At 36.0% G+C, this 60,948-nt stretch overlaps 1 protein-coding gene and 1 long non-coding RNA gene across 2 annotated transcripts; one reads left to right on the top strand and one right to left on the bottom strand.

Moving 5' to 3' along the window:
• Positions 1-2,851: 2,851 nt before the first annotated feature.
• On the bottom strand, positions 2,852-28,052 carry LOC125339295. Its single transcript, XR_007208523.1, has 3 exons — positions 27,310-28,052; positions 21,989-21,994; positions 2,852-2,906 (listed from the first exon to the last, which is right to left on the bottom strand). It is a non-coding gene; the product is annotated as an uncharacterized LOC125339295 (long non-coding RNA).
• On the top strand, positions 12,748-42,527 carry Hpgd (15-hydroxyprostaglandin dehydrogenase). The gene is made up of 7 exons (XM_048330396.1): positions 12,748-12,910; positions 13,242-13,365; positions 16,703-16,809; positions 25,251-25,347; positions 38,659-38,735; positions 40,483-40,646; positions 41,604-42,527. The coding sequence occupies exons 1-7, from the start codon at positions 12,818-12,820 to the stop codon at positions 41,755-41,757; spliced, it is 816 nt and encodes a 271-aa protein (XP_048186353.1). The 5' UTR covers positions 12,748-12,817; the 3' UTR covers positions 41,758-42,527.
• The last annotated feature ends 18,421 nt before the right edge of the window (positions 42,528-60,948 follow it).

Here is a 60,948-nt window from a genome sequence, read left to right as displayed (position 1 = left end):
GGTGTGAACTTTCCATAAACTCCACTAGTGACCTGATTCTTACATCTAGGCCCCAGCCCCTAAATATCCCACCACTTCCTGAAAAAGCATGACTGGATAAGGACAAAGGTTTTTGAAACACATAAACCCATACCATTTCATATTCAAGCCATAACAGAAGTTTTTGATGTTTATTTTTAGCAGTGTTTATTTAAAGCTTCTCCAGAGAATTTTTACACTAATAGATTGCATTTAAATCATGTATTTTGACTCAACTCTATGTCTTATCTATAGTTTCTAACAAAATATATAAAATAGTTTCCCAATCAGAGATTGTACACTGAACAATATTAAACTCAGAGAATAATTTAAATCATAAATAATAATAGAAAAATTAACTTAAAATTATATTTTTTTATAAATAGCCCACCCTTCCTTTCAGGCGGTTTTGGTTACAAGTGTGTTGATTACAAACTGACATCATAAGGTCTGTGAGGATCTTGGACCACAACAAAGACAATCAACCACATAATTTCTAGTATTAAGTAGTTCACAGATTTTTGACTGTAAAAGATAAATATAGCATGATGCTACCATAAATAAATTTGTTAGTAGAAGTCTTCCAAAAATGTACTTGTTATTTCACCATCAATATAGAAATACTATAGAATTAGAATAGACCAGATAATAAATATCACCATGGGTGCAAAAGGAAAGATGAAAGAAGTCTGTGGATAGGGCCGTGATTCTGAGTAGGGAAAGTGGGGAAATAGTGCCACAATTCGCAAAGATAAGGAGTAAAGAAAGATGGCAGAATTCGAGGAGTATTGGAAATGAGAAAGCTATTTAGATGAAATATTAGATACAAGAACTTGGTCATAGGAAGCCAGGCATGGTGGTACACAACTGTTATTCTAACACTCTGGAGGCTGAGGTAGGAGGCTAGTGAGCTCAAGGCAGTCTGTGGTATTGGGTAAGACCCAGTCAGAGAGACAGAGACAGAGAGAGAGAGAGAGAGAGAGAGAGAGAGAGAGAGAGAGAGAGAGAGAGAGAGAGAGAGAGAGAGAGAGAGAAAGAACGTGTGGGGGGAAGGAAAGAGAGAGAGAGTTGCGCTTTAGCTACAGATTTGCGAAGTACCTAGATTTAACAAAAGTAGTGTAATGGATATGCATATAAATACCTGGGTCAAAGAACTACAAAGGCATCAACATTTCAACATTAAGAATCTACACAAGAAAGGAAGTTGCAAAGAATGTTCAATTGATTAAACTATTGGAGGAAAAAAGCAGAGCAAAGCATTATAGAATTCCAGGCAAAAAATAAAAGTGAAACCATCAAGAATTAAGAGATAAAGGGAATCAGATGTTGAAGGGAAATAAAGATGACAAAGATCACAATGTATCTGAATATATTGGGACACTGAAACATGGACATTGTTACTACCATAAGAGAAAAGTTATGGTGCTACTCTTTCCTCATTTCCCTTCATCCATCATCCAGTGGCATCCATTGTTCAAAATATAGTTGGAGATTCTCTTAGGTCACAAGAAATTCAGTTCTGGGAAGGAAACAGTACTTTCAGGTGGCTGGAATATATCATAAATGAAACAGACGAAAATTTCTGCTGCTGTGGATCTTTCCTTCTGAAAGTGAAGGAAAGTAAATCACACTCACATACATGTATATAGGTACACACACGTTTCATACACGGATGTAAACAGCATAATGAAACTAAACAAATGCTTTTTGTAATGTGGGGTATGGGAGTAGTAGCAATACAGTGGAGAGGGGAACTTGGATTAGATATACTGTATACATCTATGCCATTGTCTCAATGACATCTTCTCATAATTAATGTGTGCCAATTCAAAAATAAAATTAAAATATAAAGGGAATAGTTATTTTAATATGTTGAGGGGTGACTGAGATATGATAATTTTGAGAAAGTAAATATATATTCATTAAAGTAAGTCATGCAATAGGAGATCATTATAGCTTAGCAAAACAATACACTATGGAGTGTTGGTTATTTACCATGATGATCAAGTAACTGACTAGGAAATGTGCCTCATATTCAATGCTGCTCAGTACCAGAAGAAAGTATTCTATTATACTGCTTTACCATCTTTTTTGTGCCCTTACAGCCTCCCAGGAATGATTAATTTATTTGCTTTCTATAAATTAGTTCATAATTTCTGGAATTTTATATTACTTCCATTATAAACTATTTTTTGCTTATTCTCTTTTCTTTCATGAGTATAATTTTTTAAAATTTCTGAGCAACTAGTCTGTTATATAGATATATCTTTATGTGTTTATCCATTTATCTATTAAAGATATTAGGCTATTTCTATTTTTGGACTGTTACAAAAACGTCCGTGTAAACGTTTTTATGTTTTGATATTTTCTTAAATTCTTGAAACTGAAAGTTCTTTCTTGCCATTTTTAGCCTATTTCTTGAAAGTCATACAATTATTACTACCTAGAAACACAGTCTACCTTTTGCAATTTATATTATCATATGTGTACATTGATGGAGAACCATATATTATGGAGCTCTAGGAACTTTTCTCCAATCTACCTTTTACTTTCTATCATTTCATCACCATTATTAGTTCCTTTGTTTTCTTTTAGCATAGTTACATGTCATTTTACTTTCAATCTCAATCATCTTGTCATCATAATGCATTTTTAGAATATATTTCTAACATGTAAGTTCTCTTTTATAATTCTTTTATTTATTTATTTATTTATTGGCCAGTCCTGGGCCTTGAACTCAGGGCCTGAGCACTGTCCCTGGCTTCCTTTTGCTCAAGGCTAGCACTCTGCGACTTGAGCCACAGCGCCACTTCTGGCCGTTTTCTGTATATGTGGTGCTGGGGAATGGAACCCAGGGCCTCATGTATATGAGGCAAGCTCTCTTGCCACTAGGCATTATCCCCAGCCCCATTTTTATAATTCTTAATAAATTGTCACACAAAATAAAAATATTTTTAAATATTTGTTTATTTACCTACTTACTTATTCATATATATATATATATATATATATATATCTTTTTAAAATTTATTTATGTCCTTATTGTCAAATTTTAGATCTTGAAAGACAAATGTGGGATTTGTTAGGTATGTAACAACAAAAATAGATATTCAATTTATTACAAGACATTTTATGTCCACCATTTACTTTATGCACTATGCTTGGAATGTAAATTTAGTTTTTATAAAAAGAGCGAGTGGGCAAAGAAAAAGAGGGAGCTGTAATTGATGAAATTTTATGGAATGTAACTATTGGCAAATATATGCTTTCCATTCTTATTGTAGTTCTATGTCTTTTTAAATTAACTCAATTTATAAAATATTAATTGTAATGGACAAGTTAACAAGCCACAACATCATGTCTTACTCAAATGGAGAATTATTTTGCCTCCTGGACTCTTGGGTCTGGAAGCTAGCTCCTGGTTGTAATCATATCTGCCTCACTTGCAATTGAAATGTAATTAGGGCAATAGTCAAACACAGGATCCTGTTGCAGATAAATAGTAAAATCACCTCATTACAGTTTCTGGAATTTATCTATGCCAACCTTTTCTCCAATCATCTCAATCAGTCCTTCGAAAGTGTAACCCCTTGAACATTTTTGTTCTCTGACACATGTTAACAGAAGGTCTTGAATCACAAAAGAAAAATTTTAGGCATTAAATATCCTTTTCTAGGGTCAATAATAAACTCATGTTAAAAATAGCCATATAATCTCTTTCAATCTTCTAAACCCCTTATGATCTTCAGACCATGTTTGCTTTGTTCCTTCTAGTTCAGATAAGGTACTGCAAAATGAAGAAAACTTCAAAAAAGACCAGTATTGTAGAAGTTACAAATACTAAAAGAATTTGGCATTATTTTGTTCACTACTTTGTTTTTTGTTTATGTGGTACTGAAGAATCAAACGCAGGGCCTCAAGCGCACTAGGCAAGCACTCTACCACTAAGCCACATTCCCAGCCCCTTTGCCATTGTATAATAAAAACATCGGTTTCTCCCTCTCCTCTCCCTTTTAACACATGTAGATGTCATTTCAAGTATTTTGAATTGCATATATTATTATCATCACCATGACTTGCAATTCTTCTCCTACAAGAGTATTTCACTTTCATAATATTCTTTAGAATACTGTCTTTCTTTTCACTCTAAAAATCTTCCTATCATCGTCTCTTATTCTCTTCTCAGGTCCTGCCACTTCCTTCGAGTATCTCTGCACCACAAGGAATCCCCCGTGTCCCTCACCCAAATTCCTTGATCACAATCCTATATTGTTATTTTTATATCACTTATCACTACTAACAATAACCATTTTTCGATCTCCTTTAAGTAGCTGAGCTCTGTAAAGGGAGAAAGGCTACCGCTACCCTAATCCTATGACAGAGCCAATGATATAATAGATATTAAGTATTTGTTAAATAAACTGTTAATATTCAAAACATTAATGGGTACAGTGTGCACATGGAAAAGTCAAAATGAAGCCAGCTCTGAACAACCAAAATTGCCTTACTGTAATGTACACAATATTAACCTTGGTTAAATGAGTAAGTGAATCAAAGTTTTCTTTGATCTGCTGACTATTCGGAAATATATTATTTTCTTCTCAATCAGCTTCTTATCTATAAAGGTAATCATGAAGTAGAATTCTTTTTTTTCCCTTGGAAGATTTATTTTTTTTTCAAATTTTTATTATCAAACTGATGTACAGAGAGGTTACAGTTTCATACGTTAGGCATTGGATACATTTCTTGTACTGTTTGTTACCTTGTCCCTCATACCCCCCTCCCTCCTTCCCCTTTTAAAGTTGAATTCTTATTGTCTCAAGCCTGACACATATTTATCTTCATATTGGTTATGGTATATTTTTATTTTCTCTGAACTTTCTATAGTGTCTGTTTTGAAATACAAATAGTAGTCTCAAGATTTCTCTCTTTGGCCAACAAGAATATTGTAATGCAATTCCCTAGTTCTTAAAATCTTGGTGTACGGCTGGGGATATAGCCTAGTGGCAAGAGCACTTGCCTCGTATACATGAAGCCCTGGGTTCGATTCCCCAGCACCACATATACAGAAAATGGCCAGAAGTGGCGCTGTGGCTGAAGTGGCAGAGTGCTAGCCTTGAGCAAAAAGAAGCCAGGGACAGTGCTCAGGCCCTGAGTCCAAGGTCCAGGACTGACAAAAAAAAAAAAAAAAAAAATCTTGGTGTACCCATCAATTCTTTCTGGTTAAGGTTTAACAAAGTCACATTGTTCTGTTTTTCCTTTATTTATCTACCTGTAGAGACTGAAACTGAAAAAAATAAGGAAAGTAGTTTGCATACGCTTTTTCTTTCAGTTGAAAACAGATATGCCTTGCCCACCATTATAAAACTTTAATTCAGTCACACGTCTCACTCACCTACTCTACTGAGAGTCACAGGTAATAAGACGGTTAGGGTCAGAAATAATTTCTCAATTTTTGAAACTCCTTAGTTCAAGAAGAATAATCAAATTAGTCTCTTCACATTTCCAAGTACCAGACCTTAACTGTAAGTGTTAGGTGTTGAGTTGTACGTGTAAGGTATTGAGTTGACTATGCCTCATAAATTTATTCAAGCAAGATTCTAATATGTACTATAGATCGTGAATCACTTAACATTTCTCAGTAAGTCTACACTGATCTTCACTAACATCTGAAGAGCAAAAGGTTTGTGACAGGTAGAATGAAAAAAAATTGACCTATAGCAACAACCCATGATCTTAGTTCCACTCTTCTGTATCCCAGGATTTTTGTGGATTCTTCTCATTTAGCAACTTAGCCAGGGCTTAAGTAACTCTTAGCTGTCAAGTCCCATACTCTCACTCGGGGAGAAGAGAAAGGAAGCTGAGGGAAGTGGGGACTTGTGGAAGAGAAGACAATCGGATACTTTAGGGGAACTCTCCAAAGTTCAAAAGTAAAAAAAAAAAAAATTCCAACAGATGAAATAGTTCAAGTCCACAGAAATCCCCTACTCAAAACGTAAAACCCAATATGCAAGCATCACTTTTCATTATTACAAAGCCTGTGACAAATTTTAAAAGCAGGAAATGGGTGAGAGTGACCAGAGGTCTCATTGATCTTCTTCCCCATGATTTTGTCCTGTCAAGTCATTTCTTGTGGTTGGCTTCAGAATGGAGACCCCAGTCCCTTGCTGTTCTCACAGCTGTTCACATTACTTGGCTTTTTCCCACCCTACAAATTACAGCAACATGATGGGGTAAATACTTTTGCTGCTTTCCTGGTCGCTGACTGCAATTCATTCACTAAGAGCCACTACATTAAACTTCCAAACACCCAAGCCTGAGAGGTATCTCTGGGGTTTTAAAGTCATTCAGTGATTTCCAGTTGTTGGGAGAGTAATGTCTGTTGCCCATTTGCATGGTTTGCATGGCTTTCTTGATCTTACATTGTTTCCAACCTCTTTCTCTATTTCTTTATGCCCCTACTCATCAGTGTACCTAGCTCTAGCCTATATTTTAATTTAATTTATTGAAAGATCTCCCTTTCAGCTTCGGGTTCTGACAGTCAGATCTAGAGTTTGCATCTAATACAGGCCTTCTTACTGCTGACAACACTGCCAAGGTCCGAGATCAGGGGTTAGCACACACACACACACACACACACACACACACACTTCTGACCTCATCTAATCTTAATTATCTCCTAGAAGCCTCATCTCAAAATACTATTAACATCTGACTTTAGGAATTTCATTTCCAGCACCTGAATTGAAGGGGACATACTCAAACCCATACTAGCATCAGAGATTTTGTTTCAAAAAGAAAAAAATAGTTTAATCATTGTATATACAATCATATAAAAGTATGGTAAATATAATTTTTTTTTGTCAAGTGGTCTCTGAGAGTCTGATCCTACAAGTAGAACACCTTGGGATGACTGATCACCACTGGGTATGAGATTTTTTTATGGGTCCTGAGGATTGAACTCATGGCTTAGGCACTGCCCCTGAACTTCTTTTGCTCAATGCTACCACTCTACCACTTGAGCCACAGTGCCACTTCGAGGTTTTTTCTGAGTAGTTTGCTGGAGCTAAGAGTATCACAGACTTTCCTGCCACAGCTGGTTTCAAACTGTGATCCTCAGATCTCAGCATCTTGACTATGTAGTATTACAGGTGTGAGCCACAGATACTCAGCTAAGACTGTGATATCTTCACAGACTGGAAAAACCTAAGCAAACAACTGTCCAGTGTATATGTGAGAATATACATTGGATCAAAGAATTCTAATGTAAATGTAAAGAAATCACTATTCAGACCTGTCTAAAACTACTGCTCAGCTATAATTACAGGAAAATAAAAATATATGCCACTCTGCCATGCCTTGAGTCAAAGCTTCTTCCTTCAATTATCAGCATAAGTGACCTTCACCAAGGACTCCAAACTCCCCAAACTTGTTTTCTCTCACATGTAAAATGACCACAATAATAACTACCTCATAGTTTGGTTGTAAATAATAAATGCAATTATATGTGTACACATATATCATGATAATATTTATATAGAATTTGCTACAGGGAAGTTACTACTAATCTAAGCAATTGAACTGTATTTATTTAACTTAGTGAATTGCATTTATTTAGCTTGTGATCTTCACAATACCTTGATGAATTAGGTTGTCTTATTAACCTCATTTTACTTGCCCAAAATCGTACAGCTAATTAATATTGAAGTTGAATTCAGACTCACGAGAATCTTGATTGCTGAGTAGCTGCTAAGTGATTTCTTTGCCTGGAATCATGTTCAATATCCAATATTATAATTGCATTCAGGGCATAATCGTTGCTACAATTTTGTAATATCTTTATGTTAAAAAATTCATGTGCGGAAAGAAACTAATTCAAAAATGGGAACATTTTCACAAAGCTATACACAATGATGATGTCCTCAATTTATCTTATTTTTAACTATGCCTTAAATTGTAATGACAAAGCACTGTGATGATATAAATAGATAGCCAACGTGTAGAAGTAAATAATGTTTTAATGTTGTGAACATACAAGCTGAGAAATGCATATTAAAACCCACAGATCCAGGGGCTAGAAATATGGCCTAGTGGCAAGAGTGCTTGCCTCCTACACATGAAGCTCTCGGTTCAATTCCCCAGCACCACATACATGGAAAACAGCCAGAAGGGACGCTGTGGCTCAGGTGGCAGAGTGCTAGCCTTGAGCAGGAAGAAGCCAGGGACAGTGCTCAGGCCCTGAGACCAAGGCCCAGGACTGGCCAAAAAAAAAAAAAAAAATTAAAAAAACAACAAACCCACAGATCTAAGAGCTGTGGCTTGTGGCTGTAATTCCAACTACTTAAATGGCAGAGATTTTTGCCACAGCAAATATACCAGACATACTGCTGCTCTCCTATCCTCCCAAGTATTTGTGAGATTATAGATAATAAAATCATGATCCAAGGATAACCAGAAAAAAAAGTAAGACCCTGTCTAAAAATAATAACATATGAAGCAAAAGTGGTAGAGCTCTAGTGGTGGATTGCCTGACTAGCATGCAAAAGGTCTTGCACTCAAAAACTCAGGACTGCCAACAAATAAACAACAAGAAAAAATACTAGCAGAGTAGGGGGCATGTTTACTGGGCAAATAGTTGGGTATTTTTAGAGTATTGTGTAAAATTAAAATAAAGGTTTAATTTAAGACAATAAAATCTTAAGACATTTTTCTTCAAAAATTTATCAAGTTTTCCCAACTATTTATGTATAAAAGTAATCAGAGTATGCAGTAATTCTCAACATCTTAACCTTTATGTTGTATTAAAACAATCAGAACTGGAAAGGGTGAGTGGGGTTGGAAGGAATGGGGGAAAATGATGGAATGAACGATACTGATCAAGATGCATTGTTCTCATTATTACTAATGAAGGAAACAATAGAGCCTATGTTTCTTTGAGTTTGGCTTACTTCACTTAATAGGTTTTTCCCCAAGTCTTTCTATTTCCTTATGAACAGGGCAATGTCATTCTTTGTGATGGGAGCATAAAATTACATTGTGTATCTATACCACATTTTCTTGATCCATTCATCTACTGAGGGGATACCTGGATGGATTTCATATCTTAGCTATGGTAAATAATGCTGCAATGAACATGGTTGTGCTGGTAGCTTCACTGTGATCTTGTTTGTGGTCATTTGAGTAATTGCCCAGCAGTGGGATTGCTGGATCAGAGGAAAGGTTTGCCTTTAATTTTTAGAGGAACCTCCATACTGCTTTCCAGTGTGTTTAGGTTTACGTTTCCACCAACAGGGTAATAGTGTTTCCTTTTGGCCACATCCCTGCCAGTATATCTTATTACTTGTTTTCTCAACAATAGCCATTTTAACTGGAGCAAGGTGCATTTTTTGTGGCCAAAGATGTTAAACATTTGTTCATGAGTCTGTTGTCCATTCTCATTTACTCTTCAGAGAAAACTTTTAAAAAATTTCTTTAGCCCACTTATTAACAGGGTGGTTGCTTCTTTGAGGATTTATCTTTGGGAATTTATTTTTTGAGCTGTAAGTATATTTTAGACATGAGACCCATAGTTTCCCTCATTTGTAATAACTAGTATGCAACCTAGAATAGTCCTAGCAGAGGATTATAATAGCTCAATAGCTATGTCCATATGACCATATAAAATGATGCTAACTGAAATGAGCTCTAAGGCATGGAAATAAGTGTGTGTGTGTGTGTGTGTGTGTGTGTGTGTGTGTGTGCTATTTACAGTTCTTTCTTTTTTCTTTTCTTTTATTTCCTCTGGCTTATTTCCACTGTTTTTTCATTTTGGTACCCTTTGTCTTCTACATAAGTTTATCTGATTTCCAGAAGGGAAAGGAAATTACAGGGAAGGTGGGAGAAAAGGTGAACCAATGCAACAGTGATATTCACTAGACACTATGTTGGTAATGAACATTACAACTTGGGAGGTGGGGAGGGACAAAGAGAAGCTGAAGAAAATGAAATGTTCTCACTATCTAACTTATGTAACTGTAATCCCTCTGCATATTACCTTCGCAATAAAAAATAAAGACACAATGTACTCATAAATTGACAGGTTAAATGGAAACCCTTTTATTCAACTACTTAAAGATAACAAATAGACTGTGAAATAGGCATACATAAATGGGAGTGTTGAATTGAAACTCCTCTGTACAATCATTTAAAGTTAATAAAAATTATTAAAGAAAATAAATTAGAAACTTGCTAATCACAATACATAGACTTGCCATCTCAGTAAAATTTCTCTTTTTTTTCTTGACCATAGCCCATATTTATCTGTACTGTTCTTTATTCATTTGGCCGGTAGAGAGCACTCACATCCATCTGGTCTGGATTCTGGAGGAATTCCAGAGAAAAAAGACTCAGCCCTCTGGAATGGTACCTAGAGATTAAGCAAACTACAATATAGGGATTGTGGTTTTCAAGAGAGAGATTTGATAACTGAGTGGGAAAGCAGAAGAATGTGAGAAGAGAAGAACTCTCAGGTGACAGAGGATGCATTCATGGCCATGGTACAATGAAAATCCACAGAATAAGGAAGAGATGGAGCAATACCCTTCAGTCTAGAGATTTTTAAGGACTTTAAACTTAAGCATGTGTAAGCAGGTTTTGATTGCATTTTAGAGCTTGATCTGGAGACCAACTGTTACTGCAGTGCGAAGAGCTGAATGAAGCAAGGGAGTGAGGAGTGGAAATGGAGAAGAAAAGATATTGAAAGATCCTGATGCCTAGGTTGATGCCTTTGCTATCTATTAAAAGAATGATTCTTCACATGACTCTCTACTTCATGTGATTGATTCTTTTAATAATTCAGATGCAATTCATAAGGACTAATATCTATTGTGTTAGTACTCTGTTCCAGGCATAGTTTATATGCATTTTCTAATTGTTTACTAGTACTGAATCTACACCACAAAGACTTAAAGATACTTGTCCGACATCACACAGCTGAGCCATAAGAGTAATAAAATCCAAAAATTCTTTTTTATTTCTTTTCATCCAGAAACCCCCAAAGTACTTCCTGTTCTCGCATTTCTCATTTTCCCTGACTCTGTCTTTTCATCTAAACCACTACCTCTATACTTTATTAAGAGGAGAAGTTACTGGCCTTCCTATTTTTCTTTTTCCCATTAGTATCCAGTCCTTTACTTTCCCTGTGCCACTGGTAGGCTTGAATCTGTAACAATATCTACCTTCCCATCAGCCAGACAGTTTCTAAATATTCTACCCACCATTCCCCCTATGCTCAGCTATGCCCTCTACCACTCCTTTCTGAAAACTATTTCTTCCCATAACCACTACAGAATTCTACACTCCCGACATAGTGAGTGCCTTTTCTCCAGTGCCTTCCTAATAGATGAACAGGGCTTTTTCCCTCTCTCCTGGGCTTTTGAATCCTCTGAGTGATGCTGAGTCTCTGTTCCCTGTAATAGGATTCTCCCACTCCCTCACCACATTATAGTTTCTTCTCTCATTATTAAAATAAATACTGTACTATGTCACTTTCTCTCTATTTTTTTTCAAGACCCATTTGCAAATGTACTTTAAAGACTTTGGCCTCAATGGCTTCCCAGCAACACAGATTTACATGCTCTCTCAAAAACACATCCTCCTGCCAAACCAGTCACCTTCTTACTAGCAGGCAAAGAAAATACACAAAGGATTCGTTCTGCTGTGAATCTGTCTTCGCCCCACCCCCTTCTCTTCCCAAGATCTTGGATTTCTTTCTTCTTGAAAATAAATGCCAATGAATTAAGATGATGGAATTAAAATGAAGCCTGCCTCTAGTTAGTGTGAGAAAGAGTACAGAGAGAGAAAGAGAGATATACAGATAGACAGAGACAGAGAGACTTTGTAAACTAGCAAACTAGCAAAGTCACCCTGGTTGAAAGTGCCTGGCACATGGCTAGGCCTCAAATCCCAGAAAGGAAAGGACCCTGTGACCCATAATTTAATCCTGAGCCTTGCAAAGCCAGGGTGATTCAGAGAGCATTCCACTGCAGCGATGATTCTTTGGGCTCTTAGAATTCCTGTGCTAATCTAATGACATCTTACACCCTCCAGATGAGCAGATGACACACAATTGACATAGGTCCGAAACGTGTCAACAAGATCCTTAAAAGTTCCAAATATAATAGGATACTAAATATTAAGAGTCAGAACGAATGTCATATCTCATCTCCAACAGCTAAAATGCAACCACAAGAACAACAGTAGTAGTAGTAGTATAATGGTGGTAGTAGTGATAGTAGTTAATAACGTTAGCCCTGCCCTAGCTCAACACCCACATACATGGTCACACAGAAAACTTTAAGACAGGAGAGCAACATCTCCCAGATGGTGCTTTGTGTGTTTGCTTGCTTTTGTGGTCTCTGCTCTGCCAACAGGACTGGCCTCTCCGGCGCTGGAAGAAGGTCTGTTTTAGAAAGAACTTCTCAGGTTTTCCCCCTGCGGGCCGGTTGGCTCGCCCCCAGCAGGGCAGCCACTGGCCCGGACTTGGCCTTGTGGCTATGTTTCTAAAAAGTCAGGCCAAAGATCGCCACGCTCGCGGTGCTCCCAGGGCTGGGAGCAGGTGACACACACTTGGTTGCGGGCTCCCCAGCGCTGGTTTGACAGCTTCGTCCCCGCCCACGGGCAGGATTAGAGCGACGGCCGGGGCTGCACACGCCCGCCCGCCCGCCCAGGGGGCCATAAAAGCAGCAACCGGCTGTGCGAGCGGGCGCAGAGACGCGGAGCCGGCCCACTCGCCCACCACCCGCCCAGCCTCCCGCACACCATGCACGTGAACGGCAAAGTGGCGCTGGTGACCGGCGCCGCGCAGGGCATCGGCAGAGCCTTTGCAGAGGCTCTGCTGTTCAAGGGGGCCAAGGTAAGTTCTTTGCCATCACCCCCGTTCCCTGACACCCGTCAATGCCCTTAGAGGGGGCCGGGAGTGGGGAACTGGGGTGCGCTCCTTGGGGGTTCAACCCTGCTCCCTCCCCCCGCCCCTTGTCCCTTCCGAACTCTGCTGAGTTGCAGACTTTCCCGAAAACAGCCGGAAAAGCTTGACTTTAATTGCCTCATTGCAAATCTATGAGAGTCTAAGAGAGGAGTGTGTTGTTTATTTAAGTGCCCGTGTGTGCACGTGTGAATGAGTGTGAATTTCAATTTCAGGAGCTTGCTCACACCTCCTCTATGCCCCGCCTGCCCCTTGATTTCAGGTAGCGCTGGTGGATTGGAATCTAGAGGCAGGTGTCAAGTGCAAGGCCGCCCTGGACGAGCAGTTCGAACCTCAGAAGACCCTGTTCATCCAGTGTGACGTGGCTGACCAGGAACAACTGAGAGGTAAGACCAGACCTGCGAAGCCATCCATCAACTGGGAACACGCCCTGGACATGCAACAACCTGAAGGCAGCCGGGATAAGCCAGCAGCGCCTGCCTGCCCTGCGGCCATCTCACCTCCCCTAGTCAGCTAACACTGTGCGCTTTCCTACCTACAACCCAAAGCCCTAACAGCTAAGGAAAGGACAAACGAGACTGCAGAAAGATCCCTTTTATTTTAGTCATTGGCCAGCACATAATGTAATCATAACGCCTTTGTATATTCAAAGGCAGTGCTGCTACAGTGATTATTAAATGATTGAAATGGCAGAGGGCCCATGGAAGTTGAAACAGGCTCAAGGACCATGGCAAACAATCCTCAGAAAACAGGAAGAGAACCCAATGACATTGTAAGGAGTGTGTGTGTGTATGTGTGTGTGTGTGTGTGTGTGTACTAGCATTCAAGTAACCAGATGTTTTTGCTGGGTTTTTTGCCCCCTGGAGATAATACTTTAAAAATAATAACTTCTGGGTTAGCACTGGAGAAGAAAAGTTTCTACCAGCCTTTCCTCAATGCCTTCCTGTTTCTCTGTACCCTTAAAATAGACCAGTCCATTTGTGAAGCATCATAGATAATATTAGCATAGACAATAAACTCATTGGTGGTAAATAGAGCCTCAATAAGTTATCTTAAAACATTACTTTTCAAGCAGAAAAAAATAGAATCTCTGTATGTCACAAAGTTTTATTCGAAATGGCTGAATAAATAGTTAATAAAGAGCAAGAAATAAATAAGTCATCGCTACATTTTCAATCCAGGAGTCAGAAAATGTCTCTGGCGTCCAGCCTAGTATTGCCGTGAAAAGCACACTGAAGTGTGAATTTCTTTTAAAATGTTTCAGCTATTCTGAAGAAGTGAAAATTAATTGCCAATGAAGAAGAGACTATACCTAAAGTTCAAGGACATTGATTCAAAGGAAATTATGCAATTAAAATCTGAAAATGCTTATCAAGCTCTCTAACAACAACAAAAAAAAAAGAAAATAGGCAGGAGCGGAACAGATCTGTAAACACAGTGCTGGTAGAACATTTTGCTAGAGGATAATTTTGTTGATGGCACATGACATTGTGGTTCAATGTTACTGAGTCATGTCACATCCCAGCATCCATTCTGGTAAGAAAGGAAACAATCTAAATAATCTGAATGTCCTTTCTATTTCAGTTTGTCAAGTTTCACAGTTATTGTTCTCCCCAGTATTTGAAATCAGAACCTTGACTCTAGCTAAAGTATTCCCTAGAGATAAGTGATTGAGGAGGAAACACAACATAGAGCCAATTCTTTTACTTTTAGGATTTGATATTTCCTGTACTTTCAAAACTGTTTAGCTTCATCAAAAAATGTTTTAAAGAAAAGATAAACAGCTGCAAAAGTTCAGGGAAATAGATTAAACCTAACTCACTTTACAAGTTAACAGACTATAGCAAGAAAGTTTTAGGTAAATTATAAAAAGGGCCACAACACAGAAATGTTAGCAAGCACTAAATTATAAGTCACTTCACCCCCCCCATTCAATGTGATGTCAGAAACAAGATGATGTTTACCACTAAAGACAGAGTATAAAGAAGGCAAGGGAGATGAGAATGAGGAAAGGATGTTTTTAAAAGTTGCACATACATATTTCATAATTTGGTTTTCTATAAATTGGGGATTGTTTCTGTAGAGTTGTATAGGGAAAGAGGAACCTGGGATCAAAGGGGGGAAAAAAAAAAAAGAAAAATGTGTACTCCCTGGATGACTTTTTCTGGAACTAATTTGAGATCTGAAGAAACAGTTTTAAAATTCCATGAAAAATAAATGAGCTTTTTTTTATTTGTTGTTATTCTTTTCCATTCAGGAGAATGAATTGAAGGGTGCCTGGTACAATGCATTCTTTGACAATGTATGTGCATGGTGATTTATTCCTTTGGGTGCTGATTAATCCAGGTCTTGCCAAATATGCTTGGTGGCTCTTAATAGTTCTGTGAATATGTTTCAGTCAAAATAAGGCTGGGGATATGGCCTAGTGGCAAGAGAGCTTGCCTCGTATACATGAGGCCCTGGGTTCGATTCCCCAGCACCACATATACAGAAAACAGCCAGAAGTGGCGCTGTGGCTCAAGTGGCAGAGTGCTAGCCTTGAGCAAAAGGAAGTCAGGGACAGTGCTCAGGCCCTGAGTCCAAGGCCCAGGACTGGCCAAAAAAAATTAAAAATAAAAAAAAATAAGCCTTCCTGGAGATTTAAGAATGCATTTCTGTCTTATGGGGAAATAATCACATTTTCATGCATAGAAAGTCAAAGAAACATTGTCAGTCACTAGAAGGATTTAAAAGCTGCTCACAGAGAGAATGAGTTTCTCCTTACTAAGGTGCTAAAGATGAGTTTGAACTGGCTGAAAGGGGTTAGCAAGAACTGCATAAGTGGTTGGACAGTATAGTGAATGACATCTGGTCTTAGATTCTATACCCACATTTCTCTGAATGAAGATAACTGTATACAACTAATAATGTAGAACTAGTAACAAAATAAAAGAGAAATGTACAATAGTAAGCACAAAAGTTTAATTGATAAAACCAACTGAACGAAAATTAGACTTTTACAAGGATAGTAAAACACCTGAATTATGACCAAATACAGTAAATGCACAAGAAAACCTATGTTTACATAACACTTTGTAAAATGTTATAGTTTGTTTAAAAATTCATTCAAAAATGTCTGTCATAGTCTATGTCATAGAACTCCAATAACGTCTTAAGAGCAGAGAGGTGATGGATGCTCAATTTGACTTTAAAAATCTCAATTTAGGTTGCTTAGTCTTCTAAGACTAACTCCAATAACTTACTGATTACAGGACATTAATGTGCATAGAAAATAATCTGGAGATAGGTGAAAGTGTTATTCTAGTTAATAATTACATGGTGTCTTTGCTGTGGTTGATTTGTTTTTGTGTCAGTTCTAAAGCTTAAATTCAAAGCCTGGGTCTCTCCCTGAACTTTTTGTTCAAGGCTAGCTCTAACTGCTACAGTTCTACTTTCAGCTTTTTGTTGGCTAATTGGAGATAAGATCTCCCAGAACTTCCTGCCAGGCTTATTTTAAACTACAATCCTCAGATCTCAGCCTCCTGAGTAGCAAAGCCTCAGTACTACTGACTAATGCCCCTGGTCTACAAACCACATGTTAGGAAGCAAGGAATTAAGTAACACCAAATGAGTATAATTTTTACTAGGCAGGCAAATAAAATAAAACTTCATTTCATATCATAGTGTATGAATTCAATGTATATATAAAAATTAAATACCTTCCTATAATTTTTTTTTAATCAGATACTTTTAGAAAAGTTGTAGACCACTTTGGAAGACTGGATATTTTGGTCAATAATGCTGGAGTGAATAATGAGAAAAACTGGGAAAAAACTCTGCAAATTAATTTGGTAAGCTGTTTTACCTATGTTTATTGCCTAATATTATTTAGTCATGTGACATCCATAAAGAAAGAAGTTTTCTACATTCACAGGAAGAAAAGAATGACTTACAGCATAGAAAAAGTACACAACACTAAAATCAAAGCACTTTCTTTTATATATGAGAATGTACATATTCAGGAAAACAAATGCAACTTAAAGTGTTAGGAGAATTATGAAAAATACATAATTAATTGCCTAACTCTGGAGTTGGTATACTCTTAACTTCGCAGCCCAGAAGTCCTACTCGTATGACTTGTAAATGAAAGATGATTTTTGCACTTTAAGTGGTTGAAAAAAATGAAATGTATAAATTTGAAAGTTAATTTCTGCATCTTGTTGAGTTTAATTGGCACCAGCCACAGGCATTTGGTTATGTATTGTCAATGACTGCTTTTATGCTATAATGGTACAAATGAATCTTTTTTACTACAGTATTTGACCCTTTAAAGAAACTTTAACTATGTTTATTTAGAAAATAATAAGTGTGTGTGTGGTGTGTGTGTGTATCATTCTGGGATTTGAACTCAGGACCTCATGCTGAGCTAAGTGTTTTATTGCATGAGCCATGCCTCTAGTTCTTTTGCTTTTAGATCACTTTGCAGATAGTCTTCATTTGCAGGAGCTGACCATGAGCTCTCATCCTCCTACCTCTGCCTCTCAAGTGTCTGGAATTACAGATGTGTAACCACTATGCCTGGCTTAGAAAACACATCTTAATGTAATGCAAGGCAAATAGCAGAAAAAGAAGCTAAAGTGGATATTGAGCTTTGTAGATTTAATCAAAACGTGTGTGTGTGTGTGTGTGTGTGTGTGTGTGTGTGTGTGTTTGCAACAGGTTGGTGATCATTTAGCCCTGAACTAAATTGCACAGAAGATAATGTTAAGTAATAGAATTCTCACACATTTTGACATAAGTGTGTTGATGATCTCATTCTATAAACATTTGCATCATTAAACTATTGGGGTTTGATAAGGCCCCAACTTGGTGCCACTCTTACAAAAATATTTTTAAAAAGATAAATCTTAGCTAAAGCAAATGTCAGAAAAGCCTTCCACTGGTGATACATGTCTTGTTCAGAATACGCTTGCTAGCATTGAAAAACAGGCAAATATAGTCGTGTGGCCACTATTTATTTCTGTGCAAGTGTAAATGGAATGACTTTTTACTTCATACAAAACTTCTAGGACATTAGATTTTAAAAAACAAAAACTAGCTTACTATGTTTTTGTTCCTTTCCTAGTAATCAATATAATATCTCGAAGATAGTGCTTAGTCAATTTTTGGCCAAAATTGAAATTCCACTGAGTAATTACTCAACTGTAATAATTTCCTGAAGGTAATAAGAACTACAGTGGCTCATAAAACAACAGAATGAATAAGTCTCTCTTATTCCATCTCACCCCAGTAAGAATGTCATATATCAAGAAAACTAACAATAACAACTGTTGGAGGGGATGTGGCCAAAAGGGAACCCTACTTCATTGTTGGTGGGAATGTAAACTGGTTCAGCCACTCTGGCGAGCAGTATGGAGATTCCTCAGAAGGCTAAATGTAGAACTCCCCTATGACCCAGCAGCCCCACTTTTGGGTATCTATCCAAAAGACCACAAACAAAATCACAGAAAAGCCACCAGCACAACAATGTTCATCGCAGCACAATTTGTCATAGAGAGAATCTGGAACCAACCCAGATGCCCCTCAGTAGACGAATGGATCAGGAAAATGTGGTACATATACACAATGGAATTTTATGCCTCTATCAGAAAGAATGACATTGTCCCATTTGTAAGGAAATGGAAGGACTTGGAAAAAGTTATACTAAGTGAAGTGAGCCAGACCCAAAGAAACATGGACTGTATGGTCTCCCTTATTGGGAATAATTAGTACAGGTTTAGGCAAGTCATAGCAGAGCATCACAAGGCCCAATAGCTATATCCTTATGAACACATAAGATGATGCTAAGTGAAATGAACTCCATGTTATGGAAACAATTGTTATATCACAGTTGTAATTACTTTCAATGTCCCATGTGTATCTGTAGCTTCTATTATTGATGATGTTCTTGTATCACCTTCCTGTGGTTGTACCTACACTATCTCTGTAATGTTATCTGAGTATATTGGAAACCGTGTATACTGGTATTGGATTCAGGAAATTGAAAGGGAATACCAAATTTGAGAGACAGAGGGTAAAAAAAGACAAACAACTACAAAAGCAATACTTGCAAAACTGTTTGGTGTAAGTGAACTGAACACCTGGGGGGGGGGAGGGAAAGGGGGAGGTGGGAGGGGGTTATGAGGGACAAGCTAACAAACAATACAAGAAATGTATCCATTGCCTAACGTATGAAACTGTAACCTCTCTGTACATCAGTTTGATAATAAAAATTTGAAAGAAAAAAATTATAAAAAAAAGAATAAGTCTCTCTTAGATTACAGTACCAAAAAATCTAGCCAAATCTGATGGATTCCTAAATTACTGTAATCAAGAACAAAAGATACAAGTTTAGAATACAAATACCCTCCTTGAATTTGTTTTAAATATGTGCCTTCAGTGTTAATGATTCATTATCTTTAAAAATAACTTTTAAATCTGTTTGTCAAATTTACCTCAAAATTCTTCTAGGATTCTAATTGAAAATATTAGGCACGCACATGTTTCCTGATTTGAGTCATGTCTATAATTTTTTTTCTCTTTTAGATAAGCAATATAGTAAAATAAATGGAAAAATATTATAAGGAACAGTATTTATGTCTTACATTAATTTTACTTTATTATGGCATCTTAATATTTAATACATCATTGACTTACTAGTTAATACCTAACATCATATTTGTGCCTGTGCTTATTAGCTCATAAATATATAATGTCCTATCTGGTTCAAATGTCAATTATACCTTTGCTTTGATCATCCTAATTCAGTCAGTTGCTGAACAAAGTTATTCATATGTAAATGACAAATGTCAGTTTGCCTACTCTTTCAGTAATTCAGTCCGTTTGAACTCTTTTACACATTCATAATATTCAAGGCTTAAATTGATTGTGAATCTAATTTATTGATATTTAATTTATTTTTATAAGTTATACCCTATGTATTTGTTGCCTATAATCTTTTGATTAATCCTATATCTCCAGATACCAGTGCCCCATAATTTTTTCTTGCTTCATATTTACCTTTTGTTCCCTTTTTGTACATCTGTATTCTTTTCTTATGCATTTTATTTCTTTCTTATACCTTTTTATTCACATTTACCTGATTATTCCTTTATTTTAAAAATGTAAGTAATCATTCATTAAATCTCTTTTGGATGTCGTAGTGTGAGTTCTAGTTTTTTCATCTGTGATTACGTATTCATAGATTTAAACCATTCATGTTTATTTTTACTAATATATTCTATTATCTAATGTTTACTGGATTGTTTTTATTATTTTTCCTTTCCTTTAATAAATTCATTGGACAGTTTCAATTTTTACCACTGGTAAGAAAATCATGCCTTTCTTTTTATTTTTTGGTTATCTCTCACATACTAAAAAATCATACTTCTTTACATTCTTTGTTAATTGACAAAATAAAAATTTTGAGTACACAGTTGGAAACAAAAGTAATTACTAGAAGTATGATCTGTGTGTGGTGGGCCTTGAACTCTGGGCCTGGGCATTGTCCCTGAGCTCTTCAGCTCAAGGTTAGCACTCTACCACTTGAGCCACAGCACCACTTCTGGCTTTCTGGTGGTTAGTTGGAGATAAGAGTCACTCTGACTTTCCTACCAGGGATGACTTTGAATCTTGATCCTCAGTTCTGAGCCTCCTGAGTATCTAGGATTACAGGCATGAGCCACTGGCACCTGGCTTCAGAGTATGTTTTGATAAATATATACCACTTTAGAAAAACCATACAAAGTCATGAGAAAGCACAATCGACAGAGAAGCTGTCTTCCTATTTTATAATTGCTGATATTGAAATAGCATGTTACTACAGATATTTGTTATAGATAAATGTCACAAGGATAGAAAAATCCTATTTTTATTTTTTATTATTTATTTATTGTAAAAGTGATGTACAGAGGGGTTACAGTTTCATACGTAAGGCAGTGGGTACATTTCTTGTATAACCTATTATGGCTTTTCTCTTGAGAAATCAGCTACATATAGAGTTACTATTGAAAAACATGAAAACATGAAATGACCCACAAAGGTACAAGATTCAAATGATCATTCAGGTAATACAGCATATCTGTGCAGATAAACAGTAAGGGTAGACAAACACATTGCAAGCTGGAAAGCACCTACATCATCTACAAATTTTCTAGAAGACAAAATTTTATGGTGACCTCTTTTTATACAACTTTTCTTGGAACTTGTCATAAGTCACTTTTTAGCTTAACTTCAGATATTGTTTAAATTTATGGAGAAAGAATACAATATAACCTTTGTTAGTCATACACACATTAAATATGTGTTCATTCTCCTACCTACACCCATTGCAAATTAAAAACTGAGCAATCCTTATTTTTTTCCAAAGTGATTAGCTGTTAGTCTAATGCAAATATTTGTATGTGCTTTGTATAAACTTTGTTGACCAACTTTACTCTGGATATAATTTGCTTCCTTGGTCTTATGCAATTTCATGTTTGTCTTTTTGCAAGTTTTTCCACATTGTCAGAGATAACAACTAAGCTAGCAAACTTTATCATCTATCCATCTCCCCTTTTCCTTTCCTTTCTTTTTTTGGTGCTAAGGGTTGAAATGATGGTTTTATATATGCTAAGCACTTACTCTGCCATTACTCTTTTCTTCCCACATTCCATATATAACTCTCTCTTCTGGAATCTTCTGCAACTTATTTCTTCCATTCTTTTTTTTTTTTTTTTTTTTTTTTTGGCCAGTCCTGGGCCTTGGACTCAGGGCCTGAGCACTGTCCCTGGCTTCCTTTTGCTCAAGGCTAGCACTCTGCCACTTGAGCCACAGCGCCACTTCTGGCCGTTTTCTATATATGTGGTGCTGGGGAATCGAACCCAGGGCTTCATGTATATGAGGCAAGTGCTCTTGCCACTAGGCCATATTCCCAGCCCATTTCTTCCATTCTTATACAGTTTACTGATTTACTGGAATTATTTTATACTTATGTAATTTATGCTAGCAAACTATAACCTCTTTCAAGACATGAAACTATTTGTGTTCTTACAGAGTCAAGATGCCATTAATATTTATTGAATAGACTATTGTGTGTTATGTTATATTTTGCATACTAATATTTAGTTCTGTGTTTAGGCAGTACCCTAGTAGAGAAGTACCATTTACCAGTATCTTTTGTCCTTCCACCTTCATCATTGAGCAAAGATACCTCTTCCTTAATCTTCACTTCGCTGTTGTCACCACTCTTTCCATGCAAGAAATAGACTGAAATCTCCCCAGCCTTTGTTTCAATACTCTATACTTCCTCTGGAAGCTGAGGCCAGCAACATCAGTGCTGTTTATAGCTGCTCCAAGTTTACAAGGAATGTTCAAGTTAGAATGAGACTGTGCAAAACTATTGAAGCAGAGGTAGACATTATAGTGAATATTGCTAAGAGTTCTATAATGCACTTCTTTTACTAATAGGCCTAAATAATTCTTCCTCATTCAGGTAGGAATTCTAATCTACTCAATATACAACTAGCTTGTATTAAAGTCTTTCATGAATGACTTTATCTAAAAATAGTAGGTGTTGGGGTCAGAACTGAGGTTCAATCCTAAATCTAGCATGGTGAACAGATTCTCTGATATGGAAGTTAGCAATCTGTGAAAGAGGGAAGATAAACACAATATCTCTGAGGACTATTAAATAAACCATAATGTATGTGAATGATAAAGCATAATGCTACCATGTTCAGAATACATTGCCATTTCACTGCCTACATGTTCTCGCTTTCTTGTTGTTGTTATTTTGGGGTGTTTTTTTTTTTTTTTTTTTTGGTGTTGGTTCTAGGGCTTCAACTCAGGGCTTTTTGTCTTTTGTTTGTTCATGTTTCTTTCTTTCCTTTCTTTCTTTTTTTTTTTTAGGTACTGAGGATTGAACTCAGCACATTGCATGTTCCAGGCAAATGCTTTGCCACTACTCTACACCCAACCCTCATGTTCTCATTTTTACTTTTATTTCTTTATTTGCTAGACCTGGGGCTTCAACTCAGGGCCTGAGCACTGAGTGTCCCTGGCTTCTTTTTGCTCAAAGATAGCACTCTACAACTTGAGCCACAGTGCCACTTCTCGCTTTTCTATATATGTGGTTCTGGGAAATCAAACCCAGGGCTTCGTGTATATGAGACAAGCACTCTACTACTAGGCCATATCCCCAGCCCCTCATTTTTATTTTTGTATGAAATGGATTCTTCTGCCTTCCTGCTTAGATAAGGACTTGAGGAAGTGGATAGAAATGATGTTCATAAATATGTTGACTCCCAAGGAAGCTGATTAATAATTAAATTAGTAACTATTTGTGCCATTACTAGCCTATTACATCTGAAGATCTAGTTGAACGACAGTAGGAAGAGTTTCCTAAATATAAGTAATTTAGACAAGGGACAAAACAATAACTTTAGCACTAAAGCAAAAAAAAAAGGGGGAATATTAGAATGAAAAATAAAGTATAATAAGGGATTTCAGAGAAAAAAAAAAGGTGTTCCATTAAATATTCTTTGAGATCTGGGTTGGCTACATCTTTCAGATGTTAGGAACATAAAGACCAAGTGTCAACAAAGCTCTGAATAGCTGAAAAGAAAAGCATAGAACCAGGACATATAAATAGAAAATCTGTTCATACATGCTAAAAACTTGGGTAGATAATAACAGAATCTGACTGACTTCAGTAAGTCCAGCCATCTACATATTTCATTCTTTTATAAAAACAACAACAACAATGTATTCCTTTAGCATTTAAAAGGTAATCATGTGGAGATTCTATTCATTCTCCCTAAGCCTACTTATAGTAAAATGACAACTGGCTGCAATGGATCAAATTTTCAGCTTATCTTTTTGTGTGAGAACTATTGGGAAGAAGATGCATCTATGAATGTTTGCCAAGGAAAGTCTTTGTCAAATAGAAAAAGGAGCTAAACACCAACAATCTCAATGCAAACTCAAACAGTGAAAAAGAATTAGATATTAAGAAGTCAAAAATTCGAATGTATCCTTTTTAAAAGTCCAACTGGAGAAAGTAGTTCCAAAATTTAAAAAAAGAAAAATAATAATAAGTTGTCAGAATACCAGTCTTCTCCCTACAGTCTTTCTGGAAGTAGTATGTTTTTTATGTTACATTGAAAACAGGAAAATTTCTTATGTGTGGTAGTAAGTAGATAAACAGTGAACTATGAAGAAAACTGTAAATAATGATGAATAAAGTTAAGTGATAGGCATTACTACAGACAATATTTCCAAGTAGCACCCAATCTCCACTCAAACTAAACTAGGAAAAATCAGATATGTGATTTCATATAACCCAGACTTGAAATTTTATTTTTGTTTGTTTTGGGTACCACAGATCAACGGCATCCTTGGGACCTCTTCTCTTTTCATCTCTCGTCCCTACCATCTTTTATATTTGTTTCACCTTCAGGATACTAACTTGATGGTTATCCATTTCTGTCATCCCATACATCCAATATGGTGTAAAGCGAGCAATGTAATCATTTCGTTAAGCTTTTCTTAAGGACAATAAAAAGAATAATTCTTCACCTGCATCCCATTCCTCAGCTGCTGACTGACCCTCAGGCCTTGGTTTCATTGGCCAGGTCTGAATCCAATGCAAATTCCCTAACCAGTTGCACTCAAAGAGAATAGAATTTCTATGACTGAAAGTTTGTCTGTGTCTACCTTAAGCCTGCAGAAATGACTCTCTCCTTTGCTACATGGAGAAGTAGACTGGAATTTCTAGTAGAAGTAAAAAGAGGAAAATATGAAAAGAAAAGGAAATCAGAAGTATCCACTATTTTATATTTCAGGGTCTCAGCGAATTAAACAGTTCAGACAAGTGTTAACTATTTAGATATTAGAAGCTTATGCTAAAAAACCAAAAGCAAACAAATTTGTCTCCTATACTTAGAAAAAGAGAATGAAATTCTAAAAGATGTTGAGAGTTGAATTAAACTGTAGAACACTGTTGAAATATAATCTTTATTATAAAAAATCTCATATTGAGTAACTAAATGAAGTGTGGTCTTCTAAGGCTATAAGTCATATAACTGTTAGGCAAGAAGTACAAGGACTCCAGGCACTAATGACTAGCTGTATATATAAAAAGATACAAGACTTTTCATCGATGATATTTGCAAACTCTCTGGATTGCTGAAATAATAACAATAAATTTAGTACTTGAATGTATGATAACATACTCATGAGTCTCCTGCTCTTTTCACTTAAATATCTGGATTAGGTTTCTGTTATTGGTGGAACCTATCTCGGTTTGGATTACATGAGTAAGCAGAACGGAGGTCAAGGTGGTATCATTATCAACATGTCTTCTATAGCAGGTAAGGTCAACTATTGCATTAACAATAATATGCTCATGCCATTTATTTGCACCACAAAATATAAGTCTTTAAGACTTGAAACCAAAACTCTGATTACTTATGGCTCTATGCCAAAACTCGAATAATCAAAAACTTGAACTATGTATACTATTCTGTATCTTTTTAGTTTTTCTGATTGGGGTAATATTTTAAATATTTATGTATCTATTTTATATATGTATATAGTTTATATGTTATTGTATATAAAACATAATATACTATGTATAAAATATAATATTGAATGCTATATAGTATGTATATTATATTTATATATTATTTATATACTATTTTAAATATATATATGTTCCCATAGTTACTGGTTTTAAAAGATTGTTTTAACCCTTCTAAGCAATAATGCAAAATGAAAGCACTTTTAACAAAATATAAAGATTGAAAGTGAAACCCTGTTCTCCAACCCTCATCCACAGTACTTGCGGAACCAAGCATAGTATTTTGAGCTACCTAAAGCTGAATCCATTGTTGAATTTTAGGATTTTTTTTACTTATCTAGGAATCATTGTCAGATCGTCCCTAAATCATTAGAAAGCTTCCCCTGAAGAGATTTACAAATCTTTAGACATTCTAACATATACACTAGCATCTCATTTTCTCCAGTTACTTAAATTCAAGACATCCCTAATGTTATTAACCACGCTAATTCTGTAATTTGCTCAGGATAATCTGGTTACTTTTCCTAATATGACATCGGATTATAAATTGTATCATTTCAATTCTAAGGATGCATAAATGGTGAAAGCTTGAGTATTACTAGAAAGAGCTGTGTACTCTAGACAAGGCCAAATTTTAGGTTCCTGGAGACTTGAATTCTAGAGGCAAAATGGTGAAGCTAAATTTACCTCAACATATTTCATGTAAATGATTATTTGCATTCATATACATACAACAGGGAATCCGTATTTTGGTTCCTCCCATGTCTCGCATCTAAAGCAAGAGATGTTTCTACCTTCCTTTCTCACATGTCCCCACTTCATTTAATTTTAATAAAATAAACCCTGGATTAAACTTTGGGGAAAATGAGTTATTAGGAATTCAGTGAGAAAATTGTTTTCATTATCTGTCCTGGCACTGTTGCAACTCAGTAACTATGCTAGCATTCCAAACTACTTATCCCTTGGAGTTTTACCCCAGCACACTAGGCAACCCCACTTGCAATATATGTCTTTATGCACACTACTTCCTCAGTAACTTGCGCCAGTTTCTCCCTTTGAGATGCAGACCTCACATATGGCATATTTATTCTATCCCTTGTCTTTGTTCATCCTGGCCAGTTCCTGTTCTGTCTCCTCACCCAAGGCTTTCACTAGCTCATCATCAACTCACAAAATCTTGAAACTAACTCCTAGTCTTTTATCCACTATCCAAGAATCTCTATTCTTGGCCTATCTGAGATTAGTTTGAACAACAAAAGTTGTATAGTGATATAAGGTAAAAGAGGACCCCGTAATCTTCACTATTTTTGTCAGATATACTATCAACAATGGTGTTTTCAGAGTGGACACAGGTGGAAGTCAGAATACCAAAATATCTTACAGGAGTTATCCAAGTGAAATTCCTAATGCTATCTTTCCATGCCTTTTCCAAACCTTCCTTTCTTGGTAATGTTTTTTGTCAAGTCTAGATAATTCTGGAAAGACTTCAGTTTAAACAGGGTAGTTCTCACGATCCCTTCGATTGACTCTGCGGATGTCTTCACTATCATACTAAAACCCTAAACACACACACACACACACACACACACACACACACACACACACACACAGACACTGGTTTGAGCAGAGAGGTTAATGAGTAATGGGACATTGACACAAATATAGCTTCAAATGAAATTAATGAGCATGGCAAACAGAGGAGTAAAATGGAGTACATGTGCAACTTATGAAGTGGTTCTTTATCATTGTTGACCATATAAATGCTGCTAGTTTGGTTTTTGTTTATACACATTACATCCAATCATATTCTCACATTCATTCTTAACTACTAAACAAAACTCTGAGATTTCTGCTCCAGAAACATTAGTTGAACTGATATGTCCCAAGAAGCAAAACATTTCAGGTGAAATAAAAAATTGATCATCTTCCTTAGTTTCTAGGCCAGAGATAAGAAAAGTACATGGTATCAGTCTCTATACAACAGTTCATGACATAAGCAAGGGGCCTAACCCATAGTTACAACTGTAAATTTTCAGGCATTGAAGTCAACTACTGGCTATGTCATTCCACATTTAGCTTTTTAAGCCATTACAATAGAGATTAATTCAATGATACCCCAATTTAAATTTAAAGAAATAATGTCAAATGTGCCCCATAAATTAACAGGCAAGATGAGAATCAGCAGTGGTAATAAAAGGAGTTTTGTTGTACTATATGTTAGCAGATGTCATATTATGGGTGCTGATCCTGGATTGTAATTGCTCATATGCTAAGGGTCATGAGTCAGTGAGCCATAATTCCTTTTCAGCTCATCCACCATTCCCCATGCCGTTCATGGAGATTGGGTCCATTTTGCTGTCTCTTGTGTTAACGTCTTTAGGAATGCACATATTCAAAAGCAGTAGATAAATTTGAATATTATTAGTGACCCTTTGGAGTCCTGGATATATTAAATGGGGGGAGGGGTTGTACTTGTTATACAAAAAACATGTAGAGATAAAAACTTTAAAGTTATTTTTCTGTTATTTTCTTATTCATTCTATGAGAAATAAATTAATAATAATAAAGGGGAGAAAGATAGCCTTGGGAAGCGAATACTCTTCTAGAACAGAGCTCATCCAAAGTTAATGTGCAGGAACATTCCCTAGGGACTTTGTCAGCTGCCTGTTCTCTGATTCAGTGAGACTTTGTACTAGGTCCTGAAATTATAGTCCCTGTGATTCAGATATCTGGGCCTCTAGGGATGTCTATAGTAATCTTGAATGACCAAAAAAGCTCATTGGAGTCTTGTCTGACTAGAGTATTAGCAATGACTGAAGTTTTAGGAAAGAGGATTTGGGTAGAATACTAGGAAAAACTTTCTGTGAATTAATCACAGTGAAGTACAATTGGAGCTATCTTTCTGGAGGTATTATGAAAGCTTACGTCACTTTTTATTGGCATGTCACATTTTAAAATACAACTTTAAGGCAAATATAAAAATGAGGGGAAAGAACAAGATCAGGGGATGAGGGGTGTTGCTGCTCTGCAATAGAGCACTTGCCTAACAGGCATGCATTCCTGAACTCCATGCTCAGCATACAAAAAAAGATAAATTGTTCTGCTATATGGAAAATTACGCGAGGAAGTACATTTTGTACTTTATGCAGAAATGTTCTCTCTTTGTCATCATTTTAGAGAAGTGGTCATTGAGAAGGGCAGGTGGGTGAGTCTGCTCTCTTTTGGTCATAACAAAAATATGTAAACAGATTCTTGCTTTATAGAAAACCTGCTGACTCTCAGAATTCATACCCTTAGATTGACAATTGTGTGTTTTTTAATATTTATTGTAAAGGTGATGTACAGAAGGATTACAGTGACATAAGTCCAGTAAAGAGTACATTTCTTTTTGAACAGTGTCACTTATTCCCCCACTGTATTCCCCCATTTTCTCCTTTCCAACTCCCCTCTCCCACAAGTTATATAGTTCACTGTCAACACAGTGTCTAGTATAACTGCTACATTAGTTCACCCCTTGTCCCACCATTTTTGTACTCCCCCTTACATTCCCCAAAGTTCAGAAGTCAAAAACAGCAACAAAGAGGAAATTGAACCTTTGTGATCCCCTTCTAAGAATATCCTCCTTTGGTCTCAGTGTGTGAATGTTTAGAGCCCTGTTCAATTTATCATGTCCAAGTGTAACTTTTTGTCTTTTACAATTCATTATGTTTACTTTATAGGCACATTCTAATTACTACATATGGGGGAAACCATGTGATACATGTTTCTATGTCTCTGGCTTATTTCATTTAATATAATTTTAATATAATAATTTTAATATAATTTTTCCAAGTCTTTCCATTTCCTTAAAATGGGGCAATGTCATTCTTTCTGATGGAATCATAGAATTTCATTGTGTGTGTATACCACATTGCCTTGATCCAATCATCCACTGAGGGGCATCTGGGTTGACTCTGTTTTGGCTATGGTAAACAATGTGGCAATGAACATGGCTGTGCTGGCAGCTTTAGTGTGGCCTTGTTTGTGATTCTTTGGGTAAATGCCCAGGAGTGGAATTGCTGCATCAGAGGGAAATTCTACATTTAGTCTTTTGAGGAACCTCAATACTGCTTTCCAGAATGGTTGAATAAGCTTACATTCCCACCAGCAATGTAGTAGGATTCTCTTGGCCACATCCCCACCAGCATCCATTATTGTTAGATTTCTTAATAATTGCCATTTTAACTGGGGTGAGGTGGAATTTCAGTATTGTTTCGATTTGCATTTTTTTTTGTGGCCAGAGATGCTGAACATTTTTCATGTGTCTGCTGGCCATTCTCACTTCTTCTGAGAAGTCTCTCCTTAAATCTTTAGCCTACTTCTTAATTTGGGTTGTTTCTTTGAGGATTTTTGTTGTTGTTGTTGTTTTGGGGGGGGTAATTTTTTGAGCTCTAAGTATATTTTAGATATATGGTCCTTGTCTGGTGCATAGCTAGTAAACATCTTCTCTCATTCTGTGGGCTTTCTATTTATTTTATTATTTAATTATCTATATCAATCTATTTATTGCTAGCTATGTCCTTTGCCAAGAAGAAACTCTTCAGTTTGATGCTATACTATTTATCCAGTTTTTCTTTGATTTGTTGTAATTCTGTATCTTTACTTAGGAAATTTTGACCCAAGCCTAGGAGCCCTAGTGTTTTCCTCATTCCTTTCTGTAATATTTTCAGGGTATTTGGTCTTACATTGAGATCTTTGATGCATTTCAAATTGATTCTTGTGCAGATGATATATAAGGATCCAGCTTCATTTTTCTGCATGTATATTGCCAATTCTGCTAGTACACTTTGTTGAAGAGGCAATCATTCTTCCATCCTGAGGTTTTGGCCCCCTTATCAAATATTATGACAATTGGTTTTCTTAAGTTGACTTCTTTTTATCAATCTTATTTCCAGTCCATTTTACATGCATGGCTTCTATTTGTTGAGAAGAAATGTGTTTACAGATTCTCTGTAATTGCTTTGTCTTGAGGAAATTGCAGGTTGTTTTTTTTTTTTTTTTTTTTTTTTTTTTTTTTGCCAGTCCTGGGGCTTCAACTCAGGGCCTAAGCACTGCCCCTGGTTTCTTTTTGCTCAAGGCTAGCACTCTCCCACTTGAGCCATAGCACCACTTCCGGCTTTTTCTGTTTATGTGGTGCTGAGGAATTGAACCTAGGGCTTCATGTATGCTAGACAAGCACTCTACTACTAAGCCATATTCCCAGACCCAAAATTGCAGTTTTTGATTATTTTATCACTTGTAAATTGCAGGTGTTAAAGTTAGCTTTTTCAATACGGAAACAAAGATTAAGTAAAAATGTAGAAATGGAACTTTACAATTATTTTTCTAAGTGTCTGTCTCATTCATTCTACAAAAGTAATGTTCAGTTATTTCAGTATTTTATAGGTTCATATATTCTTATATAAATAATCTCTTCAATCAGGGGTTATTTAGTGTTATTATTACCTTGAATTACCTTAGAATTTTATATAGGTAGAAATGTTCCTGGTACTGATTAAATTTTTCTAAATTTATATTTATGATAGACATAAAAGCTCTTATTAGCCAACTTTATTTATTTTGAAAAGAGCTCTTTTAAATAATTAGCCTGCACAATAATGTGCCTATAATAAGTACTGAAAATACTGATATAAAATTGTAATGGAAAAGGTCCCATTTTTAGTACAAATAAGAGATTTCTCACAATGTTAAACACATCAGCATTTTTTTAAAGTTTATTGTAAAGGCAATGTACAGAGCGTTTATAATTACATAAGTAAGGCAGTAAGTACATTTCTCTTAGAATAGTATCACTCTCTCCCTCATTTTCTTCCAGTTTTTCCCCTCTTGACTACACCCTCCAAAGATGTATAGTTTATTTCTGACATAGTGTCTAGTGAATATAACTACTAAATTAGTTCTTCATCCCTTTTCCTACTGTTTCAGTGCTTCCCTTACTCCTCCCCAAATCAGATAAACTTATATACCAAACAAAGATCACAGAGATAAAAAACATGGGCCGAAGGGAATGAGTTAAAGAAAAAGAAAAAAAAGAATGCAAACAGTACAATAAAAGAAACACTCTAGTTTCCATTTCTTGGAGTTATGATCATATGCACATAGTTATTGAGCCTTTGTGATCCTCTCCTAAGACTATCTTCCTTTGGTCTTACTGTGGGAATGTTTAGAGTTACCAGCATTTCTTTGGCATGTACTCCAAAGTATACTTTGATTTGTTTCTATTATTGTTCTTAAACATTCTAATGTAAGGACAACAAAATCATTTCCTTGTGTATGAGTATCATTTGCCAGCAACTGGGCCCTATGATGGTCCTTATATTGGCAAAACTCACTAAGAGGTAGAAAGGAATCCTTCTCCCTGCACCAGGTGTCAGGACTATTGATTTTATACATTCCATTCAAATTTGTTTAAAATAGTACTATAGTCTCCATCACAATTAAAAGTAACTAAACACATAGCTCTTACACAAAAATCTACTTCTATAAATTCTTTTGAATTGGGATTATCAACAGTCCACTGATTGCTAAGGTTCCATTACTAGGCCCAGGAAGGATACTGTGCCAGATCTGAAACATTCCAGTGTATAAAACACATGTTTATAAAAAAGCAAAAATGGAGATGAATATGTAAATGAGTCAATAAAAACAATCATTTGGGAGATTTCACCTCACGGGAAACTGAATAATGTGTATTAGGTATGAAAGTAATGCCAAATGGCAGATTTTATGCCATACTGGCACCCTATTACATATTACATGTGTGTGCACGTGTGCATGTGCATGCACACCCAAGACTTGATCTCAAGACCTAGGTGCTATCCTTGAGGGTTTTTTTTTTGTTCATGACTGGCACTCTACACTGTGAACCATAGTTCCACTTCTGGCTTTTTTGGTGGCTAATTGAAGATAAGAGTGTCATAAACTTTCCTTCCAAGTGCTGGCTTCAAACTGCAATCCTCAGATCTCAGCCTCCTGAGTAACCAGGATTATAGGCACCAGGCTCACATGAAGTATGTGTATATACATTAAATCTTACAAGACATTCAACAGCTATTGTTACTCTGCCTCAAAGAAAACACTGCTGCCCCCAGCTATTGAAGAGTGTGAGTGTAGAAAATAAAATTATGACCATTATGCCCCTAACTGATCTATTTGAAAGTGTCTTGGCTCATAGAGTTGAGGAATTGAGTTCAGTCTGTCCAACACCCAACATCCTTACTACCTGATGTCAACACTTTACATGGAAGTTTACTCTTCGTGATGAACATTCTAGAGGCTTGGACAAATAATAATGACATATATCTACCACTGTACTATTATCAAGACTCATTTGACTGCCCTTGAGTACTGTGTACCTCTCTCTCTCTCTTTCTCTCTCTCTCTCTTCCTAAACCCCACCTCTGGCAGCCATTGGTCTTTCTACTAAAAATGGCTTTATCTCTTCCAATATGTTATATACTTTGAATCACATAGGACATAGCCCTTTCAAATTGGGTTCTTATGCTTATTAATACACATTTAATGTCCCTCCATGTCTTCATGTCTTCCCATGGTTTGGTAGCTCATTTATTTTTAATGCTGGATAATATTCTCCGAATATAGCATAATTTCTTCATTCATTTTTTTCCTACTGAAAAACAACTTCTTTGCCTTCAAGCCTGGTTAATTATAAATAAAACTGCTGTAAACATCCGGATACAGGTTTTGTGTGGCATTAAGTAGTCTGGGTTTCTTTATTTATTTTTTTGGTGGGGGGTAAGACACCCCAGAGCACAATTATTCCATCATTATATAAGAATATATTTTGAAATAACTGCTAGACTATCTTCTGCAGAGTCATACATTCGTATATTCCTAGCATCATTGAACGAGTTTCTCATGCTCTTTACCAGTATTTAGGGTTGTCATTTCTGAAGTTTGGCCATTCTAATTTGTATGTATACAAATACAATGTATCTCAGTGATTTTTATTTATAGTTCCTAAATAATATACAGTGCTGAACACAATTTCATGTAATTATTTGGCATTTCTGTAGTACTTTTTTCAGTGTAGTTGCTTTTGCCTATCTTATATAGGATTATTTGTTTCCTTCCTGTTGAATTTTAAGGGTTTTTGTACATTTTGGATAATAGGTCTTCATTAGTTATGTATTTTACATGTATTTCCTCCCAACCTGTTGTTTGTGTTCTTATCTGCTTAGTAAAAATACGTTGTTCAATGATCAAAGATACCAAATGACATTTCTTTAAAGTGATAGACTACTTATTGATTGCACTTATTCCAGTTGAAAGACTTATTTATACTTTGATATTCATAGCACTAGCATTTCTGAAATTAAACAATAATTGACAACAACAATAATAATAATCAAGCTTTTTGACTTACCATGCATATATTGTTGTTTTGTTTTGTTTGGAAGAGTGGGAATTGGACACAGGACAGTGCATGCCAGGCAAGTTCCTTATCAGTTAAGTGTCTCCCTTAGGCTGTGATCTATCATATACATATACATACACATATACATATACATATACATATACATATACATATTAAAACTGTGGTGTGACAAGAACACTATCCCAAAGCTCCTTATCAGGCACTGAAGGCAAAATGACAGGTTCTGGAGTATTTTTTAGCAAGAAGGAAGAGGAGGAGGAAGAAGAAAAAAGAAGGAAGAGGAGTGGGGGATGAGGAAGGGAGGAGAGAAAACATAAAGGAAGGGAGAAGAAAGAGAATGGGAAGGAGGAAGAGAAGGAATAGGAGGAGAAAACAAAGAAGGCAAAGACAAAGAGAACAGGAAGAAGAAAAAGAAAAAGGAAGAAGAAAAGAAATTATTAGTATATACTGAACATGTGTGAGTCTCAAATAGTTTTGATGACTAAAGAAATAGAAAATACTATAGAATTATGGAATTTTATACTGTGGTTTCCTGATGTGGAAAAGGCATAAAAAGTGGCAACCAAGAGGTACAAGAAAAGCATTTGGGTGATGGATATGTTTCTTATCGTGGTCTTGGTCATGGTATCCTTTGTTTTTGTTTTGGTTTGGTTTGGTTTGGTTTGGTTTGGTTTCAGTCCTGCTTTATTCATCCCCATGTTTCCTTTTCCCTACTGCTTGTATGGCCTGCTTGTTATTCTATTCAAGAACTACTAGCATATGATCTCAGCAACTTCAGCGATACTATTGGTGGTTATCTTCCACAGTTCTTGGTCTTTTATTTCTGTGGGGTTTTTTGAGATGTACATACCTATAGCCACTTCAGGAAAAGGGTTTGCCCAGGTTTTGTCCTAATACTATTGAGTCAAGTTCTCTACCTTAATTATTTGAAATGAAGGCTCTGAATATCAGGGCTGAGAATGCCAGTTTTTAAGTTAAGGTTCTGAAATTTCTAAGATTGACCAAAACAATATCCCAGGTCATGAATCTTTGTCTCTCATGCTTTTTTACTTCCCTGAGGAGAGACAGGGACAAATGTTAGACCTTTACTTGATTGTCTTATGCCTACCAGTAGAACACAGAAGAAACTTGAGCTCAAGCACATTGGGTAGAACTGACAGCACCTGATCATGAGTTTTTGTAGGTAAGGGAGGCAAGTAATACACACATAAGTTTGTCTATAATAAGTACTGCAGGGAAAGAGTGGAATAAGATGTCAAATTCTTGTGAGTATTTGGGACAAGAGCATTTTAGGCAGCAGTACCAGTAACTCCGAAGGTCCCATGGGGGGAATTGCATGCCATAAGGTCATTAGAAGACGAAGCCAAAGGTCAGGACTGCCCCTGAAGAAATGACATAAGAAGAAAAATAAGAAATAAGGTTGAGGAAAATACATGATAATAGGATGTGAATTGGAGAAGTGGTGTGCAAGAATGGTATAAGACCTCATAGGCCATTTAGGAACTTTTGGCTTTCACTAGGCAAGATAAGATGGAGTGCCACTTGAAGGGCTTTAGCAGATGAGTGATGTAATAGAATTTACATTATAGTACAGTATAGATGATGATTAGTGAAGTAGTAGTAGTAGTGGTAGTAAAAATATGGCAGCATTTAGTGTGACAGCATTTCATTACATTTACACATAAAAGTAAATGTCTGCTCTACAGAAATATTAGTCATTCATGGTATCCTTTGTATAGATAAGTCAAACTTATAAAATTATAAAACTTAAGTTATACAGGTTTTTTTAAACATGTCAATCAACTATGCTTCAGTAGAGCTATAAAAAGAAAACTTTGTTTCTAAATATATTGACAAATATATTTACAGATATTGATTTATATAGCCTTGGGCTTAATATTTGAAATGGAAAGCCATACAAAGGGAGAGATTTTTTTCAGAATAGCACTGAAAATATTATTCCCTTGTCACAAAGGGAATCTTAAAATATAATGCCACTTCAAAAATGTAAACAATTTCTGTTGGATGTGATGGCACTGTCCTATGACATCACTGGAGAGGCTGAAACAGGAAGATCATGAATTTGAGGCCAGCTTGCATCATATGGTGAAATCTTATCTGAAAACACAGGCTATAGATGGTCATCTATAATCTTAGCTAATCAGGAGGCTGAAATCTGAAGACTGCAGTCCAAAGCCTGATAAAATCTGTGACTTTTAGCTCCAGTTAATTCCCAGGAGACCGGAAGTAGACCTGTGGCTAAAGTAGTAGAGTGGAACCCTTGAGCACAACAGCTCAGGGACATCAACTAGGCCCTGAGTTCAAGCCCTAGAACTGGAGCACATGTACTCACACACACACACACACACACACACACACACACATACAAAACTGACAGGTTGCATGACAATTGTAATGAGGGTTTTTATTTTTCAATTCGGGCTACAATAAAATTCTACCCTTAAAGAAAAAGACAATGCAGTTTGTACTTGCTAATGAACAAAACAGTATTAGATTTATTTTACCTCTGTGATACCTTGAACTGGCTTGAGTTCACTTCAGCAGAGGTAGGAAACATTCATTCAAGCTTGGCCTTTGATAACAGTTATAAAAAATGTCTTTGTGCTTTGTGTGGCTGTGACTATTAAGGTTCATATTGTGTTTCTTGCAGTATATGGATGCCATACCACAACCACAGCCTTTGTTTCTTACACTTAAGGAATGAGGAAAGCAAGGCCTAGCTTTTATAAACTAGAAACAGGAACAACTGGCCACATATTTATTCCCTTTAGCTCACACACCTATGTACGCTGTGGAGACATCATAAATTCTTGCTGACTAACACTGATGAACTTAATTAACTTTCACACTTTACTTAACCAAAACAACAGCAAAAGAAGCAACAGATAGTACTTCAGATAGTACTTTGAATTCACTGGGTAGACACATTCTGCATGATCTACCATCCTTGGGGATTTAATAAACTGCTCTTGAGCAAACATACTTCATAAGTTGAGACTTGGAAGACACCCAGGAAGTGGTTATAGTCAACGTTTATTGCTGAACTTTGGCCCCACACTCTCAACTGATTGAGGTTGCTCTGGAATTCCTTAGCAAGCTGGGTGGAGGCAGGCACATCTCAGCAGAATAATTTAGTATTATTAACATGACATTTGGCACTAATGTCATCATAATCATGGGTCACTGTTTCTTGACTCAGAGAAATTACAAACAAGTGTTAAGAGAAGTTTCCTAAGATGTTAGTTAAAAATCAAAATATGAAATTGACTCTACCTAACCATGCACCAGTGCCTGAGGCACTGAAGTCTGAGTCTGAGGATCAGGATTTAAAGTCAGCCTGTGCAAGAAATTCTAAGATTTTTATCTCCAATTAACCACCATAAAGCCAGAAGAATAGGTGTGGTTCAAGTGGTAGAGGACTAGCCTGCAATAAAACAGCTCAGCGACAGCCCTCAAGCTCTGAGTTCAAGCCCCAGGCCTACCACACAAAACAAAACAAATCAAATGACTAGCTACATTTGTCTACTAAGCTGTGACTGCATGAAAGTAATGGTTATTGTAGTAAAAATAAGCTTTCTTGTGTTGTTTTCCTTTGGAGAACTGAGCTAGACTTAGTGTTGAGAAGATACAATGCTAGATGAATAAATTAGTGACTTCTTTGACCACATATTTATTGTTCCTATTGTGTATATGTGAAAAGTTAGAAATATTAGTTTTGAAATTGATTGTTTTCTTAACTGTATAACTATGAAAGGAAATAAAGCAGGGCTATAAATTTTTATTTTGGTCTTCACTCTGTAAGTCATAGAGAAAGAAGATCTAGACATCACTAGAACTCTATACCAAAGGAAGCTAATTTTTAATTTTCTTAGCCTTTTAGAGGCACCACAGAAGATAGATTGACACAGGAAACTGCATTCTAGTTTACAAACAGGACTAATATAACCCATCATCCTTCAAAATCCTTCAGCTGTTTAGAAACTTTTATAAATGTCAAGTGTATGCTTTTTTAAAACACAGACTAGGGCTGGGGATATAGCCTAGCGGCAAGAGTGCCTGCCTCGGATACACGAGGCCCTAGGTTCGATTCCCCAGCACCACATATACAGAAAACGGCCAGAAGTGGCGCTGTGGCTCAAGTGGCAGAGTGCTAGCCTTGAGCGGGAAGAAGCCAGGGACAGTGCTCAGGCCCTGAGTCCAAGGCCCAGGACTGGCAAAAAAAAAAAAAAAAAAAAAACACACAGACTAAAAGGCTGAAAATTAGATGGTAGTTCACTGAGTTTTAAAAAACAATGTTTCGCTTCTTGTTTTTAGGTGACATTGATTTCCCTTGACTTACCAGAAATCCAAGGAGGCAAATCGACTCTTGGCTGTACCCTACATCCTAGATGAAACTTACCTACAATAAATTCTAGACCACTATTAGTCTTGAGGAGAATAAGCTATATGAATACAAATGAGTTCCACAAAGGTGTTTAGGTTCATTTTGGTGTATTTTCCAGACTACTTTTTAAACGAAATGCTCCTATACTCCTGACATATACATTTATTTACAACATGCCTATTGGTCAAATTCATCCTACCTGTATTATTTCTCCATACATTTTTGTCACCACTTGTTTCTTTGTTGTTTGTTTGTTTCAGGACTGGTGCCTGTTGCACAACAGCCTGTTTACTGTGCTTCAAAGCATGGCATAATTGGATTCACCCGCTCAGCTGCGGTGAGAAAATGATAAACACTGTATCTTTTTTCTTCTCTTTGCTTACTTATATATGAAACACAAACTTATAAAGTAGAAGTAAATAAGTCCCAAAGTTAATACATCTGCATTTTACTTCTATCTTTAAAAATAAAGTGAGACACCTTGTAAAACTGACAAAGATCAAGCTTGAACTGAGCCTAGTCAGCAAGGGAAAAGTACTAGGAATTTAAGCAGGAGCCAGACTAAGAATGTGACCTTGGATTTTTACACTGATTTCAGCTCCCCGTAGGCTTTGAAACACAAAAGTGACAAGATCAGACTTCCACTTTAAGAAAACCATTCTGCCTGATATTTGGACAATGTCTTATAAAGTGTAAGTGTAGAAAAGGAAAGAACAGATGAATGGGTTCTTGGTGGCATGTCTAGGTGACACAGAAAGGAGATAGGGAAGTGGAGTTTTATATTAACGAGGCAAAATACTAGAGGACAGAAAAACAGGTGTGTCAATATTAATGTTCAATCAAAACAAAATACGAAGTCTTCAGGCTCTAAGGTTGATTAGAAATTACCATTTCATTGGCAAAATATTAACTCAAAGCCAAGAATTTTACTGCAAAGCCAAATAACTCTTCAAGATCAGAAAAGTTAGGCTTAAAATTAGTAAGACTAGAAAATTCCCCAGTCCTCATTGTTCACAAGGTTTATGTTCTATTAAGTTACTTCAGAACACTTGAATTAGTCACTATTGATCTTTCCACTTCTCACAAAAACAAAGGAGTAAGTTTCTCCTAAGAATCAGGTCACACAATAGTTTGAGAAACCACTCAATAACTCATCTTGTTTTATGTAAATCTTAATATAAATATAAAGAAATTCATGTACTATATATTATGTGAACGTTGAACTTGGGACAAACAGCACTAGTAACTTATGCCTGAATAAAGTCTCATCTAACATACAATTTTCTCCAACACAAGGATATGACACAACACTTCTGAACTGTGCATGAGAGGAATTGTAAACAGCAAAATCACCCCCCCCCAAAAAATTAAAGGACTCCCCTGTGTATGTCCACAAATGACCATAAAAGCTGGGGTTATAATTAAGTTTTAGCAACAGGGCAAGTACAAACCTCGAATCTATTTGTTTACATGTTGATTATATATTACAAATCATATATAATAAATCATATATATTATATATCATATATTTATTATGAAGATCAAATGTATTTTGTTTTATAAATAAAATGCAAAAATATTAAGTTGAATATATAGAAAATAAATGTGTGTCTTAAATGCTCATATTATCTTCCAGACGGAAAAGATTATTGAGTCATTTGAGAGTCAGTTAAGATCCAAAACTTTTCCATTAAAAGTATTAAAGCACATGTGGTCTGATATGGTTATCACATCTCTTCCTGAAAGAAAACTTGAGATATCTGTTCTAAGCTTCAACTTCTTAGGCTCAGCTTCCTCAAAAGTTCAGTAGAGAAGAGCAATTTATATACCTAAAGGTTTTCAGGATTTGTCCAGTAACCTTGGTTTCTCAAAAAATCAACTAGGTGGAATTTTGAAGAATTGATGTATTGCTTTGAGTACTGTTCTTTTACTATTTTTATGCTCACTAGTCATTATTATAAAATAGAAAGAATATCTGATTCATGTGTTTTATATTTGTTTCCAAACTAACCTTTAATTTCAGTTTATCCTACTGTATGTTGCAAGGCTGCTGATACCTACAACTTTCTATTTCTGATTTGCAGATGGCTGCGAACCTTATGAACAGTGGCGTAAGGTTGAATGCCATTTGTCCAGGCTTTGTCAACACCCCCATCCTCAAATCTATTGAGAAAGAAGAAAACATGGGACAATATATAGAATATACAGATCATATCAAGGATATGATGAAATACTTTGGAATTTTGGAGTAAGTAATTTTGAGCAAAATGTCTTCTTGTCAAACAGCAAAAGAGCTAATAATTTTATGCTAATAAGTTTAAGGAAATAATGCAAGCTTCAAAGTTTTGGTTAACAAATTTTGAAATTAAAAAATCAGGGGGCAATTTCTGAATACAATTCCTTCATACATTATTAATTCTGTTTGGAAATACAGACAATGACTTCAGCCATAATTAGATTCCTGGTATATTAAAAATGATATTTTGAGTCATGTTCAAATTATAACTTTGGTGAAATTGTGTATGGTCCCATGACAGCTATTTCCATATAAATATTTTACACACACACACACACACACACAAATACAAACACAAATACACTCACACTTAGGGAATTGTGTCTTAGTTTAGGTAACTAAGACATTCACAACACAGGAACGTGCCTCTCAAGTTGAAGAACCAGACTTGGGGAATCCAATCCAGCTCCAAACTGCCCCTGACATTGTCTATCCAACCTCTAAAAGCATAAGTAAAGAGTAAATAAATAAGATGTCCAAGAAATGTTATTATTTTCTGTACCAGAAATTGAATTCAAGTCCTTGAATATGCTAGTCAGGTGCTATAACTCTGAGCTTACATTGACATTCCAATAAATGCTATTTTTACTTTATTTCTCCTCTCATAACATTTGTCTCATCAATCTATGGTGTATTGATTTGATAAAGATAAGGAAATGATTGTTTTCTCAATGTAAGTAATGACTATCAATATGTCTTCAAGTGACAGAAGGGTAGACCTGAAAATCTACTGCTAACATTATTATCATATTTTTTACTTAATGTTATTCATTGATTAAAAACTGGATATAACAACAGGTTAATGACATACAGTCCTCTATTACTTATTCAAGCCTACAGACTTCCAATTATAATGTAAAATGATAATATACCTTGTCCTTTGCTTTTAATGTATTTTTTAAATTTTAGCCCATCAATGATTGCCAATGGATTAATAACCCTTATTGAAGATGATGCTTTAAACGGTGCTATTATGAAGATCACACCTTCCAAAGGAATTCATTTTCAGGACTATGACTCACCTCCATCTCTTGCAGTCATAACCGAAAATAAGCACAAATGACTTAAATTCTGGCCATATCTTCATCTTAATGTCGCTTTTTCAGTGAAATATTACACTCTGAATCTTTCCTTCATGTATTTGATGTTAATTTTTTCTAATAATTAGTGAAGCCTCTGAATTAAAATTTATGATACATTATCATCAAAAATAGAATGCAAAACAAACGTAGATTGTGAATAATGTTTAAAACAAAGGCTATTCAATAGTCAAGGAATACTCTTCCTTTCTGGAAAATGTTTTCCAGAAATTCATTCTAAAGGAGATACTTGAATTGTTATTTAAATCAAAACATGTTTATTGAAACTTATTTTGTTTCTATGTTTGAACATCACAGCAGAAAGCATGTACATGAGAAATGTTAGTACCAGTAGTTGTGAGTTGTGTATCATCTTTAAGTTTGAATAGTTCTGTGCTTAAAGAGGGCCAGTAGTTAAGTAATCAATTACAGTGTTACTACATCCAGAGTGAAAAATGGGTTTATGGAAAAATGACTGAAAGTAATTAAGTCTTATTTCACAGCTTAATCTCAAACCAATGTAAAATATTTCTGTCCACTTTGCTTCTAACTTGAATAACTTTGAAGTCCAAAAAAATCTCAGGAATGCACCTTTTAACAGATATTGCAAAAAAATTCATGTTCCTAAAAAAATTATATGTAATATATCCTCATTTTAAATAATACAGATTGTATATTTTCCTCAGATTACTTCCTTGTTGATTTGTACTAATTTTGAAAGTGCCTACCTTTCAATAAAATCCCATTTTTCTAATCTTTATAAATTACCCAGAATGTGTGTGTGTGTGTGTGTGTGTGTGTGTGTGTGTGTGTGTGTAGCCATGGAAATAAAACCAATTCTTCCACAAGCACCACTGAAAAATGGTTTATTATATCACAAAAACACAGAGGTAATACTTGTACTTTTATCCTTGTTTGTGAGGTGTTTTAAGATAGGATGATTAATTAATCAACTTTGGGTAATGTTCTTTGCAAGTGGTAGCTAGTATAGTAAGAATCACAGTACAAGATTTCCAACCTAATCATTTTCCTCTAAGAAATACCACATGATTGAATCACCATGCCTGAAAATTTCAGACTTCCTAGCTTGGAGCAAAATTTATCCCTAGGGCTTGATAGGATTTCTAAGAGATACTAGAGTGTTTGTCTTTCTCTATTTTACTTCTGCAATAATGAACTATGCCTTCATTTTTTAAGGAGTACTTTGAATATCAAGTCTAGTCTAGAGCTATATCTAGCATATTTGTCATAAGCTCATAAAATAACCTTAAGGAACATCTGAAAAAGATAAATTAAGCCCAACTGTGTTTGCATATTCTATCTCTGAGCAATATTGCTGAATGACAGAATTCTATGAGGCATCACTCATCATACTGTAATTCTCACTGTAGTGTAAAGTTATGCTTAAAGTTTTAATTTAGAGATAATAACAACAGTCGCTATACTTTGTGCTTTGGATTTACTTTTCTTTCAAGTCAGTAAACTATACAGATATTTAAAATTAAATAGTGTCTGTACATAAAATGTGTTACCTGTGTTAAAAACTCATTTTAATGTTCATATAAATCGTTTTACATACATATATAATGTTACAGAATACATCTTCCTATTGATTGAAAATAATAATGAAGTTGAGGTCAGTGCACATTGCTCAGTGATGGAGTACTTGCTAAGTATGTGCAAGGCATTGGGTTGGATGCCAGAACTGCAAGTGAAAATTATCAAGTTGAATGGGGAAGGGGGTGGAAGTACTGCTTTTCTTGCATTTTTCAATAGAAATACTAATGCAAATAATATAACTCTTTTCAAATGTACTTTTCCAGTAAATAGTACACACACTCGCACATACACACACACACAAAAAGACTTGAAATCAATCAACAGGCTTAAATTTTTCACACACAAATCATTTTACATAAAATAGGGACTATTTTCAATAGCTATACCCTTATGATCACATAAGATGATGCTAAGTGAAATGAACTCCATTTTATGGAAATGATTGTTATATCACAGTTGTAACTATTTTCAACATCTCAGGGTATCTGTAGCTTCTACTATTGATGATGGTCTTGTATCACCTTCTTGTGATTGTATCTACACTATCTCTGTAATCTTATCTGAGTATATTGGAAACCGTCTATACTGGTATTAGAAATAGGAAATTGAAACGGAATACTAAATTGAGAGACACAGAGTAAAAAAAGAGAAACAACTACAAAAGAAATACTTGCAAAACTATTTGGTGTAAGTGAACTGAACACCTCAGGGGGGGAAAGGGTAAGGGGGAGGGGGGAGGGGGGTATGAGGGACAAGGTAACAAACAGTACAAGAAATGTATCCAATGCCTAACGTATGAAACTGTAACCACTCTGTACATCAGTTTTATAATAAAAACTTTAAAAAAATAAAATAGGGACTATTTAAACACTAGCACTGAGATAACATGTTGCAAACCATCGCAAGCGCCTTGTCCTGCTGCAGCAGGGAGCAAGGCCAGGAGCAAAGCAATGATGGAGACTGGACTGTGGAATTTATTTTAGGGGTACCAGGGGACCTGCAGCCTCTCTCCAGCAACAGATGCCTCTGGTCCCATGGACAGGGACCAGATTCATCATCAAACAAGACTACATGCAGGAAGGTCGCTACATCAAAGAGACTACTTCAATAAGGGCAAAAAAGGTGGCTACATCAAAGAGAATACTTCAAAGAGGTAAGGGTGTCAGTTGGGGGGGAATAATTCTAGGATTGGCAATTACCAGTAAACAAGAAAACCAATGTGCACAGGTCACCTGCCGGCTCCACAGTCTTGTTATGATTAAAGGAGGGTGAGACTGTGGCCATTGTAATGCTAAGCACAGTAGGGCTGCCCTCAGCATTCTCAGGGACAGAGAATGGCATTCCAATTCTCTAAAGCCAACCTATGGCTTTACATTTACTGTTTCCCACAACAACGTAACTGTCGATTTGGTAACCCAGGTGGTTTCTGAGTGTCTAGTGGATGGGTAGTGTTTAAGGTATGAATACACTATACAAAGAGATGGTTCTTGCCCTCAGCAGGCCACTGTGAGAAGGCACAGCTCTGCCGGTGCTTCTCAGAATGACACATAGTTTAAAGGGTATGAACTCTTTCAAGAACTTTTCATTTAATTTTTTCCAGACCACAGTGGACTAGAAATAACTGAAACCATAGAAAGCAAAACTCCTGGATGAAAGGGGATGACTGCTACACTGTAAGAATTAGAGCCCCCACATTTCAGGGGCCTAACAATATAGAAATGTGTTTCTTTCTGACAAAAGAACTCAGTGCAGGTACAAAGTGAGCAGCATTCAAGGCAATAATTCAATAACAAAGATTCCTTTTCTTTTTTTTCCCACCATTATTCAGTGTCAGGGTCTACTCAAGACAAGGCCCAGCTACTTAACAACCTCATGCTGTGCTGTATCACTGAGAGAACAACTATGATGGCCTCTCTTACATGCAAGGATAGGAATATAGTGTTGGAAACTGGAATTGAACTGGAATTGATGGATTGAATTTGATGAATTAAGAGCTATATCTGCCCTTTACCTCTCTCATGGTTTAAATATAATACAAGTTTAATCCTTAGCAATTTACTTTGTGTTAACTTTTATGGCATTGTGACACATACCTGAGAAAGGCAGCTTAAGAGGAGGAATGCTACATTGTGGTGTACAGTCTCAGAATTTCATCCAGAATCAAGGTGGCTTGTTGCTTTGGACCTGTGGCAAGGTGGAAAAACATTGCAAGGAGCGCATGGTGGAACAGAGCTGCTCACCTTATGGTGGCCAGGAACCAAAGAGAGATGGTAGAAAGGAATTAATGTCCCAGTAACCTCTTCAAGATTATTCTTCCAATGACCCAACTTCCTCCAAGAAGGCTCCACCTTCTAAGTGTTTCACCATCTTCCATTAGTGTCACAGAGTAAGCATCAAGCCTTTTGAGCTTTCAGGAATCGTTTTAGATCCAAACTGTACCACATTAACATTAGCTTTTTAGGATTATTCAATTGGAAATAATATACACATGTTTCTTCTGATTATTATTATTATCATTTTTGAGTCATTGTACAAAGGGGTTTCCACTTAACAAAGCACTTTATGAATATAATATATATTGATCGATGTCAGTTCTTTTGACATTCTCACTCACATTTAATACACCTTATCATCTGCTTTAAAATTCAAAACCAAACTTCTCTTGAAAAATTGGGACTTTTATGCTGTCCTCTTTTTCTTATTGAACTCATATTTACCTCCTCTCCAGAATTTTATCATAAGCAATTGTTTCCTGGGGATTATTGTGTAGCCACAATTCTCTATAAGCATTCACACATAAATTTAATTTTAAATTACATTTTCTCATAAAGTCAAAGTACTAAACAACTTCTCCTGGATTTGATATAATTAAAATTATTTTAAAAATACACAATTGATAAAATTGACATACTAAAATAACATGGTTTTTAGAATAAACATTTTAAAGAAATCAAAAATGCATGCTTACTAAGGTGAGATGTTTTGTTTTGTTTTGTTTTCCTCACCTAATCCATGTATTCAAAGATAGGTACTATTGGTTGGTAAGGATCACTCCCATCTTATTCCTATACTAAGTTTTAAGAAACCTCACTAACTGAAAAAGAAGAGTTTTGTTGCAAGCATGGTACTAAGTTCTTAAAACTGCCCTCTAACATATGTCAAAAGCATATAGTAATCTTAAATTTAGGTGTCTGTTTTCAGTTTTTCAAAGCAATGGATTGGAAGTCAGTTTTCTTGTGAGAAGATTTATTATTCTGCCCTTTGAGTCTAAATGTTTCTCAAGTCTTGGAAAGTACAATGAAATGGCTTGCCAAAGTATGTTGACTATGTCCAGCTAACACCCTAGATTCACTCCTTAAAAAGAAAACAAGATCTTTTCTGGCATATGTGTGCCAGGTAAAAAGACTGGCTACTCCTTTGCCTTTCAGCACCTAATTTGCTTGAGTCAGTCAGGGCCTCTCTGAAGAGACTGGAGTAGTGGCAGAAAGTAGTGCTAAGAATATTTTCCGCTAGCTTTCTTCCTTAATTGCTTGTATCCACATTTGTGAAGTATATAGCTACTTGCTGTGTTCTGGTTACAAGTCCTTCCTTTGCTGTTCCAGGTGATATACCTAAAGTTAGTCACCTGCCACACCCCATCCCTACCAGTTCTTCGCAGATAACATAAATAATTGCTTCACCAAAGTATCTTCCAATTGTTTAGTCTGACAGTGCCATTGGCTTCTTGATGGAACTACCCATATTACACAAGAATTTATCTAATGTGTGTAAATAGCATTTACTCTTTCATCCAGAAGTACCTGACATGAGGCACTGGTGGCTCATGCCTGTAATCCTAGCTACACAAGAGGCTGAGTTCTAATAATGGCAATTCCAAGTCAGCCCAAGAAAGGCGAGATGCTCATCTCCTATTGATCACCATAAACCCGGAAGTGGAGCTGTGTCTCAGGTAGTAGGGCACTAGCTTTGAGCAAAAAAAGCTCAAGGTCAGTGCCCAGACCCTGAGTTAAAGCCTCAAGACTGCTTCCTCAACCCACATATACAAAGAAGTAGTTGACAAAATGGGTCAATTGTGGATGGAACTGGGATATAATACTTCACACTATTAAAAATAAAAGGAGAATCGTAAGTAATTACATGGCTTCAGGAATAAAAATGGTATAGTATAATAATGCAATATAGTATAATAACATTATACTATAATAAAGGATAGTATAATTATTTATTAGATCAAATACCTAGAAAAAGATAACTTACTAAAATTGGCACAAGAAGAAACCTAAAATCAGATTTGTCCAATAATAAATAGATTGCAATCTAAATATGTATTTAATATATCATGAAACACTTGTGCAAAAGATAATTCCTTACTCAGATAATTTGACTGTTGTTTATGCCAAACTTTTTTTTTAATAATTTCAACTTCACTTTGACTCCCCAAAGTACAGACATCACAATAATAAAACTTTTATTACAAAACTTGACAAGTTAGTAAAGAGAAAAAAAGAAGTCATGCCAATGTCATTTTTCAAATATAAGCATCAATTTTAAAATTCTAAGAAATTAGCACCATATTTCTGTACTAAATTTTTTTTTTTTTTTTTTTTTTGGCCAGTCCTGGGCCTTGGACTCAGGGCCTGAGCACTATTCCTGGCTTCTTTTTGCCCAAGGATAGCACTCTACCACTTGAGCCACAGCGCCACTTCTGGCCATTTTCTATATATGTGGTGCTAAGGAATCGAACCCAGGGCTTCATGTATATGTGGCAAGCACTCTACCGCTAGGCCATATTCCCAGCTCCCTAAGAGGTTTTTGTTTGTTTGTTTGTTTTTTGTTTTTTCCTAAATGCAAAAACAAGGCAAGACTTTATTCAAGCGAGCCACGGCTCGGGCCTTGTCCTACCCACCGACACAGCGGAGGTTAGGAGGAAGCCTCCAGCTGCGATTGCACAGAGCATGTAAAGGCAAAAGACAAAGTTATAGCAATCAGGTGTTTAAGCAAGCAAGATTACGGGTACAAATCTGATTGGCTCAGGGTTCGAGGCATTCTAGGGGCGGTTAGAGTTAAGCATTCCCAGGCGGTTAGAGTTATTGACCGGCTGGGCCCTAATAAGCTTGCCCTGGGTTTGCTCAGACAACAAAACGGGGGCTGTCTGAAAATGGGGTTTACTTCAACTTCTTCATTCCCCCTTCATTCCCCCCTTCTGATAGGTAACTCGAGAACCAATCGTGGTTCTCCTTGCTTATTAGTTTGATTCTGGCTGAGAATCGGTAGGAATAGATTGGTATTGTGCCCGCAATACCATAAGTTGTTGGTGGCGCTTTACTCAGTTGGTAGCAGGTGTGGCTCAGGAGGAGGTCCAGTCTCATAAAGGGCCTTTAGCTTGAGCCAGGTCTCTTGGTGGACTTGCTATAGGGCTCTGAGGGGGCGATAAAAGCTCATAACAAATGTGATTACAAGTTACAAATAACATTTAGATGACATCACACAAGTACCTTAGCCCTGCAGATACAGGTACAGATAAACATAGTTTATCTGTTTAAAAGATTTTTAATGCACAAGTTTAATTCAAATCTAATCAGAAAGATATCATAGTAACAGAAAAAAGGAACATTCATATGACCATAGAAAAAGCACTTGATAAAATCCAGTATCTATTCTTAGTAACAACAAAAATTTGCTGAACACTTGTAATGGAAAGGAAATTGCCTAGTACCAAATATATATATATATATATATATATATTTCTACATATACATGCACATGTATATACATGTATGTATATATGTGTAAATACATTTATATGCATGTGTGTATATAGTGTATACATATATGTATATATATGCATGTTCATGGCAATCATTAAGCTTCATGATAAAATATTAACAAAAAAGTCTTTCTATAATTGGGGGAAAGCCCAGAAGGTGCCCATCTGCACTTTTACTCAATTGTATTATGTAGTCTAGTGAAATAATAAAGTAAATATCGGTACAAACTTAGAAAGGAAAAAGCAGAACCATTGTTATTTGTACTGGATACAACTATCAATGTAGGAAGGTCCTGAATCTTCCCCAAATTACCAGACAGAATAACAATTTTAGATATATCTCAGAGATGTTGTGGATTCTATTCCAAACCACCTTATTAAAAACAGTATTGCAATAAAGAAAATCACATTATTTTTTTTTTGGTTTGCTACTACATACAAAAGTAACATGTATGGTATATTGGGGTTTATTAAATGGGCAATACTATAACCTATAAAAAATTAATACTCAGATTAAAAATACTTTATAGACACAAAATACTAACAACCACTTGTGCTTTCAGTGAGTCCTAATGTTTTTGCTGGTGAGAGGTCTTGCTTAGAAGTTGATGCTGCTGACTGATCTGATGAGTGGTTGCAAAGGTTGGAGTGGCACGGAAAATTTCTTAAAATTAGGCAGCATTGTAATTTGCTTCATTGACTTCCTTTCCTTTTCCCAAATTTTTTTTTCTGTAGCATTTAGTATTTACCCAAAGTAAACTTCTTTCGAAATTGGAGTCAGTCCTCCCAATTCCTGCTCAGAGTGTCAGATATGCTTCTATGATATTCAAAATCATTTTTTTGTTATTTTAGCAATGTTCATAGCATCATAGAATCAGATTTCTTCTCAAGAACATGCCACTCCCTGTCTGTTCAAATTCACTGACCACTGAGAAAATTGTGGCAAATAATGCCTATTAGCTACCTATTACTTTCTTACACTCAGCATTTCTGGATAAATGAGAAATATTTTAACTTTGTTTCTATTCTACAAAACAAAAGTAATATCTTTGATATTTGGTTTATACAACTTAAGTGTCATCCAGGATGATACTTTCTTTAATAGTAAGCAGTCTTCATATTCATTTTATATCTGGTATTCTTGTCCAGGTTTGCTTTCTTCCCAACTTTTTTAATATCTTGTGTCTTAAAGAGCAGACACTCGACCCTTGAGCATTTGAGGTTCACATCAAGTCAGAAAGTCAGATATTTCTAGATTAAATTATTTTACTTTTTTTCTATCTCTTTTTGTCTGACCTATTTCCATTGGACCAAACTCTCATAATATCTTTTATGTCTAATTTATTTTTGTCATAAGCCTTGTTGTTCTGTCCTAGTCAATTAACTTATCTAATACTGTTTATCTAATCCAGGTCACTCTCTAACTCTTTTGTCTCCTATTTCCACAGGCATGCTGGCAACTCTTCCAGCCAGACATACCAAGACTTCCACAATCAGATCATAATCCAGCATCCTAGCCCTACCTGAGCTATTCCTTATCAAACTATAAGCTTCTCCAGCTCCCCAGCTGAGTTCCGCTTTCACTGTTCCCTTCATCTGTAAATCTTCCCTGTACTGAAAAGAAAAAAGGTATGAGAACATAGTTAGAAGAAAAAATAAAACAAGAGTTTAGAGGATATGAGGATTTTAAGGTAAAGACACTATAAAGAGAATTGGATATATCTTAGAGGAATATGCTGTTGTTATTTAGTCTTGTATTTTTTAAAAAAGCATAAGGAATAGATCTCTGAATTCAATTTTCTGGATACAGATGTTTATAATCACTGTTGATTCTGACTCAATTGAATAATGAATAAGCTTTTCATATTATAATCATAGCACTTAAGATGGAGAAGCAGACCTTTCCAGCATTCCCAGGCCCACAGAAAACATGGTGATGCATATTACGTGTCAGTTGATTTGAACCATGTAGTAGTGAGAGTTTGTGAATCCCTGATCTGAAATGTCACATTCTGTCATTCAATTATTTTCTTCTAGTGTTCTGAAACATGCCAAGTCATGCCTCAGGGCACTGGGCTGACTCCATGCAGCAGTATCATTCCATGCCCCTCACCGCAAAGCACGAACCAGTGATCTCTGCTTCCCATTATCTCACTCATCTCTTATAAGTTGTGCTGAGTGACTAATGACAATGATGAACTCCAAGCAATCCTGCTTTTTGTCATTTTTTAAAATATTAGAATCCTGATGAAGAAAACCAAGCAGAATAACATGATTCAGAGAACTCTTCAAACACATGTTCAGACAGACATGAAAGCATAACTTGTAAAGAAAGAAAAAAACCCACCAAAATGGGCAGAAATGGCAATATCTGGTCAAATTTACTACTTTTCTTTAAATATTGCTTAAGCAAGGTATAAATCAAAATGTGTTCACTTGTTTGTTTCTGTTTGTTTTCCAAGAACAATCTCGTCTCAAGTATCTTAAAATAGTAGGAAGAAGTTGAGATATGCTCATGGCATCCAGTCAGCATATTCCATGACTTCATTCCTTTACATCTACCCTTTCCCTCTACATGAAAGCAAAAAAGCTTATCTTAGCTGGAACAAAACTTACTTGTTTTCTAACCCTCATGTAAAAAAATAAAGAAATGAAAAGATTTGAGGGCTCTTCCCAGTTCTACTAGCTAAAGAAAGGAATAAGTTTGCTTTACTTAAAGTGACTACTTTGCTATTGTCCAAAACAGTTCCTTTGGGGCTGGGGATATAGCCTAGTGGCAAGAGTGCCTGCCTCGGATACACGAGGCCCTAGGTTCGATTCCCCAGCACCACATATACAGAAAACGGCCAGAAGTGGCGCTGTGGCTCAAGTGGCAGAGTGCTAGCCTTGAGCGGGAAGAAGCCAGGGACAGTGCTCAGGCCCTGAGTCCAAGGCCCAGGACGGGCCAAAAAAAAAAAAAAAAACAAACAAAAAACAGTTCCTTTTCTTCAATATAATAGAATTTTGTGAGGAAAGTGAAATATTCTTCTTTGCTTTCATGAGCAGAACCTTCCAAGTAAATTTCTTTTTTTTTAAGTTTTTATTATAAAACTGATGTACAGAGAGGTTACAGTTTCATACGTTAGGCATTGGATACATTTCTTGTACTGTTTGTTACCTTGTCCCTCATACCCCCCTCCCCCTTTCCCCCCTGAGGTGTTCAGTTCACGTACACCAAACAGTTTTGCAAGTATTGCTTTTGTTGTTGTTTCTCTTATTTTACCCTTTGTCTCTCAATTTTGGTATTCCCTTTCAATTTCCTAATTCTAATACCTGTATACACGGTTTCCAATATACTCAGATAAGATTACAGAGATAGTGTAGATACAATCACATGAAGGTGATACAAGAACATCATCAATAGTAGAAACTACAGATACACATGGGATGTTGAAAGTAGTTACAACTATGATATAACAATCATTTCCATAAAATAGAGTTCATTTCACTTAGCATCATCTTATGTGATCATAAGGGTATAACTATTGGGCTCTTGTGATCCTCTGCTGTGCCTTGCCTAAACCTGTGCTAATTATTCCCAATAAGGGAGACCATACAGTCCATGTTTCTTTGGGTCTGGCTCACTTCACTTAGTATAATTTTTTCCAAGTCCTTCCATTTCCTTACAAATGGGGCAATGTCATTCTTTCTGATAGAGGCATAAAATTCCATTGTGTATATGTACCACATTTTCCTGATCCATTCATCTACTGAGGGGCATCTGGGTTGGTTCCAAATTCTCGCTATGACAAATTGCGCTGCAATGAACATTGTTGTGCTGGTGGCTTTACTGTGATTTTGTTTGTGGTTTTTTGGATAAATACCCAAAAGTGGGGTTGCTGGGTCATAGGGGAGTTCTACATTTAGCCTTCTGAGGAATTTCCATACTGCTTGCCAGAGTGGCTGAACCAGTTTACATTCCCACCAACAATGAAGTAGGGTTCCCTTTTGGCCACATCCCCTCCAACAACTGTTATTGTTAGTTTTCTTGATTTTGGACAAATGGAGAGACAAAGGGTAATAGGTGAACCAGTGCAACAGCAATACTCACAAGACAATATGCTGTAAACCAATGGTACAACTTGGGGGAGGGTAAGGAGGGAACCAGGAAGGCGGGAAGTTGGTTAAAAAAAAAGGAGGAGGTACCAAGTTTGATAAGAAATAGACTTACTACCTTATGTATGTAACTGTAACCCCTCTGTACATTACTTTAACAATAAATTTTAAAAATGAAAAAAGAAATATGGAAATAAAATCAATCTCCAGTCCTCCCCCAAGTTGGAAGATTGTGAATTCTAAGAACATCCATACATCTGCCTTTACTTTGTCATATACACATAGAATAGCTACCCAGACCTAGCATACTATTAGACCCAAAGATGAAAATCCAGTGGTCTGCATTCAGTGAACTCACAAATACATTTGGACCACAAACACATAAGTGGGGAAAAAACATAATTCCAAGTTATAAAGACTATGGTTTATTTATTCATAATGTGAAGGGCAAATTACAATCCAAACTCTAAGTGGATCTAGAAAGAGAAAACTTACCTCACTAAAATCTCTGTGGAAATAAAAAAGGTGTGGCCTTCAGAGAATTGCCAAACAAGGATCTGGGAGACTATGCAACTTAAAAGCAGACCTTTCCCCAATCCCAATTAAGTCTTTAGATGAAATTGTAGCTTTGACCAATATTTTCAGATGTTAACATGTTAAGGAGTAGGCATTCTATCAATAAAAGTATTATAAAGCTCTAGTCAGTCCAGTTCAAGTGTGGTAGTTACAAAGGAGAAAGCCAACAAGAGACCATCATCCATGAGAATGAAGGGAAAGGTTTATTCAGACAATACCCCCAAGCTACTAGAGCTAATCCAAAACTTTGGCAAAGTTACAGGATATAAAATAAACCCTCAAAAATCGACGGCCTTTCTCTATACCAACAACCCAAAGACCGAGGCGGAAATAAGGAAAGCAACTCCTTTTGCAATAGCCCCCCAAAACATAAAATACCTAGGAATAACCTTAACTAAAGAAGTGAAAGACCTCTTTGAGGAGAACTTTAAAAGCTTGAAAAATGAAATTATGTCAGAACTAAGAAAATGGAAAAACCTCCCATCCTCCTGGATTGGGAGGATTAATATAATCAAAATGGCAATATTGCCAAAGGCTATCTACAAATTCATTGTAATACCCATTAATATCCCAACACCATTTTTTAATGAAATAGAGGAAGCAATCCAGAAATTCATATGGAACAATAAAAGACCTAGAATAGCAAAAACAATCCTAAGCAGAAAGAACAGTGCTGGAGGAATTACAATACCCAACTTCAAGCTGTATTATAAAGCTATAGTAATAAAAACAGCTTGGTATTGGCAGCGGAACAGGCCTGAAGACCAATGGAACAGAATTGAAGACCCAGAAATGAACCCACAGAACTACGCCTACTTAATCTTTTATAAAGGAGCTAAAACAATAGTTTGGAAGAAAGCCTCTTTAACAAATGGTGCTGGCAAAACTGGCTCAACACATGCAACAAACTAAAACTAGATCCTTCTATATCACCCTGCACCAAAATCAATTTCAAATGGATCACAGACCTCGAAATCAAAACAGACACCCTGAAAACACTAAAGGAAGGAGTAGGAGAAACACTTCGGCTCCTTGACACAGGACGAAACTTCCTTAACAATGACCCAGAAAGGCTACAAATCAAAGAAAGGTTGGACAAATGGGAATGCATCAAACTGCAGAGCTTCTGCACAGCAAAGGACATAGCTCGCAAGATAAAACAGAAAGCCCACAGACTGGGAGAAGACCTTTACTGGCCATTCAATGGATAAAGGCCTCATATCTAAAATATATGAAGAACTAAAAAAATTACCTTCTTCCAAAACAAAACTTCAAAGAACCAATAGCCCCCTCATCAAGTGAGCTAAAGACTTACAAAGAGACTTCTCTGATGAGGAAATGAGAATGGCCAAGAGACATATGAAAAAGTGCTCTACATCACTGGCCATAAAAGAAATGCAAATCAAAACAACAGTGAGATTCCATCTCATCCCAGTAAGAATGTCCTATATCAAGAAAACTAACAATAACAATTGTTGGAGGGGATGTGGCCAAAAGGAAACCGTACTTCATTGTTGGTGGGAATGTAAACTGGTTCAGCCACTATGGCAAGCAGTATGTAGATTCCTCAGAAGGCTAAATATAGAACTCCCCTATGACCCAGCAGCCCCACTTTTGGGTGTCTATCCAAAAGACCACAAACAAAATCACAGTAATGCCACCAGCACAACAATGTTCATTGCAGCGCAATTTGTCATAGCTAGAATCTGTAACCAACCCAGATGCCCCTCAGTATACGAATGGATCAGGAAAATGTGGTACATATACACAATGGAATTTTATGCCTCTATCAGAAAGAATGACATTGCCCCATTTGTAAGGAAATGGAAAGACTTGGAAAAAATTATACTAAGTGAAGTGAGCCAGACCCAAAGAAACATGAACTCTATGGTCTCCCTTATTGGGAATAATTAGTACAGGTTTAGGCAAGTCATAGCAGAGCATTACAAGAGCCCAATAGCTATACCCTTATGATCACATAAGATGATACTAAGTGAAATGAACTCCATGTTATGGAAACGATTGTTATATCACAGTTGTAACTACTTTCAAAGTCCTATGTGTATCTGTAGCTTCTATTATTGATGATGTTCTTGTATCACCTTCCCGTGGTTGTACCTACACTATCTCTGTAAACTTATCTGACTTATATTGGAAACCGTGTATACTGGTATTAGAATTAGGAAATTGAAAGGGAATACCAAATTTGAGAGACACAGGGTAAAAAAAGACAAACAACTACAAAAGCAATACTTGCAAAACTGTTTGGTGAAAGTGAACTGAACACCTCAGGGAGGGAAAGGGAAAGGGGGAGAGGAAGGGGGGTATGAGGGACAAGGTAACAAAGAGTACAAGAATTGTATCAAATGCCTAACGTATGAAACTGTAACCTCTCTGTACATCAGTTTGATAATAAAAATTTGAAAAAAAAAAAGATTTCCAATACATTGGAATTAAACATGGAAGTAAATTCAGACTGCTTTTAGCTTTACCTGATAATCTTTATTCTCCTCTTTAATAAGGAAAATTTTGCTGGTAATTTTGTTTTCTTTTCTTTTGACCTCTGTAAACCTATCCTTTCTGATTAGCAAGTAAGGTTCCATGAGATTTGATTTTTTAATGAAGAAGAATAAAAACAAACAAAAACAACCCGAATCACAAAATTAAGGGTCTGTGCTATCCATTCCTAAACTTAACACAATGGTTAAATCCACATATTATTAGCTGGAAATATTAGCTCTTTAAAGGCTCTTAAAAGCATCTTTTGGGGACAAGATCTAAAAGCAAATACAGGATGATTATTAGGTATCATATGAAGGTTGAGATATTTTTAGATATGGAAGCTCTGGTAGCCATAAAATTAGGGGTTGGATCATGTCTGCTCTAGGCCTATATATCATTACACAACAAGGAAATAATTCCCTGATGCTTTCTGCCATTTGAGTTGCCCAGTTTAAATGTTATCATTTATATATAAATATTGTCACTGAAGCATAAAGATAATTGAAGGCAGATTTTTTTTCTAATTGTTTCATTTGTTTAAAACAAAGCATAACAATGAGGGACTTACAGGACATCAACATCAAATTCATAACTATAATTGTTAAAAGACATGGAACAATGATTTAAAATGAAGGATAAAGGAAATTGACTACAGAAAACAACTGAGTTTAGTTCTTCTTCAAAATTCTATATATTTTTGAAAAAATCTATGTTCTTACATGCTCTGTCTTTAGTTTCAATATGTATAGTAAACTTTGGACAAATCATGTGGAATACAAAAATTTGGCTGATATTGTAATCCTCTTACTCTTAAATTTAACCATATGAAGAATTTCAGAACTTTTCATGTATAGGAGATGATAGTACTACATTTCATTATATTTTTAAATTTTTTGTACAGTTACTCATATGTATTCAGTTCTAAGAAATTAGTAAGAATTTGGTTATTATAGAGAAAACTTTCTTTGCCAAAAAAAGTCACATTTAATTTCTGTTTCCCAAACAATGAAATCTATGCCTCTGTTTTTCTTTATACCTTTTAGACATTGAAAACTCTACCTAAAACAAAAGGTTAAATAATGTTCATTTGGGAACTCAGAATTTATTCCACTTTTAGCAACTGTAATCAGATTTTCCTTTGGAAACATCTTTTCCATATCGCACTTTAGCCATGAATTTTCAGAGAAGTGATTCCATTGAAGTCTTCAAGATTTATTGTTTTCCACTTCTTAAAACAAAGATAATTCAGTAGGGCTTTTACCTAAACACAGATAAATCTGCCTTTGGCTTCTTCCTGGCTACCATGATTGGATCAGTCAGCCTACTCAACCTCAAGATGTTTTGTCCAGCAATTATAGAACAAGACCCCTTCTCTCTCTCCTGAGATATGAACCAAATAATATGTTGCTCTGGTTAGCTACTATTGGCAACCACTTTGTGACTATGATAGCTGGCTTAGGGATAAATCAGAACACAAAAGAAAGTTCAGACAGCAGAGGGAGAAAGGAAGGAAGATTAAGGAGTTATAATACAGGAGGTGAATTTCTTTTTTAAAAAATAATGTACAGAAGTAGGAAATTCAAAGGGAATACCAAATTTGAGAGACACAGGGTAAACAAAGAGAAACAACTACAAAAGCAATACTTGCAAAACTGTTTGGTGTAAGTGAACTGAACACCTCCGGGGGGGTGGGGAAGGGAAAGGGGGGGGAGGGAGGGGGGTATGAGGGACAAGGTAACAAACAGTACAAGAAATGTATCCAATGCCTAACGTATGAAACTGTAACCTCTCTGTACATCAGTTTGATAATAAAAATTTGAAGAAAAAAAAGATTAAAATCGATAGTAAAAATCATAAAAGAAAAAAAATGCTGTACACATTTATGGAATTACCACAATAAAATCTCCTTGCACTCTTGGTGTATACTAATAAAAAATGAAATAATTTCAAATTGAAGAGCCAATTTAATGAAGGCCAAGTACAAATTTGATATTCCATATATGTAATAGTTAATTCAAATGCTCTTTATAAATATTTGGCTGAAAGTACAGTTAGAAATATGCCCAGAAAGAGGAATGAGTAATTTGAACACTGCTTATAAATGGGACGTTGAAATATCTAAACATTCAAAAACTACAATCTTAGAATGAAGTAAAAGAGAAGCTAGTATTTGTTACTAAACAACAGTAGAGGACATTAGCTTATCTGATTAGCTCCACAGAGATAAGTCCCCTTCAGATAATTGAACACACATTTTATTAGGCAGAGAAAGGTTGGGGAAAACTTGTTCTAGCACATAATATTCTAGGAGAAGCAGATTCAGTTTGACCATATCATAAGCACAAGCAGTGATAAGCAAAGGGCTGTCAACTGGCAAAAATGATGACCAAATCAACTTCACTGACAGTAATTTTCCCCAATTCTAGTCCTTGGTCATGCCAAGAACGCTAATAGATTATGTTTCAATGTTTGTTCCAGTTATTTATATGAGTATAAACTCTGACACACAGAAAATCTGGCAAAGTAGTAAGAACATGTTCTAGAACTAGAAGTGGCTTCAGGCCAGAAACAATCTGAATCGATGCCACATTTTTACACCTCACAACTTGCTGACCTCACTACCTTTCCTGACCCCTTACGACCCAGCCTTTGCTTATCAACCTGTCCTTGTAAGTTATTTGCATGATTTCTTTGCTGCATTAGACATCCAAATGGGAAAAGAGCCAGCTTGCAAAACCTTCTATTTGTCTCTCTGGAAAACAAAACAAAACAACAATGATTCAGAATTAGAATTCCTTTAAACATAACTAATGATGATTCAATTTTTAGCTCCATAAACAGTGATTTTTTTTTTCAAGAAAATTGAGACCCTTCTTTGTTGTTCCATTGTTACCCATCCACTATGTCTCTGCGTGCATTTCTCAGGTACAAATGAAAGATTATTTGACTAAAGGGCTTCTAATATTCACAATATAGCTTAAAAGAAAATTTTCTTTGAAATTTATTAAGCAAAGATATTTGTTTCTAAAATAAAAGTCTTAAAAATGTATTAGTATTCCTTCTTAAAAATGTATTAGTGGGGCTGGGGATATGGTCTAGTGGCAAGAGTGCTTGCCTCGCATACATGAAGCCCTGGGTTCGATTCCTCAGCACCACATATATAGAAAAACCAGGCCAGAAGTGGCTCTGTGGCTCAAGTGGTAGAGTGCCAGCCTTGAGCAAAAAGAAGCCAAGGAGAGTGCTCAGGCCCTGAGTCCAAGGCCCAGGACTGGCAAAAAAAAAAAAAAAAAAAAAGTATTCGTGTTCCTGGCCCAAGCACCAAAAAAAAAAAAAAGTGTGTGTGTGTGTGTGTGTGTGTGTGTGTGCACAGCCCTAAGACTTGAATTCAGGGCCTGAATGCTGTCTCTGAGCTTCTTTTGCTCAGTGCTAGGGCTCTGCCACTGAACTACAGCTCCATGTCTTCTTTTTGGTGATTTATTGGAAATAAGAGTCTCATGGACATTCTTGCCCAGGGTAGCTTCAAACCATGATTCTCAGATCTCAGCCTCCATAGTAGCTAGGAGTACAGATGTGTACTACCACAGAGCCAGCCTAGGTTTTAGTTGTGTTACAAAAGAAAAATGAGGAAGACACATACTACATTACTATTAAAAACTACCAGTTAACATTGACCTAATATTTCATTTCAAATATGCAATATTAAGCAAATATTTTGATGTATAAAACTACAACGTTAAGGAAAAGTAATGCTGCATACAATGTTAAGGAAAAGTACAATGCTTAGAAATGAAAAATACTGCTCTATAAGACTGATTCATGGTTTTATTTCAGGAAGAAAAGATTCACTTGATCTAATTCTATTCAAGATTCACTTGAACCAATTTCCCAGTATATTGAGTTCAAATGCTTCTATTTATAAGAATTTGACCTTTTCGTTTTATTTTGTTTCATGAGGAAACACTGTAAGTTATACCATTCAGGCATCTATGTTTCAGATCAGCTCATTTACCACCAGCCTTCCCTCCACATTTGTGAATCTGGCAGGAAAAGATTAACCCTGGTAAATATCAAAGTTTATGAAGCCCACAGTAACTACAAAATCTTAATTTTCCTTATTACCCCATCCCACATCTCCACTTTCTTCCTACAAATCAGTAATGCAATCCAGAAAAAGAAATTGAACTTGCTGAATCAAACCAAGTATAGCACAGAATGCTAGATTCAACAAAGACCAACTTAAATATATGGATCTATAATAAATTATTCATAACTATAATGGCAAAAAATTAAAATTCAGAGTGTCTGCTTGCATACACACACAAGTCACCATTTGTATTGTGGTACTACGGCTAGTTAAAAAATTATACCTAAAATGAACTGAACAACTCTTGGGGGGGAAAGGGAAAGGGGGAGGGGGAGGGGGGAATGAGGGAGGAGGTAACAAACAGTAAAAGAAATGTATCCAATGCCTAACGTATGAAACTGTAACCTCTCTGTACATCAGTTTGAAAATTTTAAAAAAGTCAAAAAAATTATACCTAATTTTTAAAAGCAGCTTCTATAAGACATGCGGAATAGTTTTCAGAAAGAAGAGAAAATGACAAGAGATAAATCCAGATCTTACTTTTTTATTTCCTTCTAATGATTTCCACCTTAAATACAGAAGCTTTGATTA

This window comes from Perognathus longimembris, chromosome 21, assembly GCF_023159225.1.
Source record: "Perognathus longimembris pacificus isolate PPM17 chromosome 21, ASM2315922v1, whole genome shotgun sequence".
Taxonomy (NCBI): domain Eukaryota; kingdom Metazoa; phylum Chordata; class Mammalia; order Rodentia; family Heteromyidae; genus Perognathus; species Perognathus longimembris.
This window is presented reverse-complemented; position numbering and strand designations above follow the sequence as displayed.

Coding starts and splice junctions, on each gene's coding strand:
- Hpgd (XM_048330396.1), top strand. CDS start 12,818: ATGCACGTGAACGGCAAAGTGGCGCTGGTGACCGGCGCCGCGCAGGGC. Junction 13,366..16,702: donor TGACCAGGAACAACTGAGAG/GTAAGACCAGAC, acceptor TTTTTTAATCAG/ATACTTTTAGAAAAGTTGTA. Junction 38,736..40,482: donor GATTCACCCGCTCAGCTGCG/GTGAGAAAATGA, acceptor TCTGATTTGCAG/ATGGCTGCGAACCTTATGAA.